We start from the raw sequence: 72,089 nt of genomic DNA, 5'->3' as shown, positions 1-72,089 counted from the left end.
ATCAGGCCAGGTGCGGTGGCTCATGCTTGTAATCCCAGCACTTTGGGAGGCTGAGGCAGGCAGATCACGAGGTCAGGAGATCAAGAGAATCCTGGTGGGGGGTGGCGCCAAGATAGCCGAATAGGAACAGATCCAATCTGCAGTTCCCAGCATGAACGACGCAGAAGAGGGGTGATTTCTGCATTTCCATCTGAGGTACCGGGTTCCTCTAACTGGGGCTTGCCAGACAAATGGGTGCAGCCCACGGAGCAGGGCGGCGCATCGCCTCACCCGGGAAGCGCAAGGGGTCGGGGAATTCCCTTTCCTAGCAAAGGGAAGCCATGACAGATGGCACCTGGAAAATCGGGACACTCCCACCCTAATACTGTGCTTTTCCAACGGCCTTAGCAAATGGCACACCAGGAGATCATATCACGTGCCTGGCTGGGAGGGTCCTATGCCCACGGAGACTCCCTCACTGCTAGCACAGCAGTCTGAGATGGAACTGCAAAGCAGCAGCAAGGCTGGGGGAGGGGCGTCCGCCATTGCTGAGGCTTGAGTAGGTAAACAAAGCCTCCAGGAAGCTCGAACTGGGTGGAGCCCACCACAGCTCAAGGAGGTCTGCCTGCATCTGTAGACTCCACCACTAAGGGCCGGGCATAGCTGAACAAAAGGCAGCAGAAACTTCAGTCTTAAACATCCCTGTCTGATAGCTTCTCCCAGCACAGAGTTTGAGATCTGAGAATGGACAGACTGCCTCCTCAAGTGGGTCCCTGACCCCCGAGTAGCCTAACTGGGAGGCACCTCCCAGTAGGGGGCTGACTGACACCTCATAAGGCTGGGTGCGCTCTGAGATGAAGCTTCTGGAGGAAGGGTTAGGCAGCAACATTTGTTGTTATGCAGCCTCCGCTGGTGATACCCAGGCAAACAGGGTCTGGAATGGACCTCCAGCAAACTCCAACAGACCTGCAGCTGAGGGTGCTGACTGTTAGAAGGAAAACTAACAAACAAAAAGGACATCCACACCAAAACCCCATCTGTATGTCACCATCACCAAAGACCAGAGGTAGATAAAATGACAAACATGGGGAGAAACCAGAGCAGAAAAGCTGAAAATTCTAAAAATCAGAGTGCCTCTTCTCCTCCAAAGGAACGCAGCTCCTTGCCAGCAACGGAACAAAGCTGGACGGAGAAAGACTCTGACGAGTTGAGAGAAGAAGGCTTCAGATGATCAGTAATAACAAACTTCTCCGAGCTAAAGGAGGATGTTAGAACCCATTGCAAAGAAGCTAAAAACCTTGAAAACAGATTAGACGAATGGCTAACTAGAATAAACAGTGTAGAGAAGTCCTTAAATGACCTGATGGAGCTGAAAACCATGGCATGAGAACTACGTGACGCATGCACAAGCTTCAGTAGCCGATTTGATCAAATGGAAGAAAGGGTATCAGTGATGGAAGATCAAGTGAATGAAATGAAGCAAGAAGAGAAGTTTAGAGAAAAAAGAGTAAAAAAAAAATGAACAAAGCCTCCAAGAAATATGGGACTATGGGAAAAGACCAAATCTACATCTGATTGGTGTACCTGCAAGTGACAGGGAGAATGGAACAAAGTTGGAAAACACTCTTCAAGATATCATCCAGGAGAACTTCCCCAACCCAGCAAGGCAGGCCAACATTGAAATTCAGGAAACACAGAGAAGGCCACAAATATACTCCTCGAGAAGAGCAACTCCAAGACACATAATTATCAGATTCACCAAAGTTGAAATGAGGGAAAAAAAGTTAAGGGCAGTCAGAGAGAAAGGTCGTGTTATCCACAAAAGGAAGCCCATTGGACTAAAAGTGGATCTCTCAGCAGAAACTCTACAAGCCAGAAGAGAGTGGGGGCGAATACTCAACATTCTTAAAGAAAAGAATTTTCAACCCAGAATTTCATATTCAGCCAAGCTAAGCTTCATAAGTCAAGAAGAAATAAAACCCTCTACAGACAAGCAAATTCTGAGAGATTTTGTCACCACCAGGCCTTCCCTAAAAGAGCTCCTGAAGGAATCACTAAATATGGAAAGGAACAACCAGCACTAGCCACTGCAAAAACATGCCAAATTGTAAAGATCATCAATGCTAGGAAGAAACTGCATCAACTAATGAGGAAAATAACCAGCTAACATCATAATGACAGGATCAAATTCACACATAACAATATTAACCTTAAATGTAAGTAGGCTAAATGCTCCAATTAAAAGACACAGACTGACAAATTGGATAAAGAGTCAAGACCCATCAGTGTGCTGTATTCAGGAGACCCATCTCAAGTGCAGAGACACACATAGACTCAAAATAAAGGGATGGAGGAAGATCTACCAAACAAATGGAAAACAAAAAAAGGCAGGGGTTGCAATCCTAGTCTCTGATAAAACAGACTTTAAACCAACAAAGATCAAAAGAGACAAAGAAGACCATTACATAATGGTAAAGGGATCAATTCAACAAGAAGAGCTAACTATCCTAAATATATATGCACCCAATACAGAAGCACCCAGATTCATAAAGCAAGTCCTTAGAGACCTACAAAGAGACTTAGACTCCCAGACAATAATAATGGGAGACTTTAACACCCCACTGTCAACATTAGACAGATCAATGAGACACAAAGTTAAGAAGGATATCCAGGAATTGAACTCAGCTCTGCACCAAGCGGAACTAATAGACATCTACAGAACTCTCCACCCCAAATCAACAGAATATACATTCTTCTCAGCACCACACCACACCTATTCCAAAACTGACCAGATAGTTGGAAGTAAAGCACTTCTCAGCAAATGTAAAAGAACAGCAATTATAACAAACTGTCTCTCAGACCAGAGTGCAATCAAACTAGAACTCATGATCAAGAAACTCACTCAAAACCGCTCAACTACATGGAAACTGAACAACCTGCTCCTGAATGACTACTGGGTACATAATGAAATGAAGGCAGAAATAAAGATGTTCTTTGAAACCAAGGAGAATGAAGACACAACATACCAGAATCTCTGGAACACATTTAAAGCAGTGTGTAGAGGGAAATTTATAGCACTAAATGCCCACAAGAGAAAGCAGGAAAGATCTAAAATTGACACCCTAACATTACAATTAAAAGAACTAGAGAAGCAAGAGCAAACACATTCAAAAGCTAGCAGAAGGCAAGAAATAACTAATCAGAGCAGAACTGAAGGAAACAGAGACACAAAAAACCCTTCAAAAAATTAATGAATAAAAGATCAGCAAAATTGATAGACCACCAGCAAGGCTAATAAAGAAGAAAGGAGAGAAGAATCAAATAGATGCAATAAAAAATGATAAAGGGGATATCACCACTGATCCCACAGAAATACAAACTACCATCAGAGAATACTATAAACACCTCTATGCAAATAAACTAGAAAATCTAGGAGAAATGGATAAATTCCTCAACACATGCACCCTCCCAAGACTAAACCAGGAAGAAGTTGAATCCCTGAATAGACCAATAACAGGCTCTGAAATTCTGGCAATAATTAATAGCCTACCAACCAAAAACAGTCCAGGACCAGATGGATTCACTGCCAAATTCTACCAGAGGTACAAGGAGGAGCTGGTACCATTCCTTCTGAAACTATTCCAATCAATAGAAAAAGAGGGAATCCTCCCTAACTCATTTTATGAGGCCAGCATCATCCTGATACCAAAGCCTGGCAGAGACACAACAAAAAAAGAGAATTTTAGACCAATATCCCTGATGAATATCGATGCAAAAATCCTCAATAAAATACTGGCAAACCGAATCCAGCAGCACAACAAAAACTCATCCACCATGATCAAGGGGGCTTCATTCCTGGGATGCAAGGCTGGTTCAACATATGCAAATCAATAAATGCAATCCAGCATATAAACAGAACCAAAGACAAAAACCACATGATTATCTCAATAGATACAGAAAACACCTTTGACAAAATTCAACAGCGCTTCATGCTAAACACTCTCAATAAATTAGGTATTGATGGGACATATCTCAAAATGATAAGAGCTATCTATGACAAACCCACAGCCAATATCATACTGAATGGGCAAAAACTGGAAGCATTCCCTTTGAAAACTGACACAAGACAGGGATGCCATCTCTCACCACTCCTATTCAACATAGTGTTGGAAGTTCTGCCCAGGGCTATCAGGCAGAAGAAATAAAGAAAAGGTATTTGATTAGGAAAAGAGGAAGTCAAATTGTCCCTGTTTGCAGATGACATTATTGTATATCTAGAAAACCCCATCGTCTCAGTCCAAAATCTCCTTCAGCTGATAAGCAACTTCAGCAAAGTCTCAAGATACAAAATCAGTGTGCAAAAATCACAAGCATTCTTATATGCCAATAACAGACAGAGAGCCAAATCATGAGTGAACTCCCATTCACAATTTCTTTAAACAGAGTAAAATACCTAGGAATCCAACTTACAAGGGATGTGAAGGACCTCTTCAAGGAGAACTACAAACCACTGCTCAACGAAATGAAAGAGGATACAAACAAATGGAAGAGCATTCCATGCTCATGGGTAGGAAGAACCAATATTGTGAAAATGGCCATACTGCCCAAGGCAATTTATAGATTCAATGTCATCCCCATCAAGCTACCAATGACTTTTTTCACAGAATTGGAAAAAAACTACTTTAAAGTTTATATGGAACCAAAAAAGAGCCCAGATTGCCAAGTCAATCCTAAGCCAAAAGAACAAAGCTGGAGGCATCATGCTACCTGACTTCAAACTATATTACAAGGCTACAGTAACCAAAACAGCATGGTACTGGTACCAAAACAGAGATATAGACCAATGGAACAGAACACAGCCCTCAGAAATAATGCCACATATATACAACTATCTGATCTTTGACAAATCTGAGAAAAACAAGAAATGGGGAAAGGATTCCCTATTTCATAAATGGTGCTGGGCAAACTGGCTAGCCATATGTAGAAAGCTGAAACTGGATCCCTTCCTTACACCTTGTACAAAAATTAATTCAAGATGGATTAAAGACTTAAATGTTAGACCTAAAACCATAAAAACCCTAGAAGAAAACCTAGGCAATGCCATTCAGGCCATAGGCATGGGCAAGGACTTCATATCTAAAACACCAAAAGCAATGGCAACAAAAGCCAAAATTGACAAATGGGATCTAATTAAACTAAAGAGCTTCTGCACAGAAAAAGAAACTACCATCAGAGAACAGGCAACCTGCAGAATGGGAGAAAATTTTTGCAATCTACTCATCTGACAAAGGGCTTATATCCAGAATCTACAATGAACTCAAACAAATTTACAAGAAAAAAACAAACAACCCCATCAACAAGTGGGTGAAGGATAGAACAGACACCTCTCAAAAGAAGACATTTATGCAACCAACAGGCACATGGAAAAAATGCTCATCATCACTGGCCATCAGAGAAATACAAATCAAAACCACAGTGAGATACCATCTCACACCAGTTAGAATGGTGATCATTAAAAAGTCAGGAAGCAACAGGTGCTGGAGAGGATGTGGAGAAATACGAACACTTTTTCACTGTTGGTGGGACTGTAAACTAGTTCAACCATGTGGAAGTCAGTGTGGTGAATCCTCAGGGATCTAGAACAAGAAATACCATTTGACCCAGCCATCCCAGTACTGGGTATATACCCAAAGGATTATAAATCATGCTACTATAAAGATGCATGCACACGTATGTTTATTGTGGCACTATTCACAATAGCAATTACTTGGAAGCAACCCAAATGTCCAACAATGATAGACTGGATTAAGAAAATGTAGCACATATATATCACGGAATACTATGCAGCCATAAAAAAGGATGAGATCATGTCATTTGCAGGGACATGGATGAAGCTGGAAATCATCATTCTCAGCAAACTATCGCAAGGACAAAAAACCAAACACCACATATTCTCACTCACAGGTGGGAATTGAACACTGAGAACAAATGGACACAGCAAAGGGAACATCACACACCAGGGCCTGTTGCAGGGTTGGGGGACGGGAGAGGGATAGCATTAGGAGATATACCTAATGTTAAATGATGAGTTAATGGGTGCAGCACACCAACATGGCACATGTATACATATGTAATAAATCTGCACGTTGTACCCATGTACCCTAAAACTTATAGTATAATAATAATAAAAAAAGAATGTTCAATATTGGCCCCACTCTCTTCTGGCTTGTAGAGTTTCTGTCAAGAGATCTGCTGTTACTCTGATGGGCTTCCCCTTGGGGGTAACCTGACCTTTCTCTCTGGCTGCCCTTAACATTTTTTCCTTTGTTTCAACTTTGGTGAATCTGACAATTATGTCTCTTGGGGTTGCTCTTCTCGAGGAGTGTATTTGTGGCCTTCTCTGTATTTCCTGAATTTGAAAGTTGCCCTGCCTTGCTAGGTTGGGGAAGTTCTCCTGTATTATATCCTGCAGAGTGTTTTCCAATTTGGTTCCATTCTCCTCATCACTTTCAGGTACACCTATCAGACATAGATTTGGTCTTTTCACATAGTCCCATATTTCTTGGAGGCTTTTTTCATTTCTTTTACTCCTTTTTCTCTAAACTTCTCTTCTCACTTCGGTTCATTCATTTGATCTTCCATCACTGATACCCTTTCTTCCACTTGATCTAATCAGCTACTGAAGCTTGTGCATTCATCACATAGTTCTCTTGCCATGGTTTTCAGCTCCATAAGGTCATTTAAGGACTTCTCCATACTGGTTATTCTAGTTAGTCTTTCATCTAATCTGGTTTCAAGGTTTTTAGCTTCTTTGTGATGGGTTCGAACTTCCTCCTTTAGCTCGGAGAAGTTTGATCATCTGAAGCCTTCTTCTCTCAACTCATCAAAGTCATTCTCCATCCAGCTTTGTTCCATTGCCGGTGAGGAGCTGTGTTTCTTTGGAGGGGGGAGAGGCGCTCTGATTTTTAGAATTTTCAGCTTCTCTGCTCTGTTTTTCCCCATCTTTGTGGTTTTATCTACCTTTGGTCTTTGATGATGGTGACATAGAGATGGGGTTTTGGTGTGGATGTCCTTTCCGTTTGTTAGTTTTCCTTCTAACAGTCAGGACCCTCAGCTGCAGGTCTGTTGGAGTTTTCTGGAGGTCCACTCCAGACCCTGCTTGCCTGGGTATCAGCAGCGGAGGCTACAGAACAGTGAATATTGTTGAACAGCAAATGCTGCTGACTGATCGTTCCTCTGGAAGCTTTGTCTCAGAGGGGTACCCGTCCATGTGAGGTGTCAGTCTCCCCCTACTGGGGTGTGCCTCTCAGTTAGGCTACTCAGAGGTCAGGGACTCACTTGAGGAGGCAGTCTGTCTGTTCTCAGATCTCAAACTCTGTGCTGGGAGAATCACTACTCTCTTCAAAGCTGTCAGATGGGGACATTTAAGTCTGCAGAGGTTTCTGCTGTCTTTTGTTTGGCTATGCCCCCAGAGATGGAGTCTACAGATGCAGGCAGGCCTCCTTGAGCTGCAGAGGGCTCCATCCAGTTCGAGCTTCCTGGCTGCTTTGTTTACCTACTCAAGCCTCAGCAATGGTGGGCGCCCCTTCCCCAGCCTCGCTGCCGCCTTGCAGTTCGATCTCAGACTGCTGTGCTAGCAATGAGCAAGGCTCTGTGGGCGTGGGACCCTCCAAACCATGTGCGGGATATAATCTCCTTGTGTGCCATTTGCTAAGACAGTTGGAAAAGCGCAGTATTAGGTTGGGAGTGACCTGAGTTTCCAGGTGCCATCTGTCACAGCTTCTCTTGGCTAGGAAAGGGAATTCCCTGACCCTCACGCTTCCCAAGTGAGGTGATGCCTCACCCTGCTTCAGCTCATGCTCGGTGGGCTGCACCCACTGTCGTGTACCCACTGTCCGACAATCCCCAGTGAGATGAACCCAGTACCTCAGTTGGAAATGCAGAAATCACCCATCTTCTGCATTGCTCCCACTGGGAGCTGTAGACTGGAGCTGTTCCTATTCGGCCATCCTGGAACTGCCTCTAAGAAATTATTTTAAGCAGATAGTAAGTGTCAAGGTTCTTGGTGGAAATTTTCCTGTAATAAGAGACAACCCCCAAACCATCCTTTTCTAACAGAAATGGCAGCTTGAAGGGCCAGGCCAGCAAGCTTTGATAAGTAAATGCCAACCCTTTGAAAATGGGTTTACTCAATATGGTAATTTCTGCCATCTTCTCTTTGTCACCAAGGTGTACCAAGTGTCATGACCACCTCCAGATAACACCATGTGTTCAGAACGTCATGGTGATCCACATTTGCATATTAAAGAGCTAAGGTGGGAGGACCAGGTTTGTCATGGGCTACGTAAATAACACACCTGGTGAAACCAATCCCTTGGACCATATGCAAGCCAGACACCGCCTCTTCCAGTGTCCCAATATAATCAACTACTTTTCTGCTGCACACAGGGTTTTCTCTTTGACTGAATCCCTCCTCCGTCTATGTGGGGAGAGCTGTTTTCTTCTTCCTTCCTCCTATCTTGCCTATTAAACTTTTTGCTCCTTAAAAACCACTCCTTGTGTCTCTGTGTTGTTAATCCTATTGACTTGAGACCAAGGACCCTGGTATTCCCCCAGTCATCCGAGCCATATAAACAACATTCTGGCTAAGAAACAGACAAGCTTCACTTTTATGGTTATGCCTTCTATCTTTATTTCTCTGTTTTCTTCCCTTCACTCCTCAGAGTAAACACATAGCAGCATTAAATCTTGTTTTTGTTTTTAGGACTCAGCATTTTGGAGTGTGTAGGTCCATGCTTATTGTGCCTGCTGATGGGGTCCTCAGGCCCTTTAGTGAAGTTTCTGGGATTGCAGTCTCTAAAAGTCACGTGATCTTGTTTGCATCCTTGTGCTTCTTTTTTAGAAAACAATCCCTGCTGCACACAGAGATTGGCTTTGTGTGGCTCCTCAGCAACAGGAACTGAGACACGAATGCCAAAGAAATAGCAAGACTAAAGATAGCAGTGCTTTCAAAAACCTAGGACATTCATGTTTCAGTTCCTGTTTCCCATCCAAAATACTTGGCCCCATTCCCCTATGATGGAATGGGAAGCAGAGAGGAGAAAAACCCAGAATGGGGAAGGGAGAAGAGAGGCAGGAAGGAACCACCAGTCTTGCTGAGGAGCGACACAAAGCCAATCTCTGTCTTCCTGCTTTGGCCATGCCTGCTCCCACTTTGCCTTCCGCCACAACTGAAAGTTCCCTGAGGCCTCCCCAGAAGCTGCTATGCTTCTTGTACAGCCTGCAGAAAGTGAGCCAATTGAACCTCTTTTCTTTATACATTATCCAGTTTCAGATATTTCTTTATAGCAATGTGAAAACAGATTGATACACATTTGAAATGGTTGAAAACAATTATTTTCCTCGGAAATACTTGAGACACATCCTCACCTCTTGTTTTTGTGAAAAACCTACTCTGTGAAACTTATTTTACAATCTGAAGGTCCGCCTTAGCCTGGTTCCTCAGAATTAATGAGGTTTGGCCAGATGTGGGCTGCTGTGCAGGTCCTGCTCAGGTCTTCATGATCCGTTGGATTCTTGCCTTTGTTTAAAGTTTTCACATGAAAGTTCTGGTAAAGTCACCTTTTCCTGCCTCTCCTAGCTTGAGTGCAATTTTCATTTTGGGAGCAGGTGTAGGTGAGTGCCTGGTCTGCTTGGAGATCTCGGCCTAATGGATAGACACCTTTGCTTCCTGGAGACTCTCAAGCTTTGTTATTTTTCATTGCTCTAAGATTCCAGTGCTGTTTTTTAAAATTTATTTTTTATTTTTGTGGGTACATATTAGGTGTATATATTTATGGGGCACATGAGGTATTTTAATATAGGCATGCAATGCAAAATAATCACGTGAGGATAAATGGGGTATCTTTAACCTCAAGCGTTTATTCTTTCTTTGTGTTACAGACATTCCAATTATAAATTTTTTCATTATTTTTAAATGTGCAATAAGTTATTGCTGACTGTAGTGTTGTGCTATCAAATACTAGGGCTTATTTATTCTATTTAACTATATTTTTGTACCCATTAACCATCCCTACTCTCCCCTTCCCATCCCCACCTCAACTACCATTCCCAGCCTGTAGTAACCATCCTTCTACTCTCTATCTCCATGAGTTCAATTGTTTTAATTTTTGGCTCCCACAAATAAGTGAAAACATGCAAAGTTTTTCTTTCTATGCCTGGCTTAATTACCTTAACATACTGATTTCCAGTTCTATCCCTGCTGTGGCAAATGACAAGATCTCATTCTTTTTATGGCTGAATAGTACTCCATTGTGCATAAGTACCACATTTTCTTTATCCAGTTATCTGTTGATGGACACTTAGGTTGCTTTCAAATCTCGGCTATTGTGAATAGTGCTGCAATAAACATGGGAGTGCAGGTAGCTCTTTGATACACTGATATCCTTTCTTTTGAGTATATACCCAGCAGTAGGATTGCTGGATTCTGTGGTAGTTCTATTTTTTGTTTTTTGAGGAAACTCCAAACTCTTTTCCATAGTGGTTGTACTAATTTACGTTCCAACCAACAGTGTACCAGTGTTCCCTTTTCTCTACATTCTCACCAGCATTTGTTATTGCCTGTCTTTTGGATGTAAGCCATTTTAACTTGCGTGAGAAAAGTTCATAAGAATTTTTCATAAACCTGTTTGCCATTAGTATGTCTTCTTTTGAGAAATGAGTATTCAAATTTTTGGCCCATTTTAAAATCCAGTTATTAGATTTTTTATTGAGTTGTTTGAGCTCCTTATGTATTCTGGCTATTAGTTTCTTGAAAGAGAGATAGTTTGCAAATATTTTCTCCCATTCTATGGGTTGTCTCTTCACTTTTTTGACTGTTTCCTTTGCTGGGCAGAGGCTTTTTTAACTTAATGTGAACCCTTTGTCAGTTTTTTCTTTGATTGCCTGTGCTCATAGGGTATTACTCAAGAAATTTTTACTCAGACCAGTGTCCTGAAGAGTTTCCCCAATGTTCTTTTGTAGTGGTTTCATAACTTGAGGACTTAGATTTAAGTTTGTAATCTTTATTGTTTTGATTTTTGTGTATGGTAAGAGATAGGGTTGTAGTTTTATGCTTGTGCATGTGGATATCCAGTTTTTCCAGCACCATTTATTGAAGAGACTGTCTTTCCCTCAATGTATGTTCTTGTCACCTTTGTTGAAAATGAGTTCATGGTAAATGTATGGATTTACATCTGAATTCTCTGTTTTATTGGCCAATGTGTCTGTTTTTATGCCAGTACCATGCTGTTTTGATCGCTGTAGCTCTGCAGTATAAAGTTAGGTAATGTAATTCCTCCAGTAGTGCTCTTTTTGCTCAGGGTAGCTTTGGCTATTCTGGATCTTTTGAGGTTCCGGATAAATATTTGGATTATTTTTTATATTTCTGTGAAGAACATCATTGGTATTTTGATATAGATTGTATTGAATCTGTAGGTTGCTTTGGGTAGTATGGACATAGTAAAAATATTGACTCTTCCAATCCCTGAATATGGAATATCTTTCCATTTTTTTGGTGTCTTCTTTAATTTCTTGCATCAATGTTTTATAGTTTTCATTGCAGAGCTCCTTCATTTCTTTGGTTAAGTTTATTCCTAGGTATTTTATATTATGTGTAGCTATTGTAAAAGGGATTATTTTCTTGATTTCTTTTCCAGATTGTTCACTGTTGGCATACAGAAATGCTACTGATTTTCATATGTTGATTTTGTATCCTGAAACTTTAATGAATTTGTTTATCAGTTCTAACAGTTTTTTGGTAGAATCTTTAAGTTCTTCCCAGTATAAGATCATGTCATCTGCAAACAAGGATAATTTGGCTTCTCTTCCCATTTGAATGCCATTTATTTATCTATCTCATTTTTATAGCTAGGTCTTCCAGTGCTGTTTATAAATATAGTTGGAATAAGAGTTTTTCTAGCACTCAGTCTTTTTTTTAAATTTTACTTTAAGTTCTGGGATACATGTGCAGAATGTGCAGGTTTGTTACATAGGTATACATGTGCCGTGGTGTTTTGCTGCACCTATCAACTCATCATCTAGGTTTTAATCCCTGCATGCATTAGGTATTTTTCCTAATGCTCTCCTTCCCGTTTTCCCCCATGCCACGACAGGCCCCAATGTGTGATGTTCCTCTCCCTGTGTCCATGTGTTCTCATTGTTCAACTCCCACTTATGAGCACTCAGTCATAAACAATCATTCTAGCTTCCCCTCCTGACCAAGTTTAATCTTAAGTATCTATAAATATGCAGCATAACGAGGTATGTGTGTCTTAGTAGTTAGCCAATTGCTCTTCCTGCTTGCAATTTTAATTAAAAATTGCCTCTGTCACCTAAGACACCTCTATTTCCAATCTATTTAACAATGTAGAAAAGCAACAGTTAATGTTTATGCATGCCTCCCTGAGTTCAGGAAACACTCCTTTCCCTTTAGTAACAAAGGTGGAAGATTCCATAAGGTGACATATTTTTATAAGATGTTTATGCAGTAAATGATCAGGGAGGAGTGTATCCCATGATGTAATATGGGAGGAATTTTGTCAGAGTTCACTTGTGTTGAGTGCATGTTGTCTCTGATCAGCTTTCCACATTGAAATATACCACCATTTCCAGTTATATGTTTTTTGTTTGTGTGTGTGTGTGTGTGTGTGTGTGTGTGTGTGTGAGTGTGTTTACAGGAAGGGTCATTCTCTGTCATCCAGTCTAGAGGGCAGTGATGTAACCATGGCTCAGTGCAGCCTTGAACTCCCGTGTTCAAGCAATCCTCCCATCTTAGCCTCCTGAGCAGCTAGGACTACAGGTGCATGCCTCCATTCCTGGCTAATTTTTATTTTTATTTTTTGTAGAGATGGGGTCTCACTATGTTGCCCAAGCTGGTCTCAAGCTCCTGTCCTCAAGCATTCTTCCTACATTGGCCTTCCAAAGTACTTGGATTACAGGTGTGAGCCACCACACCTAGCCTTGTCCTCATGTTTTTTTTAGCATGGTTGAGCCAAACTCCTATAGGGACAAGATCACTCTGTCACCTATGGGAGTATCAGAGGCAGGATAGCAGAAATTTGGCAAAGGCAGAACATATCTCCCTGGTTGGCTTTTCCAGAGTGTCTGCTGTCCAGCATTAGCCTCGAATGGCTTTCGAAGCATGGGTTCCAGCCATTTTCCTTATCTGTGGGTAGCCTCTCCCTGAATGCTTTTCCTACTGCCCTGATCTGTTACTCTCCCAGTGGCCTGAGTAACCTTCAAGCACAGCTCTGCCCTCTCCCATCTGGGTGGCACCATTGCCTGGAATTTGAGTCCCTGTCTGTCTTTTGGGCTCATATTCCTTTACTTAACTACTTCTTGAGTCCTGTTCTATGGCAAGATCTCTAGTAGGCATTGGGGATACAATGAAAAAACATCAGTTGCTGACCTTAGAGTAGAGCATAAAAAAAAAAACTAAAAAGAAGCAGTAAAATTAATTTTATTGATAATTTCTGCAACCTAAGATATCTGATATAGTATTTTATCATGAGCCACTAAACACATTCCAAGTGCTCAGAGGACACATGTGCTAGTAACTATTATAGTGGACAGAGCTGGTCTAGAGGCAGAGCTGGACAAGTAAAAAAGCAGTGCAGCATATGTGGTGAGTGCTGGACTTTTGTTTTCCTAGTGAATTTGTGTTTGTGTAGGAGATCATTTTTTGCTACATTGTGAACTCCATGAAGGCATGGGCGTTGTCCTTTTTCCTCACCCTTGTATCATTAATACTTGGTGCATAGTAGGTGTTCAGTCAATTTTATTATATGAAAGTGCTAAGCACAGGGCATTATAGGATAATCTAGGATGAGTACCTGCCTACTCTGGAGTGGGAGAAGGGTGGCATCAGAGACATTCTCAGAAGGAGGAGACACCTCTGAGTCAACTTGCAAAATCAGAGTATGAGTCTGGGGTCAAGAGGAGGCAGGAAGGATATTCTAAGGAGAGAGGAGTGTGTACAAATGGTGGGAATTAAAAGAGAAGACAACAAGTTGAGGGGGAGCCCCAAGTAGTTCATTATGAGGAAAGCTCAGGAAAGTGGAGGAGAACATCAGAAGATGACATTGGAGAAGCAAGCGGTGCTCAGATGATGTATTAGTCCATTCTTATATTGCTATCAAGAACTACCTGAGAGTGGGTAATTTATAAAGAAAAGATGTTTAATCGTCTCACACTTCTGTAGGCTGTACAGGCTTCTGCTTCTGGGAAGGCTTCAGGAACCTTACAATTATGGCAGAAAGCAGAGGGGAAGCAGACATGCCTTACGTGGCCAGAGCAGAAGGAAGAGAGTGAAGTAGGAGGTGCTAAACACTTTTAAACAACCATATCTTGTGAGAACTCACTCATTATCATGAGAACAGCAAGGGAAAAGTCCAATCCCATGATCCAATCAGCTCCCACTAGGCCTTTCTTTGACATGGGATTTGGACAGGGACACAAATCCAAACTATTTATTCTGACCCTAGCCCCCTACAAATCTCATCTTCCTCTCACATTACAGAACACACTTATCCCTTCTCAACAGTTCCCCAGTCTTAACTCATTTAATTATCAACTCAAAAGTCCACAGTCCAAAGTTTCATCTGAAACAAGGTAAGTCCCTTCTGCCTATGAGCCTGTAAAATAAAAAACAAGTTAGTTACTTTCAAGATACAATGGGAGTATGGGCATTGGGTAAACATTCGCTTTCTAAAAGGGAGAAATGGGCCAAAACAAAGGTGCTACAGGCCCCATGGAAATCCAAAACCCAGCAAGAAAGTCATTAAATAATATCCTTTGACTCCGTGTCTCATATCCAAGCAACACTGACAGAGGGGTGGGCCCCTAAGGCCTTAGGAAGCTCTACCCCTGTGGCTCTGCAGGATTCAGCCCCCATGGCTGCTATCAAGGGCTGGTGTTGAGTGCCTGTGGCTTTTCCACGCTCACGGTGCAAGCTTTTGGTGAATCTACTAGTCTGGGGTCTGGAGAATGGTGGCCCTTTTATCACAGCTCCACTGTGCAGTGCCCCAGTGGGGACTGTGTGGGGGCTCCAACCCCACATTTCCCCTCTGCATTGCTCTTATAGAGGTTCTCCAATGAGGGCTCCGCCCCTTCAAGACTTTTGCTGGACATCCTGGCATTTCCATTTCTGTTGTCAACCATGCAATTTTCTCAGCGGTTACTTCTGCTGAAACTGCAGTCTTCTGAAATTTTCTTTCTGCAAAACAGTCTATTGTGACAGATGTTTCTTTTGACATTCACACTTGTTGGATGTTCCTTCTATCAAGCATTCAACATTGTCAGATGTCTAATCTTCTTTCTGTTGAACATGCAATCTTCTTAGATAGGAGTTCTGCCAAACATTCCATTGAGGCCTGTGTTTCTTTTCCAAAACATGTAAGCATGTTAGATGTTCTTTCTGCCAAACCTGCAATATTGTCAGATGTTTCTTCTGCCAAATCTGCCATCTTGACATGTTTCCTATGCCAAACATGCACTCTTGTCAGATTTTCCTTCTGCCAAACATATACCCTTGTCAGATGTTCTTTATCTATAATATGAAATATTCTTACATGGAACTCCTGCCAAACATTCCATTGCATCAGATGTTTTTTTTTTTTTTTCTTTTTTTGGCCAAGATTCAAAACTCTCTAATGTCTCTTTGTCAATCTTGCCATGTAATTTGTGGATCAAACACCCAGGCTTGCAAGTGTTACTTTTGTAAGACATTGAATGTTGTCAGATGTTACTGCTGCCAAACATGCAAGCTTGTCACAAGTTCTTTATGCTAAGCCTGCAATCTTCATAAGTGTGAGTTCTACCAAACATTCCACTGTGGCACATGTTTCTCTTGCCAAACATGCAAGCATGTCAGGTGATCTTTCTATAGAATATTAAAACCTTTCAGCTGTTTTTTTCTCTCAAACATTAAAACTTGTTAGATGTAGTTACTGCAAAACATGCACTCTTGACAGATACTATTTTCTACCAAACATGCACATTTCTCAGACTTTTTTTCTGCCAAATATGCCATTTTGTCAGGTGTTTCTTCTGCCAAACATGAAACCTTGTCAGATATTCCCTTTGCCAAAGATGCAATCTTCTCAGATGTGCCTTCTGCCAAACATACAAGGTTTTCAGTTGTTCTTTCTGCCAAATATGCAAGCTTTTCAGATGTTTCTTCTGCCAAACATTCAGTCTTGGCAGATGTTTCTCTTACCAAACATAAAATCTTACAAGATTTTTCTTGTGCCAAATGTTCAATTGAGTCAGAGATTCTCATGCTAAATTTTTAATCTCATCAGATGTTGCTTTTGCCAAAAATCCAACCTTGGCATATAATTCTTCTGCCAGAAATTCAGCCTCCTCAGATGTTTCTTCTGCCAAACATGCAGCCTTGTCAGGTATTTCTTTTGCCAAGCATGCAAGTTTGTCATATTTTTTTTCTGCCAAACATGCAACCTTGTCAGATCTTCCTTCTTCAGTCCATGCAATTCTCCAGGTTCTTGGAGTAGCAACTCCAAGAGTAGCCCTCTCCAGCATCTCAAATAAGGAACTCATTGTCTCCTGCATGGCAGAATGGAAACTCAATGTCTGCAGTCTTGCAGAAGAAGACCTCAACCTCTCCAGCCTCTCAGAGGAAGAGATCGCCATCTCCAGCATCTCTGTGGAGTACCTTGCTGTGTGCAGCATCACAGAAGTGGACCAGGTCCATGGGGCTAGGACAGTGCACTTGCTCCCACCCTACTTTTATATTTTCTACCCTCATCCTCACTCCTCCATAGTTCCCAAGCTGTGAATTTGGTGCTTCTCTCACAGCTGCCAGCTACTCCTGCAGTCCCCAGCCCCCAACAGGCAGTTCCTTTTACCTCTTTCCATTGTCTGTTTCATTCAAGTGCTTCCATTGAGGACAAGGATCTGCTGCACCTTCCATCGTTTCCCCTGGATGGCAGCTTTGTGAAGCTTCCCAAGATCCTGATCTAGGCTCCACAACCAGGGGTCTAAGTAGACACAATTACTGAAGAAGTTCAGGGGCACCTGGCTTTTCTGGCTTTCCACAGCAAAGATGTTCTTTGTGGCTTTGGCTACCAGCTGAAGACTCTGCAAACTCACCCTCCCCTTCACCACACTATCTCCAACCAAGCATCAGCAATCAAAGCTCTCCGGCCAATAGCTCCAACAGAAACATTGATCATGCCTATCCTTTCAGAGAAAAGAGTCATCATCAAAACCCTCTCAGAGGAGGATCTTGTTGTTAGAGGAGACTCTCGGAAGAGAAACCTTTTGTTTCCAGCCTCTGACGTTAGGACCTCACCACCTCCAGTCTCTTAGAGAAGAAATTCACCATGTCAAGCATCTCAGAAAAGGACATCAGGGTCCTCAGCATCTCACGGGAGAAACTCACCATGTCCAGCCTCTCAGACTAAGACCTCACTGTCAGTCTCCTGTCTCTCAGAGAAAGACGTCATCATCACCAGCCTCTCAGAGGAGCACCTTGTGGATCTTCCATCCTGGAGGTAAAATTTACCATCTCCAGACTTAGAGGAGAACCTCATTGTCTCTGTCCTCTCAGGGAAGCAACTCCCTCTCTACAGTTTCCTAGAGAAAGACTTCAACCTCTACAGGCTCTCAGAGGAAGACTTCACCATCTCCAGGCCCTCAGAAGAGTACTTTGCCATCTTTAGCCTCTCAACAAAAGACCTGGCCATGTGCAGGATCTCAGAAGAGAATCAAAGCCCCGGAGGCCAGGAGTGCTTCCCTGCCTCCACCCCATTTTTCCACATCCTTCCCTCACCACCACTCCCCAAGGGACCCCCAACTCTGAAAAAGGTGTTTCTCACACATCTGCTCACCTCTTTCAGTCCTCAGTGCTCAGCACACAGTTCCTGTTATCTTTTATTATTGTCTGTTTCATTCCAGGGCTGTCTTTGGCACATACAATTGTGTACCCTCCGTATTTTCTCCCAGACGACACTTTTGTGACTCTTCCAGAGATTATCAACACAGCTCTAGTACAAAGGGTCTCAGAAGACATGGTAACTGAAAAAGCTCAGAGGCAACTGGTCCTTTTGGTCCTCCACAGCAAATAACTTTTTTATGGCTGTGACTACTGGCTTCAGAGACTCCACACTCACCCTCGGCCTTCCCATCTCCCCAATCCTGTCAAGCACCAGCAGAAACCCAGTCTGGCCAAGACATTTGACAGGGACATTCACCATCTCCAGGCTCTCAGAAAAGGACCTTGCAGTCTCCAGTCTCACAGAGAAGGACCTCACCATCTCCAGCCTCTCAGAGAAAGACCTAGACATCTCTAGCCTTTCAAAAGGGAACCTCACCTTCTCTACACTCTCAGAAGGGGGACTCCCAGTCTGCAGCATCTCAGCAGAAAAACCTGCAGTCTCCAGCCTCTTGGAGGAGGACCTCACAGTCCCAGGCTTCTCACTATGTCCAGCTTCTTTCTTTCTGCAAACATCAAACCTTCTCAGATGTTGTCTCTGAGGAGAAACTCACTGTTTCCAATTTTTCAAAGGAGGATCTCACCAGATTCTCACAAGAATGTTTTGTGGGTTTTATTTTTTTCATCTCTGAATATGACTTCACTGTCTTTTGCTTTTTGGCAGGGAAACTTCCTTTCTCCAGGCTTTTAAAGCATGATTTTTTTTTCTTTCACATCTCAGGAGAGTCTCACCACCTCCAGCCTCTCAGAGGAAGACCTCACTTTCTCCTGCCTCTCAGATGAGAAACTTGCCATCTCCAGTTTCTAAGAAGAACTCACAGTTATCAGTTTCTAAGAGAATGACCTCTTATCTCCAGTTGGTTAGAGAAAAAACTCACCTTTTACAGCCTCTCAGAAATAGACTTCATTATCTCCAGACTCTCAGCAATGAAACTTGCCATCTGCACCTTTTCAGAGCAGACGTTAATTATCTTCCACCTTTCACAGGACAATTCAAAATTTTTCAAATAATTTATGGGAAACATGCAACCTTGTCAGATACTTTTTGTGCTAAACATAAAAGCTTGTCAGATTTGTCTACTGCCAAACATGCAAGCCTGTCAGATTTTATTTCTTCCAAACATGCAAGCTTGTCAGATGTTTCTTTGGCCAAACATGCAATTTTTGTCTATTTTTTTTTTTGTCTAATTGTTTTTCTGCCAACATAAAAGCTTGTCACATTTTCTACTGCCTAACATGCAATCCTGTCAGATGTTCTTCCTGCCAAACATGCAATCTTCTCAGATGCTTCTTTTGGGTAACATTGAAACTTGTCAGATGTTACTTCTGCCAAACATGTAATTTTTTCTTCTGCCAAACATGAGACTTTATCAGATATTACTTCTGCCAAACATGTAATATTATCAGATGTTCATTCTGCCAAACATGCGATCTTTTCAGATATTTTTTCTGCCAAACTTATGCAATGTTTTCACATGTTCATTCTGCTAAACCTGCAAACTTATCAGTAGCTCCTTCTGTCCAACATGCAAGCTTGTCAGAAATTCTTTCTGCAAACATCAAACCTTCTCAGATGTTGTCTCTGCCAAACATGCAGTCTTCTCAGATGTTTTGTTTTCTGTTAAACATGCAAGTTTGGGAGATGTTTCATTTGCCAAATATTCAATCTTGACTTTTTTCTGCCAAACATGCAGACTTGTTAGAAGTTCCTTCTGCCAAACATGCAACCTTCTCAGATGCTCCTTTTGCAAAACGTTCAAACTTGTCACATGTTCTTTCTTCCTAATGTGCAGCCTTGTCAGATGTTCCCTCTGCCAAATGTGCAATCTTCTGAGATGTTCCTACCACCAAACATGCAGTTATTCTGCTAAACATGCAGTCTTGTAAACAAATTTTGTGCCAAATATTCAGTTGAATCAGATCTTTCTCTTGCTAAATATTCAAACTTCTTACATATTCCTTTTGCCAAACATTCAACCTTGTCTGATGATGTCTGCCAAATATTCAGCCTTATCAAATATTTCTTCTGCCAAACAGAAACCTCGTCAGATGTTTCTTATGCCAGATGTGCAAGCTTGTCAGATGTTCTTCCTGCCAAATGTGGAAACTTTTCAGATGTTCCTTCTGCCAAACATACAACCTTGTCAAATGTTTCTTCTTACTAACATTTTTTATCAGGTGGTTTCTTATGTCAAATATTTTATCTTTTAAGTTGTCTATTTTGCAAGCCATATAATCTTCTTAGGTCTCTCTACTGCCCACCACACAATCTGCTTAAATGTTTCTGCTGTCAACCATGCTATGTTTTAATATGTTTTTTTTTCTGCCAAACCTTCAGTCTTCTTAAATGTTCCTTCTGCTAAACCTGAAATTTTCTAAAATGTTTCTTCTGCCACACATTCAGTTGTATCAATTGTTTCTTTTGTCAAACATTCTAATTTGTCAGATGTTTCTTCTGCCAAACATGCAACCTTTGTCAGATGTGATTTTTTGCCAAACATTTAAACTTTTCAGATGTATTTTCTGCCAAATATTCAAACTTTTCACTTTTCAGATGTTCTTCCTCTTTAACATGCAATCTAATCAGTTGGTCTTACTTCCAAGCTTGTGAGGTTGTCAGATGCTTCTTCTCCAAACATCCAACCTTTACAGATATTTCTTCTGTCAGACATTCAATCTTGTTTGCTGTTTCTGTTACAGTAGTTAGCTAGTCAGATATGATCAGGACATAAAAGCTTTTTCATCCCCACCAAAAATGTCGTCCACGAGTTGATGGTCAGGTAGTTGTTAAACTGCTTCTATGAAATAATAGTTAGTTGCACCAAGGAAAAGCAGTCTTTCAATAGATAGAAACACCTACACTTGTTGATCAGCAGTTTCCCAATAATCTCAAGAGTTGAGTGAATAGGCTTATGCATGCACACTAAGGGGCAAAATGGTGGAGTTTAAAACATTTATGACCTTTCTCTGGGAACATTCAACTGGCAAAAAAAAAAAAAAATCAATAAAAAATGATTAAAAAAGAATAAAGAAACTTAATTGAAGGTGCATACAACTCCAGTAAACACACTGTACATGTGCTGATAGGCCACTATGCATGCAGACAGACTGGTCCAAGAAAAGAGTCAGAAAAGTAATGCAACTTCAGAATCCTGCCAGCCTATACATCCCCAAGTAAAAGGTCAAATCATGAACTTGATATCTAAAGTCACATGTTTGGCCCTCTTTAAGTGTACTTTACTTCGTTTCTTTCTTGCTCTTACTTTTTAATAAATTTTACTCCTGCTCTAAAACTTGCCTCGGTCTCTCACTTTGCCTAATGCCCCTCAGTTGAATTATTTCTTCTAAGGGGGCAAGAATTGAGGCTTCAGCAGGCTTCTACTGATCCACAATCACTAAAATTCCTATTGCCAAACATTAGATCTTGTCAGCATTTTTCCTGGGAAAATATTCAATCTTGTCAGATGTTTTCTTCTGCCAAATATTGAATTATTTTACATGTTTCTTTTACAGGTCATGCACATTTTCAGGTTTTCTCTCTGCCAACCATGCAGTCTTCTTGGATACTATTTCTGCCCACCATGAAATCTGTTTAAATGTTTCTGCTGTGACCATGCAATCTTCCCAGTTGTTCCTTCTGCCCAATGTGCAATCTTCTTAAATGTTCCCTCTGTCAACCATTCTATTGTCAGTTGTTTCTTCTGCCATGTGTTAAATTTTATCAGATGTTTCTTCACCCCAGCATTCAATCTTGTCAGATTTCTTTTAGACCAAACATACAATCTTGTCAGCTGTTTCTCTTGCCAAACATTCAATCTTGTCCAATGTTTCTTCTAACCAACATTCAGTCCTGTCCAGTGTTTCTTTGGTCAAACATTTAATCTTGTCAGATGTTTCTTCTGCCAAACATTCAATCTTGACCAATGTTTTTATTACAGTAGGTAGCTAGTCAGACATTAGCAGGGCAGAGAGGGCCTCTTCTCACTAGGAATGTCAGGCAACCACGAAGTGATGGTCAGGCCTCTCTAAAATAATAATGGGTTGCCACCAGCACCAGTAAAAGGCAGATTCCCAATAAAGGGAAACATCTGAAGCTAGTGATCAGTTTCCTGATAAGATTTCAAGAGTTGGGCTAATGGGCTCATGCATGCACATTAAGAGGCAAAATGGCAGAGTTTAACTGGTATATGACAATTTTCAGAAAAAATTCAACAGATAAAGGTGGAATGCCTCAAGTGAGAATGCATAAATCTCTAACAAAGACTCTGTACAAGTGGTCCCTTCCAAGTACTGACAGGCCACTGCACATGTGAGAGCCTGCTCTAAGGGAAGGATCAGAGAAGTAATGCATCCCCCAAAGTCTACCAACCTATAAAAACCCATGTCAAGGGTCAAACTGTGCACTTGGATCTCTCAGGTTGCATGCCTGGACCTCTTCCAAGTGTACTTTACTTCCTTTCATTCCTTCTCCAATACTTTTTAATAAACTTTCACTCCTGCTCTAAAACTTGTCAGTGTCTCTCACTCTGCCCTATGCTCCTCAGCTGAATTCTTTCTTCTGATAAGGCAAGATTTTAGGTTAGGGCAGACCTTTATCCATCCACAGACACTAAAATTCCTCCTTCCAAATATTCAGTCTTTTCAAGTGTTTTCTCTGCGAAGTATTTAATCTTATCACATGCCTTTTCTCCTAAGTCTTCAATCTATTCAGATGTTTCTTTTGTAGACCATGCTATTTTCCTAGGTCTTCCTCCTGTTAACCATGCAATCTTCTAAGATCTATATACTCCTTCTGTCAAACAATGACCCTTTTCAGGTGTTTTTTTTTTTTCTCTCAGCCATTCAATATTGTCAGCTGTTTCTTTTGTCAAAAAATTACTCTTGTCAGATGTTCTTTCTGACAAACATTCAATCTTGTCAGCTTTCTTTTGCCAAACATACATTCATCTCAAATGTGAGCCCCTCTAGTGTAACACCAAACCTGGAGGTGGTCTTAGGAACCCCTGATAAAATTGCATTATGTGAGATTTCTTTATTTAATTAATTTGATGTGTTAAATGTGACTACAATCAGAAGGCTATTTCACATAATACTTTTAAAATCCATTTTTCTTGATATTTGCCTCTCAAATTTCTGCCTTTCTATATTTATTGCAATAGCAGAATAAAAGGGATAAATGAAACAATGATGTATAAAAAAAGGGAAACATGCACAAATCCTATTTCAACCAGAAAAAAAATTTTCCTAATGCACAGTATGTTCTACAGTATAAACATTTGTACTAAAAAGTGTGAAGATTAAGTCAATAGTTTACAACTCAGCAGGGTTAATTTCCTTTTCATAATAATTGTGCATAAGAGCAGGCATGGTGGCACATGGCTATAGTTTCAACTACTTGACTGGCTTAGTTTGGGGAATGGCTTGACTTTAGGAGTTGAAGGCTATAGTGCCCTATGATCACTCCTGTGAATTGCCACTGCACTCCACCCTGGGCAACATAGCAAGATCCTGTCTCTTAAATAGTAAATAAATAAATACATACATACCTACATATGTACAGCAATAAGTGTGCTTAATTTAGATAGGTGAGATAATTGTAGAAAAACATATATCCACTGAATAAAGTATAATAGTGTTTAACTAATAATAGAAATCACTTTGTTTTTAATTTTTTTCTTAATTTTTTATAATACTAAAAACACAGTGGACCTGTTTAAGGCAGTTCTTCTCAGAAAAGTCAAAGAGTCAAAAGAATTCCTTCCACAATGTAAGATGATTTATCTACTGCTCCCCATAAATTGTGGATTTAACCATCAAAAATCAATCAAACTTTCAACTTACTTATAAATATGGTAATTGAATTTTACCTCATAATCTAGTTAAATCACAGATTACCAATTTCTGAAGAAATATAATACCAGAAAAAAACTTCATATTAAAACTATTTCAGATAAAACAATTTGAGCTTGACAATTGAGAAGACACTTAAAATCTTGGCAGAGCATTATCAGTGACACTGTCACTATGGTATGCATATAAAGAAATTCAGTTTTAGAAACATAGAATACCAGATATACTTTAGGATATGGAGTATATTATTTTAAAAGGAAATAATACACATTTGTCAAACATACATATCTTAAAAATGTGTTCTAAAAGTACTTTCTTTAAGGATGAAATTCAAAAGGAAGCAGTAAAAGCAGAGATAACAGAAGATAGCAAAATAAAGGGGAATTGCACTAACAAAAAGACAGGTACTAACTTTTCTACAGATATCCCTAAAATTCCCAGAATACTGAAAACTAGTATATAAAGCATATCTCCATATTTCCCTCCATATCTCCCCATATGACATTATATTAGTTGTCTGCAATATATTATTATTAAAATGTCAATTTCTCCAAGCTGCTGGCTTGTAAACTACTTCTGATTCAAATGTGAAACTCTCAAAACACGGTTGTATTGAGGAGGGGTATATGTGCATCTGACAGTAGCTTCTAGTTGTTGGTACCAGGTTTTTCTTTTAGAGTGACTGAAAGCATTCTTTCTTTCAGGAAATACAAATGAAGTATTTCCACAAGAAGCAGCTAAGAAAGACAAGATCTTTCTTCACACCTGATCCTTAGGTTTTGACAGTCCTGGAAAATGTTGACACATGTACTCATTAGTCTAAATAACATTCTCTGACCCTGTGTATGTAGCTGCAAAGAAGTTGGTAACTTTTGGCATCTTGGTAGATTCTTGACCACCAGAAGTATCAATCATATTAATAGTACACCTAAGAACTCTAAATTTTTTTTAAAAAAGGGTACCACCAAAGAGCTTTTAAAAGCTAAATCCAATTTACTTATTGCTGTTAGTATTGATACTTCATGCTTGAAATACTCATCTTTCCAAAAATGTTTGCAACATCACTCCCTCTGACTTTGCTCCTACTTTTCTCTTGCCACTGCTCAGTCTCTTTTACCAACTCTTTTTCCTCTGAAAAATGTTAATATTCCCTGGGTTTTGTCAAGGGCTTTCTTCTACTTCTTCTACATATTCTGCATTATGGACAAGCTCATTAAGATCTATGGCTTTGTCTAATAATTATAATAAAATCATTCTAAGTCTGCAACTTCAACCATAGAGTCTAGCTCCAGCTCTAAATGCCTATTATCCAATTACCAGCTGAAAATATCCTACATGAATATTTCTTTGACCTCAACATGTATAGAAATAAGTTAATCTATCACATTGTACCAATTATTATTCATATTTCTTAAGTTAAAAAAATTCAGCAAAAAAATGAAAATAGAATAATGCCAAGAAAAAATCCCACATGTTTAAATGTATAATCTTAGCTTCTAACTTATTTATTTTACCCTGGATGGGTCAAAATTTTATAATAGATTGATACTAATGCACAAACTGGTGACACAAAACAAACAAACTATAGCATGAACTACTGCAAAACTTCCTTTGTTTCTCAACCTCTTTACATGGCTACCCTCCATATGAAGAGTCAGAAAACTACAGGCCAAAGGTCAAATGCAGCCTTCAATATAGCCTTGTATATGAAGTTTTACTGGAGTACAGTTATGCTTATTTGCTTACTACACTTTATGATTTTTTTCACACTGCAATGGCAGAATTGAATAGATATGACAGAGACCAAAAGGTCTAAAATGTTTCCTATTGAGCCCTATATGGGTAAAGCTTGCCAATCCCTACTTTATACAATGCCAAGAATGCCTTAATACTCAAACCTAATCTTGTGACTCCCCTGCTTAACATTTTATTAGATTATTCTTAGCTAATTAAAGTGACTACATTTGCTTTCATATTGACTGGTTTAGGAATTAGCATATTGTGCACTAAATTGTTACAGGAAGATCACCGCAAGCTTCTGACTTTACTCCCTATTTAAAAGAAACATGAAGAAAAGCAGACTTTCCAGCCTTCACATATTGTCTTGAGAGAACATGATGACTGGAGTCATTGCTAATTAGCCAACCATGGACAAAACACTGCCAATAGCACAGCTGAAAGAGGAAAAGTAAGTGCTATGCTATGATATCCTTGAACCACCAAAATAACTTTGGTTCCCATGGTTTTAGCCACTGTTATTATAGTTGGGTCAACTAGTATTCACAGCCAGAAGTATTCAGAGAATTTTTCCCTGGCCCACAGAATAAGGTCTACTCATTTATATACTCTTAAAAGGCTTTCTGAAGTTTGCCTTATGTAGATATTCATTCCGCACCACTCCCATGCCACATTATTTCCACTAGCAAAGTGTAACTGCTCATAAACACTACAAAGTTGAATCAAGCATACAACACTTTGCACTTGCTCTTCCTTCTGTCAAATGTGAAATCATCTCAGACGTTTATTCTGCTTAACATGCAAACTTACCAGATGTTTCTTCTGCCAAACAGTCAATCTTGTCCGATGTTCCCATGACATTGGGTACCTAGTCAGATATGAGCAGGACAGAAAAGCCCCCCTCCCACCTTCACCAGCAATATAAGAAAACCATGAAGTGAAGATGAGGTGGTTATTAAACTACTTTTTTAAAATAATAATTAGTTGCAGCCAGCCCAGGGAAAGGCAGTTTTCCAATAAATAGAAACACCTAAAATTGGTGATCAGCAGCTTCATAATAATATCTCAGGATTCGAGCTGGTGGGCTTAGATGTGTGCAGTAAGAGGCAAAACGGTGATTTTAATTGATTTGTGACCTGTCTCTGAGAACACCTTACATTTTGAAAAAACAACACCCTATCGCTTCTCAGCCTTTTGGCTAAGATCAAGTAAAAAAACAACACCTTAAGTGAGCAGGCATACAACTCCAAAAAACACACTGCAAATGCATTCTCCCAAGTGCTGGCAGGCCACTGCATGTATGGACAGCACACCGCAAGGGAAGAATCAGGGGAGAAATAATGCAGCCTGAGAAGGCTACCAATGTATAAAACCCCAAGTCAAAGGTCAACCATGGACTTGATCTCTCAAGCCACCCACTTTGCCTTCTTCCATGTGTACTTTATTTTCTTTTGTTTTGCTCTAATGCTTTTTAAGAAACTTTCACTCCTGCTCTAAAACTTGCCTTTGTCTCTCACTCTGCCATATGTCTCTCAGTTGAATTCTTTCTTCTGGGGAGGCAAGACTTCAGTTTGCTGCTGACACATGCAAATCTGCCACCGCTAACCTTTTTACTACCAAACATTGAACCTTGTCAGATGTTTCCCCTGCCAAATATTTAATCTTTTCAGATGTTTCTTTTGCAGGCCATGCACTCATCCTAGGTCATCCTTATGCAGACAGTGCAATTTTCAGATACTCCCTCTGCCTACCATGCCATCTCCCTTGGGGTTCCTGCTGACCATGAAATCCTCTTAGATGTCTCTTCTGCCAAATATGACATCTTAGATGTTTCTTCTGCCAAAAGTTCAATTATGTCAGATGTTCTTCTGCCAAGCCTTCAATCTTGTCAGATGTTCTTGTTACGGTAGGTAGCTAGTCAGGCATGAGCAGGGCAAGAAAGGGTGTCCCACCACCAGGAGTGTCAAGCAACTAAGAGATGATGGTCAGGCAGTTTTTAAGCTGCCTCTCCAAAATAACAATTGGTCACACTCAATGCCAAGGAAATGCAGTCTCCCAATACACAGAAACACTGGAAGCTGTTGACCAGCAGCTTCCCCATAAGATCTTAGGAGTTAGTTGAGTGGGTTCACACATGTGCCCTAAAAGGAGAACTGCCAGAGTTTAACTGCTCTCTGACTTTTCTCTGGGAACATTCTACCAGTACAAGAATGTTTCAAGTGAGCAGGCATACAATCCAGTAAACACGCTGTACATGTGGCCCCTCCCAAGTGCTGACAATCCACTGTGCATAGGGACAGCCTGTCCCAGTGGAAGAATCAGGGGAAAAATAACACAAACCTAGGAGCCTGGCAATGTATAAGACCCCATCAAAGGTCAAACCATGCAATTGATCTCTCAAGTTGCCTGTGTTGCCCTCTTCCAAGTGTATTTTACTTCCTTTCATTCCTGCTCCGAAAATTTTAAGAAATTTTACTCCTGCTCTTAACTTCGCCTCAGTCTCTCACTCTGCCTTACACCCCGCCGTTGAATTCTTTCTTCTGAGGAGGCAAGAATTGAAGTTGCTACAGAACTTTACAGATTCACTGCTACTAACAATGCTGTGTTGTTTTGACTCAAGTACAGTCCCCTATGGTGAGACACTTCTACACCTCATCTTCTTCGGACAAAGGAATTCAGCTCATATACTTGGGTTTTGTCTCTCCTTTCAATCTCCTGCTTTCTAAACCACCCCTAGAACAATTCCACTGGCCACAAGTGGCTCTGCTCCTCCCGGCCAATCTCAGCTCACGCTGATAAGTGGCTTACAGGAGTGGGAAGGAACTCGGAGTCTGTACCACGTAGAACCAAGGCACTAATGGCCCTCCTGGACAGGATGCTCATGAAAGCTGTGAAGCTAAAGCCTAAGACTGTGCAATGTCTGGGGCTTCCTCTCAGCTTTTACAACTAAAATCAGCTCTTTCCAAAAAGTCCACACCACCTATTCCCTCCTTTCTCTGTGTGTATTCTGCAATGGCCTTGTCACCCACCATACCTTTTCCCACGGAGGCCAGTCTGCCTTTTCTCTGGTTTCACTTTGCATACCATGTGACTTCTCTGCCTGAAATACACATGCTCCTGGTCACTCGCATGCCCGTGACTCTTGCTGTGTTGGCTCGAAAGCAGAGACATGAGCTCTGCTCATGAGATATTCCCTTGTGAATATTCCCTGAGATTTATATTTGTTTTCCCCAGCTCAGATGATGTTCAAGCCTTTCCCTATCTGCTGGCACATTGCTGGGAAAGACGTTAACTGGAACCCCGGGGCTCTGCCAGTTTCTTATGACTTACCACATGCTTTTCCTTGCTGTTATGCTCACGGCCCAGTTCTTCAGTGGCTTTTGAAGCCATTTGTTCACCTGCATACAGCCTCATTCTGTGGCCTTTTAAGAACCCTACCTACTTGCTTTTTTTGGAAATAGTACCCCTATGGGAGGAGGGAAATTCTTCCTCTACCCTTTCGGAGTTTTTACCCTAAGGCCCAAATCCTCTGGAGGTTACTACCTTACGTCAAGAGGGCAAATACATATAGCCCTCTCAAATTCAAGGGTGGCTGTTTTGGGGAGCACAGGGAGGCTTTCCATGAGTATTCCTCACTTGCTTCCTCCCACTTGCTCCTGTAGCCTCCATTTCTCTAATCACTTCTATGCCCTTCTCGATATGCATCGAGGTCTTCAAGGTCAAATTCAAGTGGAGTAAAGTCAAGCCCCCTTGCAGCAGTTAGCTGAAAAACAGGCTTCTCATCTGGTTAAAGAAGATGAGAAATGGGAATTTGAGTAAAGAGATCATCATTTTCCTGCTAGAATGCTCTGAGTGAGGGTCACTCTAAGGTCACGGAGACATGGATAGAGGCCAGGCCAAGATTGAGGGCATTGGTCCCAGGCTAGAAGATGAAGGCAAGGTTAGTGGTACACAGTAAAACTGGTTCATTCTGGAACCCCAGGAATAAACAGGGAGTCCTCTGTTCACTTCATATGTTTTATGTTCTCAAGGGGGTAATTGTGATGAGATGGGACCAAGGTTAGGGACACACAGTAAGAACGATTTGCTCCAGAATACTAAGGATGAATGGGGGATGCCCTATTGAGGATCATAGGAAATTTAAGAAAGTTCAAGCATCTTGTAGATAGTCTGTGTGAGTCATGAGAAAGCTTTGTGAAAGGAACCTTAGGAAAGAAATACAACTTTAAATGTTGTTATGTCTATCAAATGCTTCAGGAAAGGAAGCTTTACTGGAGCACAATCATGTCTATTTGCTTCCATATTATTTCTGACTCCTTTCACACTGCAACAGCGTGAAAGGGTTGAAAACATACAACAGAGACCACAAGGCCTAGAAATGTGTGCTATGTGGCCCTTTACAGGAAAAGCTTGCCAATCCCTGCTTTATACCGTAACCAGAATGCCCTAATACTCACACCTCCTCTTGTGACTCCCCTGCCCAAAATCTTCCCATGAATCCCTGCAGAAAACCTCACTGGCTCCCTATCTATGGCCATTCTTCCTTCTTTCTCACTGGAGAAACACAAGTTTATTTGGATACTTATCATTCCATTATCCCACCTCAGTTCCAAAAAAAAAAAAGAAAAATGATTGTTCTAAGCTAATCATAGGAATTACGTTTGTTTTCCTACTGACTGGTTTAGGAATGAGCATGTGGTGTCATCCGGCCACTAAAGTGTTACAGGAAGATCACTGCAAACTTCTGAGTTGGCTCCCTGTTTTAAAAATAAAAACAAACAAAAAAATCATGAAACAAAGCAACCCTTCCAGCCTTCAGATATTGTCTTGAGAGAACATAACGACTGGCTACTCATTGGCTACTTAGCCAACCATGAAAAGAGACATTAACAAAATACTGCCAATAGCACAGCTAAAAAAGGAAACATACATGTGACACTATGATATCCCTGAACCAACAGAACAACTTTGGTGCCTATGGTTTTAGCCATTGTTAGTTAGGTCATCTAGTATTTACAGCCAGATGTATTCTGGGAACTTTTCAATGGCCTACTGAATAAGATCTACTCCGTTCTATACTATTCAAAAGTCTTTCCTAAGCTTGCCATATCTAGATATTCACTTCATTTCCAACAACTCCTATACCACACTATTTCCACTAGCAACACTGAATTTAACATAAACCCTACAAAACTCACTCAAGAGTCTGACCTTTCGTACTTGCTGTTCCTTTTGCCAAACATGCAATCTCGTCAGATGTTCCTTCTGCCTAACACAAAATCTGGTTAGATTTTCCTTTTGCCAAATTTCGTTCTTCTGCCTCCTTACCTGGAAAACTTCTACTTACACTGCATGCTTTCCTTAAATCCTACCAATCTTTTTAAATCTTTAATTCTTTGCCTTGGACATAAAGTGTCTGTCCCACATTAAATATGACAAATACACAATAAATAATAATTGTAAACTCCCAGCAAGCAACTGACAGAGTAAGCACTGAATATGGTAGTAAATAATAAAAAATGACAATGATAGTAACAAGATAAAAATGCTTAGTACCTTAAAGATACTTTACAGTTATGTCTACGCAGAGAAGTGGATAGATGAATAAAGGCATTTCCTTTGACAATTCTATTGAAAAAACATGAAAATTAAATAGGGAAAGCTCTATTGCATTATGAGCACATTAAAGATTCGGACTATGTGTATTCTTTATCCCTGCGACATGCAAAACCTTACTTACAGAAGTTTCTTTGATAAATATATAATAGAGGTATGGTCATACAGTTCATATTGTACAATGTACATTGTATATTGTACATTGTATTACATCCAGGCAGTATAATACCATTTTTCTTGTTGTAAAATATTTTGTACTTTTATTGTAATTTATTGAGCCTAGAGTTGGGCTATTTTAATATTCATTATAATAATATTTTGGCTAGTAGTAACAGAACATATCTTGTTGTAACAAAATTACTATTATGACAATTACCCACCAGATAAAACAACACATCTTGTTTTAATGAAGTAAATATTATCTTAGTTGGTTTCAACTGAGGGGTAATGAAGCCAATAATAATGAGACCTTCTTGGTACAAGAGTATGTAACACAACCTGTGCTTCTCAACAAAATATTGCTCTTCTGACTTCTGCACTAAGCAGGTATCTTTAAAAACTAATTTCTTATTGGTACTTATACACCCTGAATAAGTTTAACAATTCTTACTGACATATGATTATGGTACCAGAAAATTATTATTAAGTTCCAAGCTCTAAAGAAATTTCCTTTTTTAGTGACACAAATCATGATGTCATACAGTTGATCCTTGAACAAGGGTTGGAATTGCAGGACCCCCCTTATAATATATAGATTTTCTTCACTCCCACTGCCACACTAAGAAAGAAAGACAAATTTCTCGTCTTCCTCATCCTTCTCAGCCTACGCAATGTGAACACAATGAGAATGAAGACCTTTACGTATGATAATGCACTTCCACTTAGTGAACAGTAAATATATTTTTTCCACCTTATAATTTTCTTCATAAGTTTCTTTTCTTCAGATTGCTTTATTGCAAGAATACAGTGTACAATACATATGACTTTATTGCAAGAATACAGTATACAATACATAACTGTTTATGTTTTCAGTGAAGCTTTAGGTCAATACTAGGCTATTAGGAGTTACATTTTGGGAGAGTCAAAAGTTAAATGCAGATTTTCAGCTACACTGGGGATCAGCACCCTAATCCCCATGTTGTTCAAGAGGTTACTTGAACATTTGTAATTCTCATTTGTTAAACACTTGTAATTCTCATTTGCTAAACGTAAACCATTTATTATAAAAATTAAATAGAAGATATATTGTACAACAAGCCTAATTTTTTATGACTATAGAGGAAACATACAACATGAGAACTTAAAATTTTTTATTTATACAAAAAAACTATATAGAATTTTAGGTACCATAATTAAATATTTTTTTCAGACAATACTGCTTGAGATTATAAACTATCTAAAACAACATTGTTAACTAATTGTGAATTGTAAGCAAAAAATTAAATCAAAGAAATTTTTATATGTCTATATATATTTAAATTTACACACCCACATGCTATTTATACATTTTTAATTGCTCTTTTGTGATCAAAACTTCCATAATATTATGGTAGTGTCACAAAGAGTAGTTTACTGTCAGAAGTCTTACCTGGGTTGAAATTTTGAGGATGTTTAGACATATTTTATATTCCAAAAGTTGTTGGTGAATACTATGTAAAACTGTCTCTCAGACCACAGTGAAATCAAACTAGAACTCAGGATTAAGAAACTCACTTAAAACCATTCAACTACGTGGAAACTGAACAATCTGCTCCTGAATGACTACTGGGTACACAACGAAATGAAGGCAGAAACAAAGATGTTCTTTGAAACCAATGAGAACAAAGACACAACATACCAGAATCTCTGGGAAACATTTAAAGCAGTGTGTAGAGGGAAATTTATAGCACTAAATGCCCACAAGAGAAAGCAGGAAAGATCTAAAATTGACCCCCTAACATCACAATTAAAAGAACTAGAGAAGCAAGAGCAAACACATTCAAAAGCTAGCAGAAGGCAAGAAATAACTAAGATCAGAGCAGAACTGAAGGAAATAGAGACATAAAAAACCCTTCAAAAAATCAATGAATCCAGGACCTGGTTTTTGAAAAGATCAACAAAATTGATAGACCACTAGCAAGACTAATAAAGAAGAAAAGAGAGAAGAATCAAATAGATGCAATAAAAAATGATAAAGGGGATATCACCACCGATCCCACAGAAATACAAACTACCATCAGAGAATACTATAAACACCTCTATGCAAATAAACTAGAAAACCTAGAAGAAATGGATAAATTCCTTGACACATACACCCTCCCAACACTAAACCAGGAAGAAGCTGAATCCCTGAATAGACCAATAACAGGCTCTGAAATTGAGGCAATAATAGCTTACCAACCAAAAAAGCCCAGGACCAGATGGATTCACAGCCAAATTCTACCAGAGGTACAAGGAGGAGCTGGTACCATTCCTTCTGAAACTATTCCAATCAATAGAAAAAGAAGGAATCCTCCCTAACTCATTTTATGAGGCTAGCATCATCCTGATACCAAAGCCTGGCAGAGACACAACAAAAAAAGAGAATTTTAGACCAATATCCTTGATGAACATTGATGCAAAAATCCTCGATAAAATACTGGCAAACCGAATCCAGCACATCAAAAAGCTTATCCACCATGATCAAGTGGGCTTCATCCCTGGGATGCAAGGCTGGTTCAACATACGAAAATCAATAAAGGCAATCCAGCATATAAACAGAACCAAAGACAAAAACCACGTGATTATCTCAATAGATGCAGAAGAGGCCTTTGACAAAATTCAACCACCCTTCATGCTAAAAACTCTCAATAAATTAGGTATTGATGGAATGCATCTCAAAATAATAAGAGCTATCTATGACAAACCCACAGCCAATATCATACCTAATGGGCAAAAATTGGAAGCATTCCCTTTGAAAACTGGCAGAAGACAGGGATGTCCTCTCTCACCACTCCTATTCAACATAGTGTTGGAAGTTCTGGCCAGGGAAATCAGGCAGGAGAAGGAAATAAAGGGCATTCAATTAAGAAAAGAGGAAGTCAAATTGTCCCTGTTTGAAGATGACATGATAGTATATCTAGAAAACCCCATCGTCTCAGCCCAAAATCTCCTTAAGCTGATAGGCAACTTCAGCAAAGTCTCAGAATACGAAATCAATGTGCAAAAATCACGAGCTTTCTTATACACCAATAACAGACAGACAGAGAGCCAAATCATGAGTGAACTCCCATTCACAATTGCTTCAAAGAGAGTAAAATACCTAGGATTCCAATTTACAAGGGATGTGAGGGACCTCTTCAAGGAGAACTACAAACTACTGCTCAAGAAAATAAAAGAGGATACAAACAAATGGAAGAACATTCCATGCTCATGGGTAGGAAGAATCAATATCGTGAAAATGGCCATACTGCCCAAGGTAATTTATAGATTCAATGCCATCTCTATCAAGCTACCAATGACTTTCTTCACAGAATTGGAAAAAACTACTTTCAAGCTCATATGGAACCAAAAAAGAGCTCGCATTGCCAAGTCAATCCTAAGCCAAAAGAACAAAGCTGGAGGCATCACACTACCTGACTTCAAACTATACTACAAGGCTACAGTAACCAAAACAGCAAGGTACTGGTACCAAAACAGAGATATAGACCAATGGAACAGAACAGAGCCCTCAGAAATAATGCCACATGTCGACAACTACCTGATCTTTGACAAACCTGACAAAAACAAGCAATGGGGAAAGGATTCCCTATTTAATAAATGGTGCTGAGAAAACTGGCTAGCCATATGTAGAAAGCTGAAACTGGATCCCTTCCTTACACCTTATACAAAAATTAATTCAAGATGGATTAAAGGCTCAAATGTTAGACCTGAAACCATAAAAACCCTAGAAGAAAACCTAGGCAATACCATTCAGGACATAGGCATGGACAAGGACTTCATGTCTAAAACACCAAAAGCAATGGCAACAAAAGCCAAAATTGACAAATGGGATCTAATTAAACTAAAGAGCTTCTGCGCAGCAAAAGAAACTACCATCAGAGTGAACAGGCAGCCTGCAGAATGGGAGAAAATTTTTGCAACCTACTCATCTGACAAAGGGCTAATATCCAGAATCTATAGTGAACTCCAACAAATTTACAAGAAAAAAACAAACAACCCCATCAACAAGTGGGCGAAGGATATGAACAGACACTTCTCAAAAGTAGACATTTATGCAGCCAAAAGACACATGAAAAAATGCTCATCGTCACTGGCCATCAGAGAAATGTAAATGAAAACCACAATGTGATACCATCTCACACCAGTTAGAATGGCGATCATTAAAAAGTTAGGAAACAGCAGGTGCTGGAGAGGATGTGGAGAAATAGGAACGCTTTTACACTGTTGGTGGGACTGCAAACTAGTTCAACCATCGTGGAAGTCAGTGTGGCGATTCCTCAGGGATCTAGAACTAGAAATACCATTTGACCCAGCCATCCCATTACTGGGTATAAACCCAAAGGATTATAAATCATGCTGCTATAAAGACACATGCACACGTATGTTTATTGTGGCACTATTCACAATAGCAAAGACTTGGAACCAACCCAAATGTCCAACAATGATAGACTGGATTAAGAAAATGTGGCACATATACACCATGGAATACTATGCAGCCATAAAAAAGGATGAGTTCATGTCCTTTGTAGGGACATGGATGAAGCTGGAAATCATCATTCTCAGCAAACTATCACAAGGACAAAAAACCAAACACCGCATGTTGTCACTCATAGGTGGGAACTGAACAATGAGAACACATGGACACAGGAAGGGGAACATCACACACCGGGGCCTGTTGTGGGGTCGGGGGAGGGGGGAGGGATAGCATTAAGAGACATATCTAATGTTAAATGACGAGTTAATGGGTGCAGCACACCAACATGGCACATGTATACATATGTAACAAACGTGCATGTTGTGCACATGTACCCTAAAACTTAAAGTATAATTAAAAAAAATTCAGTGAAAAGGCTGAGAAAAAAAGAAATATGCAATCAATAAAAGTACTATTTTAACACTGATATGAAAAAATTTACTGAATATGTTAAATTATTAGAGTATTCCAGACAATATTAGAGCTAATCTGAGAACTTTACTCATTTCATAGGCTTCAAATTTGTGAGCTCTGTGAACTTCTTAAACTTTTAGTTAAAGAAGAAAGTAAGGTGAAATACTCATGAATTGAAGGCAATATAGCTCAGTAAATGAACTAGAGTTAGGCTGACGTAACGGAAAATGTCCTCAACTCAGAATAAATCTCAGCTCTGCAACCAATTCGTTCTTGATTAAGTTGCTTCTCTTAGGCTCAATGTCTTCCTCTAAAAGTGAGACTTGTAGTGCCTTATTTAACTAGGTTATTATAAAGACTTCACAAGACAGCATTTGAAAAAATGCTCAGAGAAGTAGTGAAGCGATGGAATAATTTATTCTTGAACCTTACTGCTGAAACTATTTTAAAATCCCAAATAAAACCCAATGTGTTTGTCAGATGCAGAGGCTCATGCCTGTGATGCCAGCACTTTGGGAGGCTGAGACAGGAGGACTGCTTGAGCCCAGGAGTTCAAGACCAGCCTGGGCAACATAGAGAGACCCTATCTCTACAAATTAAAAATAAATTTTAAAAAAAGTGTATTTCTTCATAGGTTCTACTATTCAAATGTTGCAGTTTTCAGAAAATGTTATTAAGTCCTACTCTTGATTATTAGATGTTCTTTTTTTATGGCTTGTAATTCAGGGCATCTATTTCATAATTTGTAATAAAAATTATTTATAAATATGTTAATTCATCAAATCAGACAACATGATTATCTCCTGTTGCTGAGTTCATCAATCACACCCAGGGCAGAAAACTGTTGAATGTCAAGACCTGGCTTGGACTCCTAATATTCTTTACCAAACTTCCCAAACTCTGAACCAATAAATCTTTGTTGAAATAATGCTTACTCCCCATGTTCATCTCCAACTGCTGTGGAAGAAAAAACCTTACCTTTATTTTTTTTAAGTTCCATGATGGGGATGGAAGCTGTTATTTTCTCATTTCCTAGATGCCTACTAGCAATATATTGCACACAACATCCCATGTGTTTCCCGGCACAATCTCATTCCATAGATCATCTTACATAAATATTTTTGTGTGAAAATCACAGTTTCAATATTGGGTGTCACCATTTTTCATTGACTCACACCATTTCCTTGGAGCTAGTAAGATAGTAGTCCAAGGTCCTTTTGGGGACTGCAAGAAATATAGAACACCTCACAAATTTGTGTGTCACCCATGTGCAGGGATCATGCTGATCTTCTCTATATTGTTTCAATTTTAGTGGATGTGCTGCCATCTATTTTTTTTTTTAGAAGGAGTCATGCTTTTATTGCTCAGGCTGGAGTACAATGGCACGATCTCAGCTCACTGCAACCTCCACTTCCCGGGTTCAAGTGAATCTCCTGCCTCAGCCTCGGGAGTAGCTGGGATTACAGGTGCCCACCACCATGCTTGGCTAATTTTTGTATTTTTAGTAGAGACAGTGTTTTGCCATGTTGGCCAAGCTGGTCTCGAACTCCTGACCTCATGATCCACCCACCTCGGCCTCCCAAATTCCTGGGATTACAGGCGTGAGCCACTGTGCCCAGCCACAAACTTCTACTTTCCTACATGGATACTGATGAGTCATGGATGAGGCTTAGCTCTGTTTAATCTAACTTACTTGAGATTTCATGAATTCTTTCGAATGGCTTCATTGTGAGGTAGAATTTTAAAATATTTTAAAAACTCAAGATACAAACACAAGTAGTTTGGGAGATTTTTACTTTTACGGAAAACAGATCACTTGAGGGAAGAACCACTACTCTGGGGAAGCAGAATATTGGTCCTTCCAGAATAATATGGGACCCTCCACTACCTACAAAATGGTGCCACACAGAATCTAAAGGGGCCAAGAGCATAGATCTGGTAGCAAAGAAGAAAGGAATCTCTGATTTCTTCCTGTAACATTATTTAGACCTCACAGTTTCAAACTATTCCAAGGGATTCAGAGGATAATTTACCTTGAAGGTCTAGGACAAGTCCAAGCTAAGACGTGGGTTTCATATCAGGTTTTGAGTGTGAGAAGAAGGGTCACTATGAGTGTGGCTAAAGCTAGGAGGCCCAACTGTCAGAGCAGGCGTACAGGCACTTTGGAAATAATGGCTGAGAATATCTATGTGAACTAAAACAAAAAGTAATAACTTTGAAGTCTATATGTGAATCACCAGGAAGACTGAGGGATCCAGATAAGTGAGGTCATCCTGGTAGCAAAGGTCAATTGTTAACAGACTGAAGAAGCAGTTTCAGTGGCAACGATGCAGCAACAGAATCAGAGGGAACAACACAATGATTAGAAGGGTCTTTTCTCCCCCCTCATCCTGACTGTAAAAGAAGACTGTCTTCCTTGGACTTAGGGAACCCCTTAAGTTCCTTTAAAAATTCAAGGAGGAGGGTATAGAGGATAGCGCCCAGAGGCAGTACTAAATTTTTTGCTAAAGTGGACGTTTTAAGACCCAAATTACTAATTACAAAAATTGAAAATGTGACACTATGTTTATCCCATGCATTGGGATTATACTTGGGATCAAATAGACAACATTGGTATCTGTAGGGATAAATGTGTTAAAAGCCCTAAAATAAAGAATCCTGGACCCGCTGCTCCTTCTAACTAGTTTAGCTTTTTGCCTGATTTCTGGCTGATGAAGTGAATTAACTCACTGCCCTTCAAAAACTACTTGAGCCAAGCTATGAAATCTCACCTAGACTTTACATGTACAAACATAGATTAAAAATATTAACAACAGCGTAATCTTCTGCAGTCATTCCACAAATACTTGAGTAAATATGTCAATATTTTTCTGAAGAAGAATGCTATCCCTGATGATCCATGACATACTGCAAGCATGAGGGCTGTGCTAAACAGAGAGAGAACTTCATTCTTAGAAACTTTACAAACTTAATATGTGCCTGTCAGTGTAGAATTAAACATTTACGTGAACTAACAAACATAAGCATCCTGGGTGCTCAAGTGTTCATCTTTGTAAATAACCACAAAGGCTTAAAGGAAGGGACAAAAAAAAAATTCATGTCCCACTGGGGTATGGCATAGTAGAAGTGGTTAACATAAAGTCCTTTGATGGGCAAAAGACTGTGCTCAGGTCACTCATCTACAGGAGGCAAAGATTTAAGTGAAGAATTATCCATTTCTTCTCTAGTCTGATATATTGTAATTCAAAATCAGTTAGGAGTAAGATAAATAAGAGCAATCTGCAGGCTGAAAATAATAATGTAAAGAATAATGATAGTAGTAGTTGTTCAGTTAATGATACTGATAAGCATGTGTGAAGAACTGAATTAAATGCTGTATACACATAATCTAATTTCCACACAATCACCCCTGAAAGAAATATTATTATCCTCATTTTCATATAGGAAAGCATACTTGGTACTAAGTAATGTATGCAAGGTCACCCCTAACAAATGAAGAAGCTAGAAATTAAAACCTGTCTTTTGTGAATCTAAGGCCTCTTTTCTATCACTCACCTACAGCTTATCTTCATTAAATAAAAAGTTAATTTAATTAAACATATCTTTCTTCCTTCTACACATACCGATTACAAATTAAAAAATTAAAATACACCATAAGTTAAAAAGAAATAAAATGATGAATTCACAGTGGTGGTAACAATTAATAGTCACTTAGGGATAACCTGACATTAATATTTTTCAAATAAATCACCTTAAAGCAAACAGTCATCCAAAACACAAAATAATTTTCAATTCCTATTTATGATTCATATTACATTTTATAGAAAAAGTATATAAAAAGCAGAAGGTAGAGAAATACTATAAAATAATAATTCAATATTGAATCAATAAGCAAACTGAAAGTTAAATTTCATATTTTATAAAACTAATACAAAACCCTTTACTAATAGAAGATAATGTGACAAAAACATCAGATTGTAAATAACATCAGCCAATATAATAAGAGAATATAAATCCTATCATATACATATGTTCTTTATGTTGCCCAGTCCAAGTAATTGCTTTTCTACCTAACTGGTGATTTGTTTTGATATTTTCCACTATAATCCAATAAATATAAGCTAATCTGCTGATTAACTTAATATTTCCAACTTGAATGTTACGACTCTAGAACAACACTCACTTTAAAAAAATGACTAAACCTTTATCAACTGCATTTACATTTGCATTTTTTGTTAGTAAAAATTATACCATTTGCTGTCTTCTTTTAGTTATGGCAAGTAAAAGTGGTATGAGGCCATCCTGTAAAATGGCAAAAACAATTTATAATTCATAAAATTACATATTTGTCAGCTGAACTGAATACCTTATATAAGGTCTTATGAACTTAAACACATAAAATAGAAAGCAAATAAAATCTGTCCCTTCCTTCTCACTCCTCTGTGCTTTCCCATGCACTCCTCCTCCACTTGAAAACATCCGGCCTCTGACTCACATTAACTCTGGTCAGCTCCAAAAATGATTTGAAACAGTCACTGGTTTCAATAATCTTTGTTTCTAGCACAGCATTTCACATGGTATATTGTAATAATTTTATTGATTTCTATCTAAACCAACAGATTCTTGAGGGCAGCTGCTGTATCTTTTATCTGTTTATCCTCAAACCCTATGACATAGTAGTAAATACTTTAAGTATTTTTATTAAATCAATGATCTAAATTATTACCTCTAGAGTAGTACTTCTTAAACTGTATTCCAAAGAATATTTACTTTGCCAGAATTTAAAGACTGTACCTGAATAGGAAGATCCTATGATCATCTATGTTTGAGAAATATTATAAAACTGTGAATTATATGTCCAGTATTCAAGAAATGTCTTGAACTTTGCCTAATCCTTATTTGACAATAGGTTTTGTGGCAATATTAACATTTGAGGAATTAAAGTTTCAGGATTACAGTTTTTAAAGCTTTCCAATAAAGGTAGAGGTTTCCTCCAAGTGATACAAACTCACTTGATTATTTTCTATCAATGGGCCCAGGATCCCAGCTGCCAAAGTCAGGTGCTCCTGCTCCAAGTAGATCACTAAGGAAATGGTCTCTAAATTAAAAGAGATAGGCTTCAAATGAATTTTGATTGCTTATTATTAAATGGTCCATTGGGTTTCTCCTATTACAGAGTCACAGAATTTTAGCTGTTACAAAGTTCAGTATGAAATTTTATTCTCAATTTTAATGATATTTATAATCCTAGGACCCTAATGCAAATCTACTTCTTAAAATGCATTAATCCATTTTTATTCTGGTTTCCATTTTCATTGCTACTTAAAATTATTTTTTATTTTTGGCAAAATATCAGAAATACAAATGCAATGGCTTATCAATACAATTTCTAGCTGAACTATATGGGTTATTTTAGCATAATAAAAGCCACTAAATCACTTCCATTTTCAGAGACAATGCTGAGGAGAAAGATAAAATGTGTTCTGCAATATGCATAACCTATCCAAATATAACCATAATTAACCTAAAAAGGCCTATAGGCATTCCAATGTGATTATTATTTATGGTATATATAAAGAAAAATCATTATTTAAAAAACAACTTCTAAATTCTAAAAGTCAAACCCATTATTAAGGAATTAATACAAAATATAGGCTATATATTATAAATAACTATCAACTGTCTTGAAAACCTTGAAATCTTTACCAAAATATACTATATGACAGGAGTTGTTAACTAAAATATTTACAGAGGCAAAGGGTATGACCTGAGTAAGTCCCTAGGTGGGCACAATGGCAAACTGGAGACCACAGACTTTGCGTGAAGCTACAGCCTCTTCATAGCACACCAAACAGTAATATGGGCTCAAGGGAAACCAGATTTCACTATTTAAGAGGAGCCTGAAATACAGATTTTTGCAGGTCTCCTAAATTTTACACGTTGGCTTAATTTATGCAGGCCAACTTTGCTTTCCTGTGTTGTTGTACACTACTTAGAAAGAAAAAAAAATACTTCAGTCAAAAAAAAATTGAAAACAAAAGTTTTACCTATAACAAATTCAAATATCTACCATAAATGCATAAAAGAAAGCCATACTCTCTAATACTTTTTTAAAGATATTAGTATTTAAGGTAAAATCTTAGACCATTATTTCAAATTATTTTTATTCAGGGATTGCTTAAGCTTCCAAATAGCAAAAACTGACCCTTACATATGTCAATGTTAAAACAAGTGGATTTCAAATATTTTGAAAATAACATTGGTTGCTCTACATTGTTTTTCACTTCGATGTTTGTCTTGTGTGAAAACAGTCTTGCTACCATTGACATATTCTCATTATAGACAGCATATGGAGAGCAGTGTTGCCATAGACATCGGTAATATTTGGATCAGCACCAAGGTCTAGCAGAATAGTTTCACATCTTCTTGGCACATTATAGCCTGTCAGTATTAGAACAAGAAATAAATTGTAAATTGTAGGAAATTAAAATAAGTATTCCACAGGTTTCACAAACTAGTTATATTTCAATGAGACAAATTCATTTTTATTCTATGTATTTAAGCCAAATCCATCTCATGCTGAAAGAACTGGCTACTATATACCTTCGTTAGAGGTGTCTTGTTTTCACTGTCACAGATGTTAAGCTGGCATTTTCTGTGCACCAGAAAAGTTACCACTTCTGGGCAGCCATTGGCACAGGCCAAATGTGGAACCATCCTACAAAATTGAGAAGATATTGAGAGAAGTTTAGTCCACTATCTCAAAACATACAATGATTCACGTAATTGCAAACAATAAATAGCATGCTATTCCTCTGCTTTCAAAACAAATATTAATTTCCTCCTGAAAAGGGACAATATTTATTAGCTCTTATTATTCACTGCATCAATGAAAGAGTGACCTATTTGGACAGAAAGAGCTTGGCCTCTCGGTTTAGTTGATCTTGCACTTGAATACTATTTTAAGATCTTTCGCTTGCTAGATATTATAATTATTACTACTACTTAATAAAGACAACATTTTAATTAGGTAAAATGGTACCATTATACTTCCTTTGTGTTATGATTTAAAGGTTCGAGATAAGACTGTATTTCAATGATTCTAAGATTCTCATTTTCTCATATTTCAACATCTCTGACATTGAAATGCTACTTATAATTCATTATTTATTACAACTATATTTTTCAGCATTTTAAACATTATTTTATTGATACATAAAATAAGGCAGCATCACACAATCCATGGTGGCTACATCAAGTGGAATACGGTATATACAATAGGACAATGGAAGTCCTAGTCGTATGATTAACATTTAAATCAATTTTAAGCACTTAAATGTACTACGGAAAAGGAGCGTTGAAATAAAAGCAAATTTTTAAAACAAAACAATTCCTTAATTTTTAAAAACTTTAAGCCTAATAGAAGACAGGATTCAAATAAATAAATATGGCTCATTTAATTAAATATTTAGATTTACAGAATCTAAATGTATGCATGTATGTAAATTAGTATTTACATGTATAAAATGCATGTAGGGTAAGTATTTATGATAATTAATATCACTGTTTAAGACGTATACATTTTCAAAGTGGCCACTGATGTTATCTTGCATTACTTTCCCACATCAGAAATGATTTTATTTTTTTTGAAAGATGAGAGGACAAGCTTCAGTTGAGATTCAGTCCTAATTCTCTAATTTTAAATCTCTCAGCTTGCTCAGGGTGGGCAGGTACACATGAAATTTTTAAGAATGGAAGGGTCTTGATAGTTAGTATAATGTGCCTTTTACATAACAGGTATTCAGCTTGTATTTGATGAATAAATAGATTTTAAAAATGAATAAATACAGTTGGGAAGTTTAATATTTTTAAAACAGCTACAAATAAAGTGATATTTTTGCAATGGTAATAGTTACTTATATTCACTATTTTTATTTTCATAATAATAACACTAAACTAAAATGATTAATATGTAATTATTGGCATATATGTAATAAATCTATACATAATAAAAATATGTTTAATAAAATATGTACATATATAAAACCACTATCACAGATAAAGTTTATCTTCACTTCTGAAGACACTGAAAGTTCACAGACTATACTAATCCATAGAAATAAAAATTTAAAAATAGAAAGTGAGAAATTACTTTTAGCTGCAAAATTAATATTTCTGCTCTTCCTAAGGATTATTTCATTAGTAATAATTATGCTATATGCTATATACCACAGATCCCCAATCCCCTGCTCAGTGAAGAAATCACAAATCTTAAAAAGGAAAAACAGTTCATTATAATACAATTGTCCCCAAATAACAAATTTTATCACATTTGGTACATATTTTCAGATAAAGCAAGAACATAGTCAGTTTGTATGTGTAATCAAACTGAATGTTATCTTCACCTGATACACCAAAATACATTTTCATATGTCAACATACTTTTGTAGATATTACTTTCAGTGGTCTCATATTATCCCATACTATATATTCACTGAAATTTATTTATGAAATTTGTTATATGGATTCTCTTTAATACAATCATATTTTAAGCACTGCTGAGAAAAACAAATTGCATGTATCTCTCGTTGTTTCCTAAATGTATTTTACTATAATGGAATTGATCAAGAAAGGGCATACGCATAGTTTAAACATGGTACTTACCACCAAATTGTCTTTTTGAAAAGTCATCAGCAACTTAACTTTAAGCAGAAGTGTAAATATCACTGCTCCTCATCTTCACAAACTTAGGACAGAAAACGGCATTTTATTCCTTTTTTAAATTAAAGTCCTTCTCTTATCGGACACATTAAGTATTTTTTTCCTATGTGCATAGGTGACTTGCAGAGCTGGAAAAAGTACTTTGCCCAGTTTTAGAGGTATTTTCATGTTGATTTGGAAGAATTCTCTGTAAAATGAATAGCCATTTTTAATATGTACACACACAAAAACACGTGGTAAATATTATATAAGTATGATGTCTTTTATTTTATCTTTTTCTCATATTCAGTGTGATTTAATTTTAATTTTGCTAAATAAACTTTCAGAATGCTTGCTTGAGAGGTTCCTAGGAAGGTCTTTGTCAACACAAAAATGTATTTGTATAAATAGGCATTTGCGTTTTCTTCTGGTATTTTTCTCATTTTGCATATTTAAAATAATCTATATTCAATGAGAAACTTATTTTTGTGACATAAAAATCTAGCTAGTTTCTTCCAAAAAGCAGGCATTTCATTTATAAAAATAACTCTTTTCTTATTAGTATAAAGTCTCACCATTACCCTGTTATACGTTCTTACATATATTTGGGTGTTCCTGGATTTTCTATTCTCTTGCATTCATTTATCTATCTTTTCAGCTGTTAGCAAACTATTTATGCAAATTAATAGCACATTTTGAAAGGCAAGACTTTTTTTCTCCATTACAAAAATGTTAAGCCATCTTAATATTAAAAGACAGCATGTGTAATTCAAAAATGTTAACTTTGATAACTTTGATTTATGTAAAATTAATAAAGATCTCACACCTCGAGAAAAATGAGTCTTCTTATTCAAGAACGTGAACCTTCTTCCTACTTCAAAGTTTCCTTCTAAGGTCTCTCAGCAAAGAACATATTTACATAGGTATTCATTGATATAAAATATTGGATTTTAGCCAAAAAATTATTAGCCCAGAAGGTGATATATTATGGGAATTATTTCTTTCATTATGTACCTTTCCATAACGTATCTAACATTATCTTTTAAAATGTGTGCATTAAAAATAAAACAATATATACTTAATTTTATTAAATCACTTTAAAGTTCTCTCTGAAGTGCTCTGTAAGAGGAACTGTGGGTGGAGGAACCAGCTAAAGTTTTGGGTTTATTTTGCTGCTCATAAAGATGGCCTGGGCCCTCCACCCCCAAGGCGTCCACATCCCAGGCTCTGCGGAGTCCTCCTAGGAAGAAAGCCAGCGCCCTGGGGACGAGGACGGCCCACCCCGCACACACTATTCTTTCCACGCCTCCCCTGGCCCCCACTCCCCAAGCCCCCAATTCTGAAGGAGGTGCTTCTCCCCACCTGCCCACCTCCTCCCTCAACCCCCAAGCCTGCAGCCCGCAGTTCCCGACACCTGTTCTTGTAGATTTCAGACTGGTCTTTTCTCTTCAGCGGGAGCCTCAGCTGCAGCTCCCACGCGTTCCCCTGGACGCAGCTTTGTGTATCATCCCGACATCCTCATCTGGAGTCTGGTACCAGGGGTCAGAGAAGATGCAGTTACTACTCCAGGAGCTCAGGCGCACCTGGCCCTTCTGGCTCTCCACAGCCAAGATCATCTTCATGGCCCAGCTATTGGCTTCAGAGACGCCACAACTCGCCCTCGCCCTTCCCCCAGCCCAGCCCCCACCCGGCCCCCATCCGGCCCAGCACCAGAAAGCAAGGCAGTCTGGCCCAGACCTCAGACAGGGACCCTCCAACTTCTCGGACAAGGACGTCTCCAACCTCTCGGAGAATAAATAATATACGGAGCAGAGCAGTTGGGCCCCAGCGCCCATGGGACCTCAAAAGGCAACCGCCTTGCGCGTGGCCAGAAACTGCGTGTGGCCAGAAACCGCCCTGAGCCGAGCACTCGCCGGCACCGCATGCAGGTGGCAGCTGCTGCTGAGACGCCTGTGGACTGGCCGAGCTCCCTAGAGCCGAGCGCGCGGTCCCAGCTGTCTCAGGGCCCGCCTAACGACGCTGCCCCCTGCAGCTGCTCCTCCTGTGCCCTCTTTTGAGCGCGAGGTCTTGAGTGCTGGGCACTGTGCAGCCGCCTACATGGGGCTGAGCCACTGGTTCCCCCCTCCTGCAGCTGAAGGGCCGGCCGCCCGAATTAGGCGCTGCTGGGGCATCTGGCCAGGGGTCCGCGCTGCTGGTGGCTCGGGCAGCGTTGAGAGTTGCCACCTCTGCTGCCGCGCGCCATATGCAGATGACAGCTGCAGCTGAACCCAAGGCGGAGGCTGGCAAGGCTGGTCCCAGAGGGCCTTCAGGTCTCCGAGTGCACCACCCTCCCAACTGGGGTCCTCTCTTCCTTGCCCTGCGCCCAGAGAACGAGGTCGCCAGTGCTGGGGACTGTGCAGCAGCCTAAATCCGATGGCTGAGCAGCGAGTTCCCGCCCTGTAGCTGCCAGGCCAATCGCCTGAATTAGGCTCCTGGTGACGTCTGGCCCTGGGTTTCACGCTGCTGGTGGCGTGGGCACGGTGAAAGGTTGCCATCACTGCTTCCCCGCACCGTGTGCAGGTGGCAGCTGCAGCTGAGCCCACGATGGAAGTTGGCAGGGCTGGTCCCACACAGCTGAGGGTCGCTTAGTGTACATCCCTCCAACCCCAGGTTCCACTCTTTTTTTGTCCCACGCACAGAGTGTGAGGTCCTGGGAGCTGGGCAATATGCAGCAACCGGGATGGGGCTGAGTGGACCTTTCTCACTCTCCTGAAGCTGCAGGGCCCACCGGGTGAATTATGCGGCCGACCCTGGGATCCTCATTGGTGGTGGCAGTGGGCAGGGCAGCGGTTGCCACCGCTGCTGCAGGGTGCCTTGTGCAGGTGGCAGCTGCAACTGAGCCCATGGGGGAGATCGACTGGGCTGGTCCCAGACGTCCTGAATGTCACCGACTGCATGGCCCTTTCACCATAGGGTCCGATATGGAATCTTGGCCAGCTCCGAGAGCTCCGCGTCGTGGGTCCTGGGCACTGTGCAGCCACTGGGATGGGGCTGAGCACCGGTTCCCATCCTCCGACAGCTGCGGCACGGACCACCTGAATTAGTTGAAGTGGCAATGTCTCTCCCTGGGGTCCAGGGCTGGTGGTGCGGGCAGGGTATTGGATTGCCATCTGTGCTGCCGCGCGCCATGTGCAGGTGGCAGCTGCAGCTGAGCCCAGGCGGAGGCTGGGAGGCCTGGTCCCAGAAAGCCTGAGGGTCGCCGAGTGCACCTCCCTCCCACCCTACGGTCAGCTCCTCTTTCTCCCGCGCCCTGAGCCCCGGGTCGTGGGCGCTGGGAACTGTGTGGCCGCCAGGTTCTCTTCCTGCAGCTGCGGGTTCCCTTCTTGCAGCTGTCCTGCCAACCGCCTGAATTAGAAGCCCTGGTAGCCTCTGGCCTTGTATTTTTCACTGCTGGTGGGGCCGGCAGTGTTGGGGGTTGCCATCTCTGTTACCGAGCCCTATGTGCAGGTGACAGCTGCAGCAGAGTCCTTGGTGGAGGCTGGCAGGGCTGGTCCCAGACAGCCTTAGGGTCCCCGAGGACACCAGCCTCCCATTCTAGGCTCTGCTGCTCCTCCCATTCTAGGGTGTGCCCAACCTCCCATTCTAGGGTGTGCTCTTCCTTGGCACGAGGTGGTGGGTTCTGGGCACTGTGCAGCTGCCAGTATGAGGCTGAGTGGCCTTTTCCCGCCCTCGTGCTGCTGCAAGGCGGACCACCTGACTTAGGCGCGGCAGTGGCATCTGACATGGGAGTCTGCGCTGCTGGGGCCCAGAGGGGAAGCGGGAAGTTGGAGGCTGCAGGGCCACTTCTATCAGTGCGCAACCTGCACGTAGCGGCTGTAGCTCAGGTACTGGCTCCGGATATGGGGCTTCCCTCAGAAGGCCTCCAGGTAGCTAAGTGTGCCTGCTGCCAGGCCTCAGGGTCCACTCCTCCTTGACCTGCATCTGGAGAGCGGCCCTGTTGCTGGGTAATCTGCAGCCAAAGACAATGGGGCTGAGCTGTGGTTTTGCCCATTGTTCCACAGCCCAGCCAGCTACCTGACTTAGCAGCCTCCATGGCATCTGGTCAGGGGATCAGTGCTCCTGGGGATCACTGAAACTAAAGTAACAATTGAATATGAGTTACCACCTACCTGCTTGGAGGTGTGAAAGAATGTTTATAAAGCAGTTAGGAGATCTCCAGAGAAAGCCAACTTAACATAAAGCAAGACTTTCTTACTAATGGGTCAGAGTCTCACCTTTAGGAAGTCCATGAATTTTCTCTGCAGTGATGCAAGAAGGGAAAAACAAGGCAGCTCCAGAAAGGTGAGATGTGTGAAATTAAACTGGTTATGAAGTCAGCCCAGTTTCAGGAGTTCTTTTCCTCTTCGCAGATGGATGTGAAAATCCTGGAAAGTCTCCAAGGTCCACCTCTGTACTGAGAAGTGGCTTTCTAATGGACAGGTTTCGGAAAGGTTCATTATAGATATGTAGTCTCTGTCTCTGATGTCAGAGATTTTTAGTGAAAAATGTCCTTTGATCTGCAGAACCTGCTCTACCTGAAGACCAGCAACAGTTTGAAAGCAGGGGCCAGTGGGTGTTGAGCTAAGGATGGAGTTGCAGCATGAGATCCGAGGTGACAATGGGCTGAGGAATTTCCTCAACTACATGGAAAGAGGAACCTGAAAGCTCTACCAACCAACATGTGTATCAGTCATCATCTGTTTCTTTCTTTTTTTAATGCAAATGATGTGAGTTAGAAGACATTATAGCTAACCTTACCAGGGAACTAGTAAGATTCTATTGGGATGAGCCATAGCTTGTGGCTTTGTCCATATGTGCTGTGTCTAGCAGAGAGGCATCCTTGCCTGGCTCCATTGGTAGTGGTACAGCAGGACTCTCTGCCCAGCACTGTCAGGCTTAGGTTAAGTATGAACTGATTCTCATTTTTAATAAAGCTTATCTCATCACTTAATATAGAGATCTAGCTAGCAGAGATTCTCACCCTCAATACTTCCACAGACTTTTTAACTTCTTTTATTTAAAATGTCTTACATTTTTAATAAAAGGCCATTCAGCCCCATACTGGCAGCTGCACCGAGCCAGGCGCGGGGGCTCACGGCTGTAATCCCAGCACTTTGGGAGGCCGAGGCAGGTGGATCATCTGAGGTCAGGAGTTTGAGACCAGCCTGGCCAACATGGTGAAACCCCATCTCTACTAAAAATACAAAAAATTAGCCGGTTGTGGTGGTGGGCACCTGTAAACCCAGCTACTTGGGAGGCTGAGACAGGAGAATTGCTTGAACCCAGGAGGGGGAAGTTGCAGTAAGCCGAGATCTCACCATTGCACTTCAGCCTTGGCGACAGAGTGAGACTCTGTCTCAAAAAAAAGTCTTATATTTTTTAATGTATTACATTTTATATTGAACAATAATCACAAGTTCATCTTTTTGGGAGGAAGATTTAAGTCACTGTTTTGGGCATAAACTAATGAACTATGCTGAAATCTAGAGACATCCCAATGGCTTATTGTATATGGTAATATCTGCCCTTAGATTAGTCCTGGACTATTTGACTTCCATTTCTGACATTTGTTTGTTAATATTCTGACTCTTTCCTAGTGGTTGCCCTTTTTACTGCTATCAATGCTTGCCTCTAATGTCTCCTGTTTCACAGTGCTATGAACTGAAAAACAAGATGATGTGGCTTGTTAGACTTGTGTGCAAATTAGGAGTCCATAGGCTTCGAGTGAGGAGGACTTGAGGGCTAGGGCACTTCTATAGGAAGAGAGAGACAGAACATGAATAAACTTGCTGACAGTCACTTTGGACACCGAGGATACCCAGAAACCTCTGCCATTTATGTTTTAGTATGGCTTCATTTATAGTTGGAAATTCCTTGTCTAAGACTCAAAAGACTTAAACACTAAGCTGTGTCCTATACTCATGAATCTCTTAACTAAAGATGAAAGCACATGCTTACCTTGATCAACACAATGAAGAACAATAAGGCTGACGTCAGAGATCTATGTTTTGATTGTAGCACAGCCACGTAATTAATAGGTTTACATTGGACTTCGATACTATTTCTTTTGGGGGTTGGGGCAATGCTATGCCATTGTAACCCCACTGTCTCCACTGAGAGGCTGGAGGTGGGGAGCTTCTTCTCTGAGTAGCAGGAGATGGTAAAGCCCTACTTTGAGAGGCTGAAGACAGTGAGCTCCTCCTCTGAGAAACTGGACATGGTGACTCTCTCCTCTGAAAGGCTGGAGACAATGAGTTTCTCCTGAGAGGCTGGAGATGGCAAGTCTTTTTTTTTCCTGAGAGGCTGGAGAAAATTATGCCCTTCTATGAGAGACTGGAGATGGTGAGTTCCTCCTTTGAGAGGCTGGAGGCAGCAAGTTTCTTCTTTCAGAGGCTGGAGATGGTAAGTTTATTTCCTGAGTGACTGGAGATGAAGATTTCCTCATCTGAGAGGCTGCAGACAGTTTCTTCTTCGAGAGGCTGGAGATGGCAATTTTCTCCTTTGAGAGACTGCAGACTGCAAGGTACTCTTCTGAGAGGCTGTAGATTGTGAGTTTCACCTCTGAGAGGCTGAAGATGATTAATTTATTTTCTGAGAAGCTGGAGATGGTGAGGTCCTACTCTGAGAGGCTAGAGACAAAAAGTTTCTCCTCTGAGAGGCTGGAGACAGCCAGTTTCCCTTCTGAGAGAAGGCTGGAGATGATGAGTTTCTCCTCTAAGAGGCTAAAGACTACAAGTTCCACCCTCTGAGAGGCTGGAGAAGGAGAAGTGCTCCTCTGAGATGCTGGAGATGACCAGATTTTCTTCTGAGAGGCTGGAGACTGTGAGCTTTTCTTCCAATAAAGTGGAGATGGTGAGTGTCTTCTCTGAGAAGCTGAGGATGACAAGTCTCTCTTCTGAGAGTCTGGAGGTGGTGTATCCTCATTCTGAGAGGCAGGAGATGGCCAGTTTCTTTACTGGGAGGTTGGAGATGGTAAGCTTCTCTTCTCAGAAGCTCAGGATAGTGAGTTTCATCTCAGAGAGCCTGGAGACTGTGAATTCCTCCTCTGAGAGTCTGGAGACATTGAGGTCCTCCTCTGAGAGGCAGGAGATGGCCAATTCCATTTCTGAGAGGCTGGAGATGGTGAGGTTCTTTTCTGAGAGGTAGGAGATGGCCAGTTTCTTTGCTGGAAAGTTGGAGATGGTCAGTTACTCTTCTGAGAGACTCAAGATGATGAGTTTCTTCTCTTAGAGCCCAGAGACTGTGAGTTCCTCATCTAAGAGGCTGGAGAAAGTGAGGTCATCCTGTGAGAGGCTAGAGACATGAAGTCCCCCTGTGAGAGGCTGGAGATAGTGAGATCCCTCTGCAAGAGACCGGAGATGGTTAGTTTCTTTTCTGAGAGGCTGGAGACAGTGAGTTTTTTCTCTGAGAGGCGAAGACAGTGAGTCTCTCCTCTGAGAGGCTGGGGAGTGTGAGTCTCTGTGATTGGCTGGATATGGTGAGTTCTTCCTCTGAGAGGATGGAGTTGGTGAGTTCTTTTTCTGAGAGGCTGAAGACAATGAGGTCCTCTTCTCAGAGGCTGGAGATGGCCAGTTTTTTTTCCAAGAGGCTGGAGACAGCAAGATTTTCTTCTTCTAAGAGGCTGGTGACCGTTTCTCCTCTGAGAGGCTGGAGACAGCAAGTTTCTGTCTAGGAGGCTGGAAACAGTAAGTTTCTTCTCTGAGAGGCTCAGGATGATAAGTTTGTCCTCTGAGATGCTAGAGACTGTGAATTCCTTTTCTGAGAGGCTAAAGACAACCAGTTTCTCCTCTGAGAGGCTGCAGATGGTGAGTTATTTTCCAGAAGCTGGACATGGTGAGTTTCTCTTGTGAGAGGCTGGAGATGGAAAGGTCATTCTCTGAGAGGCTGGAGACAGCCAGTTTCTCCTCCAAAAGCTGGTGATGATGAGTTTCTCCTTTGAGAGGCTGGAGACATTGGGGTCCTCTTCTTAGAGGCTGCAAGACGTAAGTCTCTCATCTGACAGTCTGGAGACAGTGAGTCTATTCACTGCAAAGTAGGAGATGGCCAGACTCTCCTCTGAGAAACTGGAGATGGTGAGGTTTATTTATTTATTTATTTATTTATTTATTTATTTATTTTTTCTGTGAGAGGCTGGAGACTGTGTGTTTCTGCTCTGAGAGGCTGGAGATGGTGTGTTTGTTCTCTAAGAGTCTCAAGACGATGAGACCTCTGTCAGAGATCTTGGCCAGAGCAAATTGCTTGCTGGCATTGGGGTCGGAGGGGAGGTGAGGAAGAGTGAGGGTGAGCTGTGGTGTTATTGAAGTTGGTAGTCACAGCCATGAAAAAGATCTTTGCTGTAAAGAGCCAGAAGTGCCAGGTGCCCCTGAGCTCCTTCTGTGATAACATCTTCTTATAACATCAGTGCAAAATTCCAGTTGATAACTTCAGGAAGATTCACAAATCTTCCATCCAGAAAAAAAAGTACGGAAGCTGAAGCAGATCCTTATGCTCAAGAGAAAAAACTTGTATGAAACATACAATAAGAAGAGGTAACAGGAACTGCCAACTGGGGGCTGCAGTCAACAAGAGGAGCTGGGTGGATGTAAGAGAAACACCCCATCAGAGTTGGGAGGCTTTGTGGGAAGAAATAGCAAAAGAAACATCTGACAAGATTCAATATTTGGCAGAAAGAACATTTAAGAAGATTGCATGTGTGTCAGAAGAAACATCTGAGAAGACTGCATCGTCAGCAGAAGAAATATCAGACAAGATTGAACATTTGGCAGAAGACACATCAGATTAAATATTTGGCAGGAGAAAAACCTGACAATATTGAATGCTTGGGAAAAGAAACATCTGACATAATTGAATGTTTGGCAGAAGAAGGGCATCCGCCATTGCTGAGGCTTGAATAGGTAGTTTTATCCTCACAGTGTAAACAAAGCCACTGGGAACTTTGAACTGGACAGAGCCCACCACAGCTCAGCAAGGCCGCTAAGGCCAGACTACCAGATTTCTCCTCTCTGGGCAGGGCACCTCTGAAAAGAAAGGCAGCAGCCCCAGTCAGGGACTAATAGATAGAACCTCCATCTCCCTGGGACAGAACACCTGGGGAAAGGGTTGGCTGTGGGCACAACTTCAGCAAACTTAAACGTCCCTGCCTGATGACTCTGAAGAGCATTCAGTGAACCTCCCAGCTCAGCGTTCGAGCTCTGCTAAGGGTCAGACTGCCTCCTCAAGTGGGTCCCTGACCCCTGTGTATCCTGACTGGGAGATACCTCCCAGTAGGGTCTGACAGACACCTCATACAGGAGAGCTCTGGCTGGCATCTGGCATGTGCCCCTCTGGAACAAAGCTTCCAGAGAAAAGAACAGGCAGCAATCTTTTCTGTTCTGCAACCTCCACTGGTGATGCCCAGGAAAACAAGGTCTGGAGTGGATCTTCAGGAAACTCCAGCAGACCTGCAGCAGAGGGTCCTGACTGTTAGAAAGAAAACTAACAAACAGAAAGGAATAGCATGTCCACTCAGAGGCCCCATCTGAAGGTCACCAACATCAAAGACCAAAGGTAGGTAAATCAACAAAGATGGGGAGAAACCAGCACAAAAAGTCTGAAAATTCCAAAAGCCACAACATTTCTTCTCCTCCAAAAGATCACAACTCCAGCAAGGGAACAAAACTGGATGGAGAATGAGTTTAATGAATTGACAGAAGTAAGCTTCAGAAGGTGGGTAATAACAAACTCCTCCTAGCTAAAGGAGCATGTTCTAACCCAATGCAAGGAAGCTAAGAACCTTGATAAAAGGTCAGAAGAATTGCTAACTAGAATAACCAGTTTAGAGAAGAACACTAATGACCTGATGGAGCTGAAAAACACAGCATGAGAAATTTGTGAAGCATACACAAGTATCAATAGCTGAATTGATCAAGCGGAAGAAAGGATATCAGAGATTAAAGGCCAACTTAATGAAATAAACTGAGTTGTGGAGAATGGAACCAAGTTGGAAAACACTCTTCAGGAGATTATCCAGGAGAACTTCCCCAACCTAGCAAGACAGGCCAACATTCAGATTCAGATTCATGAAATACAAGGAATACCACAAACACACTCCTTGAGAAGAGCAACCCCAAGGCACATAATCATCAGATTCACCAAGGTTGAAGTGAAGGAAAAAAGGTTAAGTGTAGCCAGAGAGAAAAGTCAGGTTACCCACAAAGGAAAGCCCATCAGACTAACAGCAGATCTCTGCAGAAACCCTGCAAGCCAGAAGAGAATGGAGGCCAATATTCAACATTCTTAAAGAAAATAAATTTCAACCCAGAATTTCATATCCAGCCAAAGTAAGCTTCATAAGTGATGGAGAAATAAAATCCTTTACAGACAAGCAAATGCTCAGAGATGTTGTCACCAACAGGCCTGACTTACAAGAGTTCCTGGAGGAAGCACTAAACATGGAAAACAACAACTTGTACCAGCCACTGCAAAAACATACCAAATTGTAAAGATCATCAACACTATGAAGAAATTGCATCAACTAGTGGGCAAAATAACCAGCTAGCATCATAATGACAGGATAAAATTCACACATAACAATATTAACCTTAAATGTAAATGGGATAAATGCCCAAATTAAAAGACAAAGACTGGCAAATTGGATAGAGTCAAGACCCATCAGTGTGCTGTATTCAGGAGATCCATCTTACATACAAAGACACACATACGCTCAAAATAAAAGGACGGAGGAATATTTATCAAGCACAAGGAAAGCAAAAAAAAAGCAGGAGTTGCAATGCTAATCTCTGATAAAACAGACTTTAAACCAATAACGATCGAAAAAGACAAGGGCATTATGTAACAGTAAGGGGATCAATGCATCAAGAAGAACTAACTGTCCTAAATACATATGCACCCAATGCAGGAGGACCCAGATTCATAAAGCAAGTTGTTAGAGACCCACAAAGAGACTTAGACTCCCACACAATAACAATGGGAGACTTTAACACCCCACTGTCAATATTAGACAGATCAATGAGACAGAAAATTAACAAGGATATTCAGGACTTGAACTCAGCTCTGGATCAAGCAGACCTAAAAGACATCTACAAAACTCTCCACCTTAAATCAACAGAATATACATTCTTCTCAGCGCCTGATCGCACTTATTCTAAAGTTGACCACATAAGTGGAAGTAAAACACTCCTCAGCAAATGCAAAAGAACAGAAATCATAATAAACAGTCTCCCAGATCACAGTGCAATCAAATTAGAACTCAAGATTAAGAAACTCACTCAAAACCACACAACTACATGGAAACTGAACAATCTGCTCCTGAAGGACTATTGGGTAAATAACGAAATGAAGGCACAGATAAAAATGTCCTTTGAAATCAATGAGAACGAAGACCAGTGTACCAGAATTTCTGGGACACATTTAAAGCAGTGTGTAAAGGGAAATTTATAGCACTAAATGCCCACAAGAGAAAGCAGAAAAGATCTAAAATCGACACCCTAACCTCAAAATTAAAAGAACTAGAGAAGCAAGAGCAAACAAATTCAAAAGCTAGCAGAAGACAAGAAATAACTAAGATCAGAGCAGAACTGAAGGAGACAGAGACATGATAAACCCTTCAAAAAAATCAGTGAACCCAGGAGCTGCTTTTTTGAAAAGATCAACAAAATACAGCACTAGCCAGACTAATAAAGGAGAAAAAAGAGAAGAATCAAATAGATGAAATAAAAAAGGATAAAGGGGATATATCACTACTGATCCCACAGAAATACCAACCACCATCAGAGAATACTAGAAAACTCTCTATGCAAATAAACTAGAAAACCTAGGAGATATGAATAAATTCCTGGACACATACACCCTCCCAAGTCTAAACCAGGAAGAAGTTGAATCCCTGAATGAACCAATAATGAGATCTGAAATTGAGGCAGTAATGAATAGCCTACCAACCAAAAAAAGTCAAGGACCAGAAGGATTCACAGCCGAATTCTACCAGAGGTACAAAGAGGAGCTGGTACCATTCCTTCTGAACTATTCCAAACAATAGAAAAAGAGATAATCCTCCCTAACTCATTTTATGAGGCCAGCATCATCCTGATACCAAAACCTGGCAGACACACAACAAAAAAGAAAATTTCAGGCCAATATCTCTGATGAACATCGTTGGGAAAATCCTAAATAAAATACTGCAAAGCTAATCCAGTAGTGCATCAAAAAGCTTATCCACCACAATCAAGTTGGCTTCATTCCTGGGATGAAAGGTTGGCTCAACATATGAAAATGAATAAATGTAATCCATCATTATATGATAGAATCGATGACAAAAACCACATGATTATCTCAATAGATGCAGAAAAGTCCTTCAATAAAATTCAACACCCTTTCATGCTAAAAACTCTCAATAAACTAGGTGTTGATGGAATGTATCTCAAAATAATAAGAGCTATTTATGACAAATCCACAACCAATATCATACTGAATAGGCAAAAACTGGAAGCATTGCCTTTGAAAACCGGCATAAGACAAGGATGCCCTCTCTCACCACTCCTATTCAACATGGTGTTAGAAGTTCTGGCCAGAGCAATCAGGCAAGAGAAAGAAATAAAAGGTATTCAAATAGGAAAAGAGGAAGTCAAATTGTCTCTGTTTGCAGATGACATGATTGTATATTTAGAAAACTCCATCGTGTCAGCCCAAAATCTCCTTAAGCTGATAAGTAACTTCAGCAAAGTCTCAGGATACAAAATAAATGTTTTAAAATTACAAGCATTCCTATACACCAATAATAGACAAACAGAGATCGAAATCACGACCAAATTCCCATTCATAATTGCTACAAAGAGAATAAAATACCTAGGAATACCACTTACAAAGGATGTGAACAACCTCTTCAAGGAGAACTACAAACCACTGCTCAAGGAAATAAGAGAGGACACAAACAAATGGAAAAACATTCTATGCTTATGGATAGGAAGAATCAATATTGTGAAAATGGCCATACTGCCCAAAGTAATGTATAGATTCAATGCTGTCCCCATCAAGCTACCATTGACTTTCTTCACCGAATTGAAAAAAAATTACTTTAAACTTCATATGGAACCAAAAAAGAGCCCACATAGCCAAGATAATCCTAAGCAAAAAGAACAAAGCTGGAGGCATCATGCTACCTGACTTCAAACTATACTACAAGGCTACAGTAACCAAAACAGTATGGTACTGGTACCAAAACAGATATATAGACCAATGAAACAGGACAGAGGCCTCAGAAATAACATCACACATCTACAACCATTTGATCTTTGACAAAACTGACACAAACAAGCAATGGGGAAAGGATTCCCTATTTAATAAATGGTACTGAGAAAACTGGCTAGCCATATGCAGAAAACTGAAACTGGACCCCTTCTTTACACCTTATAAAAAATTAACTCGAGATGGATTAAAAACTTAAACATATGACCTAAAACCACAAAAATCCTTGAAGAAAACCTAGGCAATACCATTCAGGACATTGGCATGGCCAAAGACTTCATGTCTAAAACACCAAAAGCAACGGCAACAAAAACCAAAATTGAAAAATGGGATCTAATTAAACTAAAGAGCTTCTGCACAGCAAAAGAAACTATCATCAGAGTGAACAGGAAACCTACAGAATGGGAGCAAATTTTGCAATCTACCCATCTGACAAAGGGCTATTGAAACACTGCTCTCCATTATGCTGCCTATAATGAAAATGTGTTAATGGCAGTAAGACTATTTTCATACAATGCAAACATTGAAGTGAAAGGAAAATGTTAGAGATCAACCAATGTTACCTTCAAAATATTTTTCTTAATATTGACATATGAAAGAAACAGTTATTCATATTTGGAAGCCCAAACATTACCTAAATGAAAACATTTTGAAATAACTTAATTTCAAAGATTTTACTTTAAAGATTAATATTTTTAAACAAGTATTAGAGAGCATGGCTTTCTTTTATGAATTATATAAAATATTTAAATTTGTTAAAGGTAAAACATTTTTTCAAATATTTTTTACCACTCAATTTTTTTCTTTCAATTTAGTTTAAAACAACACAGGAAATAAAAATTTGCCTGCATAAAGAGAGTCAAAATGTAAATATTTTGATATTCATTATTAATTAAATACATTGTTTGGCAATTTATGAAAATTTTTAGTGTGTGTGCCCTTTGACCTAGAAATTCTTTACCCAGGAATTTATTCTAAGAAGATAATCACAAAAGTTTACAAACATGAATAGAAAAGAAGAGTCACTGCAGAGGAGTCACTTGTAAAAGTGAAAAATAGCAACAGCCCAAATGTCATGAATAGGGAATTAATATATGGTACATCTATGCAAAAATACTGTGCAGCTATTAAGGCTATAAACCCAAAGTTTCTGACACGGATAACAACAGACTAGAGAGTGAAAGCAATCAGGTTATAAAGCATCAGCATAAAAGATCTATTTATACAGATTAATTTTTTGAGTGCATACATAGGGATATATAAAATATATCTAGTTAAATGCCAAAGTGGTTATCTTCACTTAAGTAAAATTTAGGGACAATTTTACATTTCTTTTATATATATTTTCTTATATTGACCAGCTTTCTTAAAAAGTATGTGGTATTTTTATGATCATAAAGGAGCAACAGAGGATCTCTCCCACATTCCTCATTCACAGAAGGTCTGTATTACATATTTCACATAGTGAATTTCTTTACAAAATTAATATTGAAGAAAAGGTTTCATGGCTTCAAAATAACAACCTGAAAGCTACTCTTCTAAATTAGATTCTGGGCAACTAAAATTTTAGACACCTAAACAATAGCAGGCACTTACGGCTTGAGAGCTTTAGTTTGAGAAAAATGGCTGAACAACTTTTTGTCTTCACCCTTGAAATCTGGACCATTGAACAATTTTAAATATTTTTTTTTTGGTAGAGATGGGGTCTCACCATGTTGCCCAGGTTAGTCTTGGATCCCAGGGCTCGAGAGATCCTCCCGTTTCAGTCTCCCCAAGTGCTGAGATTACAGGCATGAGCCATGGTGCCTGGCCTTTTAAAATGACTTAATGGAGCCAATCTAATTCACTTCAGAGTTGGATTCTCAAGTAAGTGCATTTCAAATGCACTTTCTCACCTATGGAAAGCTCTTCACAGCTCATGACCATTTGGCTAACTTCTACATTTTATATCAGATGTCTTCTCCTCTGTAAACTGCAAGTTCACTGTTAGATTAGCTCATCTCAGCTTTTTTGCTGCATATAGCACGTCTCTCATTAAACTAAAACATTAGTGCCTGATCCCTCCAGCTGTCAGCTCTGCAGAAGCAGGGGCCCACACTGCTTGGGGAATGCTGAAAAGTTTGCCAAAGTCTATGACTTATCAGCACCATCTACGTGGTGTGTTTTCATTAAAATAAATTACCTAATCAGTCAACAGTATCCAGTCACCTGGACACAGAAGAGGAGAAGTAATCACTGCAAGGTGCATAACCCAGAAAGCAATGATCGGGAACCAGTTATTTCTCAAGTCAAGGCTATGATCCTAACATGTTACATGAATTTCAAAATTTAATAAACATTTTAAGTAGTCTTACAGAATTTAGGTAAATAGATTTCATACTAACTAGCCCAAAAAAGCATGACCTAAACACGTACACACACCCTTTCAAAATTCATTTTTTGTAAAACACTACTACTTAATTTCACCCTAATTTTTTTTTTGAGATGGAGTATCACTCTGTTGCCCAAGCTGAAGTGCAGTGGCACTATCTCGCCTCACCACAACCTCCACCTCCCAGGTTCAAGCGATTCTTCTGCCTCAGCCTCCCAAGTAGCTGGGACTACAGGCGTGCACCACCATGCCTAATTTTTGTATTTTTAGTAGAGATGAGGTTTTACTATGTTGGCCAGGCTGGTCTCGATCTCTTGACCTCACCTCATGATCCACCCTCTTCAGCCTCTCAAAGTGCTGGGATTACAGGCGTAAGCTACCATGCCCATCTCACACTGATTTTTAAACATTGCTCCAGTACTTAATTAGAAACAATACTTTGTGGTTTCTCAGTCTCTGTCTCATACTGTCTCACTGATTTCCACATCATTCTGTGAAGTAGGCCAGGAAGGTAGTATTATATGTGATGTACGTTTACCAAAAAAGTATAAAAACATCCATTCTCCTAAGTACAAGAATCTTTGAGTTTCGTTAACTTTTTAAATATTCACTTGATGAAAAAGCAGTAAAGAAGGAATAAAAGAATTAAAAAATACATGAAACGTTAAAAATAAAAAGGAAAATAGAAGTAAATCCAAGCATATCATAGTAACATTAAATGTGAATGGATTAAACAATACAATCAAAAGGCAGAGATTGTCAGACTGATAAGAAAAATGTGATCCAACTATATATATTATTTATAAGAGACACACAATAGATTCAAAGATATACATGGGTTGAACATAAAAGGTGCAGATAGTAGCCAAGACAGCTAAAGTGGTGATATGGTTTGAATGTGTTCCCCAAAAGTTCATGTGTTGAAAACTTTGTCCCCCAAGGTAGCAGTGTTGAGAGGTAGAACCTTTGCGAAGTGACTGGTAGAACCTTTGGGAAGTGACTAGTAGAAACTTTGAGAGGGAGAACTTTTGAGAGGTAGAACCTTTGGGAGGCCAAGCCCTTATGAATGGATTAATTCATTCCTGGTTGTCTCTTGTGAGGCCACCACCAAGTAATACCCAGCACTACCCTGAGACTCTGTAGAGTCCCCACCAGGGAAAAGATCCTCACCAGATAAGCCCTGTAACCTTGGACTTCCCAGCCATCAGAGCTGTAAGAAATAAATTTATTTATAAATCACTTAGTCTCAGGTATTCAGTTATAGCAACAGAAAACAGAGTAAGTTAATATAGTCAATCTTATAAATATGTTTAAATATAAATATATAACACATATATATTTATATTACCATAAAAATACATGATAAATATGTATATATATATAAAGGCTAAGCTACTCTAGCCCTTAAAAAACCAAGCACCCCAAATCAAAAAGTGCCTCCTGGATTCGTTTTGCCATTAATTGCTCACAGTGAATCAAGAACTGGACAAAATCAGTTTCAATGCCTGTCACTGATATCACCTATGCATTTTGTAGGTAAAATCTAGGTTTGTTCTCAACAAATGCAAAAGATCTGAAATCATAACAAAAAGTCTCTTGAACCACATCACAATCTAATTAGAAATTAAGACTAAGAAATTCACTCAAAACTGCATCATTACGTGAAAACTGAATAACCTGCTCTTGAGTGAACATAGGGTAAATACTGAAATTAAGGAAGAATGCAAGAAGTTCTTTGAAACTAATGAGAACAAAGATGCAACCTACCAGAATCTCTGGGACACAGCTAAGGTAGTGTAAAGAGGGAAATTTATAGCCCACAAAGAGGGAAATGAAATGCCCACATCAAAAAGCTAGAAAGATCTCGAGTCAACAACTTAACATCACAACTAAAAGAGCTAGAGAACCAAGGGTGAACAAATCCTAATGCTAGCAGAAGACAAGAAACCAAAATCAGAGCTGAACTGAAGAAGATAATGACATAAAAAATCTTTCAAAAGATAAAAAAATCCAGGAGATACTTTCTCGAAAAAGTTAATAAAATAGACAGACTTGCTAGCTAGTCTAATAAAGAATAAAAGAGATAAGATTTGAATAAACACAATCAAAAACAAAGGGGATATTAACACTTACCCCCAAAAAATGCAAACAATGATCAGAGAATATTATGAACACCTCTTTGCACATGAACTAAAAAATCTAAAAGAAATGGATACATTCCTGGACATATACACCCTTCCAAGGCTGAACAGAAAGAAATTAAATCCTTTAATGGACCAAAAACAAGCTCTAAAATTGAGGAAGTAATAAATAGCCTACTAAGTAAAAAAAGCCCAGGAATAGATGAATTCACAGCTGAATTCTATCAGTTGTACAAAGAAGAGCTGGCATCATACCTACTGAAAGTATTCCAAACAATTGAGGAGGAGAAAAATCCTCCTTAACTCATCATCCTGATACCAAAACCTGGCAGAGATAACAAAAAGAAAAAAGAAAACTTCGGCTAGTATCCTTGATGAATGTCAATGCAAACATTCTCAACAAAATACTGGCAAACTGAATCTAGCAGAACGTCAAAAAGCTTATCCACCAAAAGCAAGTAGGCTTTATCCCTGAGATGCAACAACAGTCAAGCTAAGAGCCAAATCAGGAATGAACTCACATTCACAATTGCCACCAAAAGAATAAGATACCTAGGAATACAGCTAACTAGGGAGGTGAAAGGTATCTGCAAGGAAAACTACAAGGCACTGCTCAAAGAAATCAAAGATGACAAAAACAAATGGAAAAATATTCCATGCTCATGCATAGGAAGAATCAATATCATTAAAATGGCCATACTGCCAAAAGCAATTTATAGATTCAATGCTTTTACTATTAAACTACCATTGAGACTCTTCACTGAACTAGAAAAAAATATTTTAAAATCTATATAGAACCAAAAAAGAGCCCAAATAGTCAAGCCAATCCTAACCAAAAAGAACAAAGCTGAAGGCATCATGCTGCCTGACTTCAAACTACACTACAGGGCTACAGTAACCAAAGCATAGTACTGGTACAAAAACAGAAACACAGGCCAATGGAACAAAATAGAGAACTCAGAAATAAGTACACATACCTACAACTATCTGATCTTTGCCAAACCTGACAAAAACAAGCAATGGGGAAAGGATTCCCTATTCAATAAATGTTGCTGGGATAACTGGCTGACCATATGCAGAAGATTGAAACTAGACCCCTTCCTTACATCATATACAAAAATTAACTCAAAATAGATTAAAGACTTATTGTAAAACCCCAAACTATAAAAACACTGGAATTCAAGACCTTCAAATTATGAAATCGCATGTATCTCTCATTGTCTTCTAAACAGATTTTAGTATAATGGAATTGATCAGAAAAGGAATATACATTTTAAAAATGTAATGCTTACCACCAAATTGTCCATTTGAAAGGCCATCAGCAACTTTAAGCAGCAGTATAATATCACTGTTTTTCATCTTCACAAAATTTGTGGACAGAAAACAATATTTTATACCTCTTTTAAATTCCTTCTCTTACCAAGAACACAAAATATTTTTTCCTATGAGCATAGGTCACTTGCAGATCTGAAAGAACTGCTTTGCTCAATGTTAAATTAGAGTCTTTTTTGTTTCAGGCTGATTTGAAATAATTCTCTGTAAAATGAAAATCCATATTTAATCTAATATGTATACACATATGGTAAATATTTTATGTTACCTTATGTTTTGTTATTTTTTGTTATTATAGGGTGATTTAATTTTATTTTGCTAGATCAACCTTCAGAAGGCTTGCTTGTGAGCTTCTTAGACAGGTTTTTGTCAACACAAAAATGCTTCTGTATAAATAAGGCATTTGTGTTTTCTTCTGATGTTTCTCTCATCTTACATATTTAAAATTTTCAGTCTATATTGTATGAGGAACTTATTTTTGTGGCATAAAAATCTAGCTAGTTTCCTCCAAAAAGCAGGCCTTTCATTAATGAAAATAATTCATCTTTTCCTACTAGTACAAAGTATCACCATTATCAAGTTCTGAATTCTTACATATATTTGAGTGTCCCTGGATTTTCTATTCTCTTGTATTCATTTATCTATCTTTTCAGCTGTTAGCAAACTATTTGTGGAAATCAATAGCACATTTGATATCTAGAAAGGTAAGACTTTTTTAACCGTTACAAAAATTTTCTTAATGTCATCACAATAGTGAAAGCATGTGTAATTCAAAAACGTTAAAAATTTTGATAGCTTTATTTGGTTTATGTAAAATTGATAAAGAGCTCACATCTTGAGAAAAATGAGTCTTCTTATTCAAGAACATGAACCATCTTCCCACTTCAAAGTGTCCTTCTAAGCTCCCTCAGTAAAGAACATATTTATGTAGGCATTCATTAATATAAAATAAATATTGGATTTTAGCCAAAGAATTTTTAGCCCAGAAGGTGATATATTATGGGAATTATTTCTTTCATTACGTTCCTTTCTATAATGTATCTAATATTATCTTTTAAAATGTGTACATTAAAAATAAAACACAGTATATACTTAATTTTGTTATACCGCTTTAAAATTCTCTCTGAAGTGCTCTGTAAGAGGAACTGTGGGTGGAGAAACCAGCTAAAGTTTTGGGTTTCTTTTGCTGCTCATAAAGATGACTTGGGCCCTCCGCCTCCAAGGCGTCCACATCTCAGGCGCTGCGGAGTCTGCCAGGGAAGAAAGCCCAGCGCCCTGGGGACCAGGACGGCCCGCCCCACACACTCCATTCTTTCCAAGCCTCCCCTCGCCCCCACTCCCCAAGCCCCCAGCTCTGAAGGGGGTGCTTCTCCCCACCTGCCCACCTCCTCCAGTAGCCCCCAGCCCACAGCCCGCAGTTCCCGACACATGTTCTTCTTGTAGGTTTCAGACTGGCCTTTTCTCTTGAGCAGGAGGCTCCGCTGCAGCTTCCACGCGTTCCCCTGGACGCAGCTTTGTGGATATTCCAGATCCTCATCTGGGGTCTGGTACCAGGGGTCAGAAAAGATGCGGTTATTCCAGGAGCTCAGGGGCACCTGGCCCTTCTGGCTCTCCACAGCCAAGATCTTCTTCATGGCCCGGCTATCGGCTTCAGAGACGCCACAACTAGCCCTCGCCCTTCCCGCCGCCCAGCCCCCACCCTGACCAGCACCATAAAGCAAGACGGTCTGGCCCAGACCTCAGACAGGGACCCTCCAGCTTCTCTGAGAGGGACGTCTCCAAACTCTCGGAGAAGAAATATACGGAGCAGAGCCATTGGGCCCCAGCGCGCACTGGCACCTCGGAAGGTAATGGCCCCGCGCGTGGCCACAAACTGCGCGTGGCCAGAAACCGCCCTGAGTCGCGCTCTCGTGGGCACAGCATGCAGGTGGCAGCTGCAGCTGAGGCGCCGACCACCAAACTGAGCTCATGGTGCGGTCTGCCCCAGGCCCCAGGTGACTGCGCAGCCCCAGTCCACTGCTCCTGCTCGACCCGCGCCCAAAGTTGGGGGTCCCTGGAGCTGGGCACTCTGCAGCCACCAGGATGGGACTGGGCACTGGTTTCCACCCTCCTGCAGCTGCGGTTGCAACTGCGTGACTTAGGCGCCACGGCAGCGTCTGGCCCTGTGGACCGCGATAGTAGTCACGGAAATAGCCCGGGTTGCCCCAGTTGCTGACCCCGCCATATTCAGGTGGCGGCTGCAGCTGAACCCATGGCAGAGGCTGGCAGGAATGGACCCAGATGGCCTGAGGGTCGCCGAGTGCTCAGCGCCCCAACCTAGGGTCCGCTCTTTCTTGGCCCCCCGCCCATATTGCTAGGTCGCGGGTGCTGGGCTTTGAGCAGCCACAGGAATGGGGCTGAACGCCAGTTCTAGCCCTGCTGCAGCTGCGAGGCCGACCGCCTGAATTAGGCGCCTAGAAGGCATCTGGCCCTGCGGTCCCTGCAGCTGGTGATGCCTGCAAGGTCAGGGGTTGCCAGCTTTGCGGCTGTCCGCCATGTGCAGGTGGCTGCTGCAAATGACCCCACGGCGGTGTCTGGCATGGCTGGTCCCAGATGGCCTGAAGGAGGCCGAGTGCTCAGCCCTCCCACAATAAGTTCGGCTCTTTCTTGGCCCGCGCCCCAAGCATGGGGTCACGAGCGTTGGGCACTGCTCAGCCGCTGGGTTGGGGCTCAGCAGTCGGTTCCCGCCCTCCTGCAGCTATTGGGCCGACCGCCTGACAGGCAGGGTCGGGGGTTGCCACCGCTGCTGCCGCAGTACCTGCTCTTCTTTGGCCGGTGCAGAAGCGCGGACTCGCAGGCCGTGGGCATTGTGCAGCCATGGGGTTTGGCTGAGCGCCGATTCCCGCCCTCCTGCGGCTACGGGGCTGACTGCCTAACCGAGGGGTCATGGCAGCGTATGGTCCTGGAGTCTATGCTGCTGGTGGCTGCTGGCCGAGTTGGGGGTTGCCACTCCCGCGGCCCCGTGCCATGTGCAGGTGGTAACTGCACATAAGTTCAGGGCGGAGGCTGGCAGGGCTAGCCCAGACGTCCTGAGTTTCGCCAAGTTCACTGCCCTCACACCGTGGGATCCGCTCTTCCTTGGCCCCAGTCCAGAGCTCTGGGCCCAGGGCGCTGGACTCTTTGCAGCCATCGCGATGGGGATGAGGGCCGGTTCCCGCCCTCCTGCAGCTGCGGAACAGACTACCCAAATCAGGCACAGTGGCGGTGTCTGACCTTGGGGACCGCGCTGCTAGTGGGGCGGGCAAGGTCGGGATTTGCCACAGGTGCTGCCGTGGGGCATGTGCAGATGGCAGCAATAGCTGAGCCCACGGTGGAAGCTGGCAGGGCTGGTCCCAGACCTCCTGAGAGTCGCCAAGTGCACCACCCTCCCGCCCTAGGGCTCGCTCTTCCATAGCTCGCGCCCTGAGCGCGTGGTCGCGGGCGCTGGGTACTATGCAGCCGCCAGGAAGGGGCTGAACGGCCACCCTGCTGCAGCTGTGCTGCGGGCTTCGGCGCGTGGCTGCCTGGCCGCGGGGTCCCCGTGCTGGTGGTGGCAGCAGGGTCGGCAGTTGCCTCCACTACTACAGCGCACTATGTGCAGGTGACAGCTACAGCTGAGCCTAAGGCAAAGGATGACAGGGCTGGCCCCAGAGGGCCTCAGGGTCTCCGAGTGCACCGCCCTCCCACCCAAGGGTCCACTTTTTCTTGATTCGCGCCCAGAGCACGGAGTCGTGGGCGCTGGGCACTCTGAAGCCCCGGGGTTGGGCTGAGAGCAGGTTCCCTCACTCCTGCAGATGCGGGAGTGGGGGCCGCCTAAACTGGGCGTCTTCACAGAGTCTGGCCCTGGGGTCCGCGCTGCTGGTGGCGCCGGCAGGGCCGTGGGTTGCCACTGCGGCTGGAGCGCACCATGTGCAGGTGGCAGCTGCAGCTGAGCCCACCATAGTGGCTGGCCGGGCTTGTCCCCGAGTACAGTCAAGTGCACCCAAGGGTCGCCGAGCGTACTGCCCTCCCTCCTCCCTAGGGTCCACTCTGCCTTGGCCTGCGCTTACAGAGCTAGGTAGTGGGCGCTGGGCACTGTGCAGCAGCCGCCTGGATGGGGCTGAGAGGCCTGTTACCTCCTTCCTGCAGCTGCTGGGCGGACTGCCTGATTTAGGCTCAGCGGCCTCCTCTGGCCCTGCGGTCCTCCCTGCTGGCTGCACAAAGGGTTGAGGGTTGCCACTGCTGATTTTGGGCGCCATGTGCAGGTGTTAGCTACAGTTGAGGCCACAGCGGAGGCTGTCAGGGATGGGCACAGATGACTTGAAGGTCGCAGAGTGCAGCGCCTTCCCGCACTAGGGTCTGCTCTTCCTTGGCCCAGGCCCAGAGCACAGTGTCCCCGGCGCTGGGCACTCTGCAGCCACCTGGAAGGGGCTTGGTGGCCGGTTCCCGCCCTCCTGCAGTTGTGGGGCCGACAGCCTGACTTAGGCGCCACAGAGGTGTCTGGCCCTCGGGTTCCTGCTGCTTGTGATGGTGGGCAGGGTCAGGTTAGCCATCGCTACTGCTGTGCGTCATATGCAGGTGGCAGCTGCAGCTGAACCCACTTCGGATGCTGGCAGGGCTGGTCCCAGATGTCCAGAGGATCACTGAGTGCTTTGCCCTCCCACCCTAGGGTCTGTTCTTTCTTAGCCGGTGCCCAGAGTGCAGGGTCCTCAGAGCTGGGCATTGTGCAGCCGCCAGGATGAGGCTGAGCATCTGGTACCTGCCCTTCTTTAGCTGTGGGGCCAAAAGTCTAAATTAGTCGCTGTGGCGACGTCTGGCCCTGGGGTACTCGCTGCTGGTGGCCCTGGCAGTGTTGAGTGTTGCCCCCGCTGCTGCCAGGCGCCATGTGCAGCTGCAGGCGCCATGTGCAGGCGCCATGTGCAGCAGGTGGCAGCTGCAGCTAAGCCCAAGGTGGAGGCTGGCAGGGCAGGTCCCAGAGGGTCTGAGGGTCGCTGAGTGCCCTGGTCTCCCACCCTAGGGCCTGATCTCCCTTGGCCCCTGCGCCAGAGCCCTGGGTCTCAGGCACTGTGAGCGGTGAAGCAGCTGGGATGGTAATAAGCAACAGTTTCCTGCCCTCCTGCAGCTGCAGGGATGACTTAGACTGTGCAGCTGCGTCTGGCCCAGAAGTCTGCACAGCTGGAGCCCCGACGGGAAGAGAGGCATTTGGGATGGTCTGGCCACCACTGCCCATGAGCAAGGTGTAGGTGGCAGTTGTAGCTCAGGCACTGGTGCGGGATGGCAGGGCTTCCCTTGAGCCTCAAGTGTGCCTGCTGCCAGGCCTCAGGGTCTACTCGTCCTTGACCTATGTCTGGAGTGGGTCCCTGGCACTGGGTAATCTGCAGCCAATGGGGATAGGTCTGAGCTGTGGTCTCTGCCTTGTGCTGCCGGCCAGTCAACCACTTGTCTTGGCGCCACCATGGAGTCTTGCCATGGAGTCCCTGCTTCTCGGGAGCGCTCAAACTAAAGTAACATACATGTTAGTAACACACATGTAGCTTAAAGTACATGTGTGTTACTTTAGTTTCAGCTTGAACTTGATGGAATTCAGATTGTTGATCCTGTTTCCTGACAAAGATCAAAGAGAGAGAAAATTTCTTATTTGAGCCAAAATTAGCACTCACCTCACCTGATTTTCCAGGTCAGTGTCAGTGTGGAAGCTGCACAACAAGAGGAAGGCCAAGACGTGGCTTTTAGGAAGCTGGGCAGAAAGTGAGCTGATTATAGGAGAATTCTTTTTTGGAATTTTATATGCCATTGTTCTTCCTATTTTTGGCCACATTTATCCTAGCTCATATTTTCCAAACCTTCCTTTTGCTTTACCTCAGACATTTAAACAACATTTCAGCTCAGTTGGGCTAAGATTCACAATGCTACCTCTTGTCCAGAAAGAATGACAATTGCCACCTACCTGCTTGGAGGTGTGAAAGAATGTTTATAAAGCAGTTAGGAGATCTCCAGGGAAAGGCCAACTTAATATATAAAGTGTGATTTTCTTACTAATGGGTGAGATTCTCACCTTCAGGAAGTCTGTGAATTTTCTCTGCAGTGATGCAGGATGAAGGGAAAAACAAGGTGCCTTCAGAAATATGGCATGTGTGAAATTAAACTGGTTATGAAGTCAGCCCAGTTTCAGGAGTTCTTTTCCTTTTCCCAGCTGGATGTGAAAATCCCGGAAAGACTCCAAGGGCTGCCTCTGTGCTGAGAAGTGACTTTCTTTTCTTCTCTTTTTTTTTTAAATTTTATTATTATTATACTCTAAGTTTTAGGGTACATGTGCACAACGTGAAGGCTTGTTACATATGTATACATGTGCCATGTTGGTGTGCTGCACCCATTAACTCGTCATTTAGCGTTAGGTATATCTCCTAATGCTATCCCTCCCCCCTCCCCCACCCCACAACAGGCCCCGGTGTGAGAAGTGACTTTCTAATGAAAGACTGCTATGCAGGGCAGATCTCTGAAAGGTCTTTGATGTTAGAGGGTTGTTACTGAAAGATGTCCTTATAGTCTGCAGAACCCACTCTACCTGAAGACCAGCATCCATTAAAAGCAATGACCAGCAGTGCTGAGCTGAGGATGGAGTTGGAGTGTGAAATCCAAGGTAACCTTGGGCTGAGGAATTTTCCCTCACCCATATCGAAAGAGGAATCTGAAAGCTCTACCAACCAACATGTGTATCAGTTACCATTTGTTTCTTTCTTTTTTTAATACAAATGATGTGAGTTAGAAGACATTATAGCTAACCTTACTAGGGAGCTAGTAAGATTCTGTTGGGATGAGCCATAGCTTGTGGCTTCGTCCATATGTGCTGTTTCTAGCAGAGAGGCATCCTTACCTGGCTCCACTGGTGGTGGTACAGCAGGACTCTCTGCCCAGCACTGTCAGGCTTAGGTTAAGTATGAGCTGATTCTTCTTATTAATAAAGCTTGTCTCATCACTCAATATAGAGATCTTGCTACCAGAGGTTCTCACCCTCAGCACTTCCATAGACTTTCTTTTCTTTTCTTGAAAATGTGTTGTATTTTTAAATGTCCTACTTTTTAAAATTAAACAGAAGCAATAATCATAGCTTCATCTTTTTGGGAGGAAGATTTAAGTCACTATTTTGGGCATAAACTAATGAACTGTGCTGAAATCTAGACACATCCTCAATGGCTTGTGGTATACGGGAATATCTGCCCTTAGATTAGTCCTGGACTATTTGACTTCCATTTGTGACATTTGCTTGCTAATATTCTGACTTTTTCCTAATGGTTGTCCTTTTTACTGCTATCAGTGCTTGCCTCTAATGTCTCGTTTCACAGTGCTATGAACTGAAAAGCAAGATGATGTGGCTTGTTAGACTTGTGTGCAAATTAGGAGTCCAAAAGCTCTGTCCGAGGAGGACTTGAGGGCTAGGGCACTTCAATAGGAGGAGAGAGAGAATACATGGATAAACTTGCGGACAGTCACTTCAGGCACCTAGAAACCTCTACCACTTAGGTTTTATTATGGCCTTATTTATAGCTAGAAATTCCTTGTCTAAGACTCAAAAGAGATAAACATTAAGCTACTCCCTATACTCACAAATCTCTAACCAAAGATGAAAGCATATTCTTAGTTTGATCAAGACAATGAAGAACTATAAGGCTGATGTCAGAGATCCATGTTTTGGTTGTAGCACAGCTGTGTAATTAATAGGTTTACAATGGACTTTGATACTATTTCTTTTTGGGGTTGGGGCAATGCTATGTCATTGTAAGCCACACAGTCCAGCAACTTCTAGAGGTTAGAGAAAGTGGGAAACCCCACAGTGGGCAAAAATCGAGTAGTAAGGCCTTGGACATGGGAGGGAGAGCTCACAGACACAAGGACTGCATGCTTGCTGGGTGCTGTTCACATGCTGGTACTGTAATGGGGCAGAGAGCTCTGGTAACTCCTGCCTGGGTGGGAGACACAGATGCCTTTATCAGAACACAGCGTATGCCATGATGACCACCGGTAGCCCACAGAGCCCTAAGGGTGCAGCAA

The 72,089-nt window shown here is 41.1% G+C and overlaps 2 long non-coding RNA genes and 1 pseudogene across 2 annotated transcripts, besides 3 other annotated features; all 3 read right to left on the bottom strand.

Annotated features, from left to right (window-relative positions):
• RNU6-596P (RNA, U6 small nuclear 596, pseudogene) lies at positions 37,472-37,569 on the bottom strand (annotated as a pseudogene).
• Positions 40,604-40,804: a silencer, noted in NCBI's record as "peak7033 fragment used in MPRA reporter construct". NCBI's record gives its function as "represses an SCP1 promoter by STARR-seq MPRAs in K562 erythroleukemia cells {active_cell/tissue: K562}" and the evidence as "EXISTENCE:reporter gene assay evidence [ECO:0000049][PMID:32103011]".
• LINC00588 (long intergenic non-protein coding RNA 588) lies at positions 42,390-47,578 on the bottom strand. The gene is made up of 4 exons (NR_026772.1): positions 46,357-47,578; positions 44,907-45,150; positions 42,846-42,960; positions 42,390-42,683 (listed from the first exon to the last, which is right to left on the bottom strand). It is a non-coding gene; the product is annotated as a long intergenic non-protein coding RNA 588 (long non-coding RNA).
• Positions 47,579-60,509: 12,931 nt separating this feature from the next.
• On the bottom strand, positions 60,510-65,895 carry LOC286177 (uncharacterized). Its single transcript, NR_038874.1, has 3 exons — positions 65,782-65,895; positions 64,004-65,587; positions 60,510-61,780 (listed from the first exon to the last, which is right to left on the bottom strand). It is a non-coding gene; the product is annotated as an uncharacterized LOC286177 (long non-coding RNA).
• Positions 65,552-66,133: an enhancer, noted in NCBI's record as "H3K27ac-H3K4me1 hESC enhancer chr8:58173547-58174128 (GRCh37/hg19 assembly coordinates)". NCBI's record gives its function as "activates a minimal SCP1, AML or CMV promoter by ChIP-STARR-seq in primed H9 embryonic stem cells {active_cell/tissue: H9 hESC(primed)}" and the evidence as "EXISTENCE:reporter gene assay evidence [ECO:0000049][PMID:30033119]".
• Positions 66,718-67,299: an enhancer, noted in NCBI's record as "H3K4me1 hESC enhancer chr8:58172381-58172962 (GRCh37/hg19 assembly coordinates)". NCBI's record gives its function as "activates a minimal SCP1, AML or CMV promoter by ChIP-STARR-seq in primed H9 embryonic stem cells {active_cell/tissue: H9 hESC(primed)}" and the evidence as "EXISTENCE:reporter gene assay evidence [ECO:0000049][PMID:30033119]".

The sequence above is a fragment of the Homo sapiens genome, chromosome 8, assembly GCF_000001405.40.
Source record: "Homo sapiens chromosome 8, GRCh38.p14 Primary Assembly".
Taxonomy (NCBI): domain Eukaryota; kingdom Metazoa; phylum Chordata; class Mammalia; order Primates; family Hominidae; genus Homo; species Homo sapiens.
Note: the sequence above shows the minus strand (reverse complement) of the source record. Positions and strands in the feature narration are given on the sequence as shown.